Raw genomic sequence first — 72,089 nt, 5'->3', positions numbered from 1 at the left:
TAGCTCATGTCCACAATGCAACTTATCCTCTTCAGGGCACTGGTCAAGTGTGATTTGTCTTAAGTGGTTAGGAGGGAAGGCAGCAACAGTAGCAGATGTTTATAGGGTTTGCCAAATAAACACTGTAGAAGCCAGGATTCCAGCACTTTGTACTGATAGATAACACATTATAATTAGAATTTGGCCACTTTTTTTAATTGTTTTTAAAGTGATTCTATTTCTTATACATGCTGTTTGAAAAGGTTTGGAAAATAAATAACAAGCGGTCTAAAGTCTTTGTATTTTGAATTGTAACTAGAGATTAAACTGCAGCAAAATAGTAAATAAATGATATCTAAAAATCTCAAGATTACAGAAAATTCAAACAGGTTTAGAGATTTAGAAAGATATGACATATTCTCTTCCGAGCTGAGACTGTGACATTTGATTCTTGGTTTTTTTTTTATGATTATTTTTGGTATTTCTAAGCTTTTCAAAAATGTTCAAAATAATATAAAGAAATAGTTTTTTAGCCAGTTTAAGAACTATATCAGGAATTTTGAAACAAACAAAATAAAACAATAATAATCACATAAACTATCTACCTTACTCAATATTATTTTATAAACTGCTTATTTATCTTTTAAATTTCATAAATGATAGAATGACCAAAGCAGGATTTTTTAGAATCAAAATATATTTGGCGGCAAATAAAATACAGGTGGGAGCCAATGTTAGACATACAGGGTCTGATTCATTAAGACTGGTGTTGCCCATGCCAAACTTAATGAAGGGGTGCTTTGAAGTAGCATGCACACTCTTAATAACTTTGCACATCTTTTCTGAGGCGTGCACCTCCTTGCATCTTGTAACCCACTGAGAACAATGAAGGTACAAATATGTTAAAAAGTATAAATTTATTGAAATATGCATATCAACAATCACATATACTGTATATACCAAATAACATAGATAATGTACAGAACAATTACATAACAATACCCTAAAAATAGGGGGAGAATAAAGTCGGCTGTGTATCAGAGAAAAAACCGATGGGGCCAAAAAACCAACCCAGGCTCACACCACCACTTCTGAAGATAGAGCAAATGGACACCAAGAGATAATTGTGCCCGCTAAAAAGTATACACCATTGCCTACATATACGTTAAACCACTAGTACAAGTCAGTATGTCAACAATGACTCAATCTAGCATGTGAATCATGGGGTCCCTAGTACCAGCGGCACTATCTAGAGATGGCTATAAATTACTGCCAAAATATAAGCAAAGCCAGGCAATGGCTCAGTGGTCCCTAACAAGTACTCGCCCTAAAGCATAGCAGAGCTAAATAAATGGTAGCACAATGGTATAGTACCTTCCGAATAGTCACCCAATACAAACGCTAAAGTGCACCATAAAGGCTCATACGATACCTGCAGTCATGGTGTGACCCTGGATGGTGGTCCCGTAGCGCACCTCGATGCGCGTTTCACTGCCCCCGCAGCTTCGAACTGTTTGAAGTGTAACTGTTAGGATTAGCGGAGTGTGCTAAATAAAAAAATAAATAATAAAGTGCAATCGCAATCTAGGGTCCACTGTGCAGAGATGGAAAACTGCTGCTAGTGAACAATGATGGAACTAAACAGCGAGCGATCACTATAACCGCACTGTGTTAACCGTCACACAGTATAAACAGAGCTCAGCGTACCCACTCAGTTACTGCACAGAAAGCTACTGCTGTGGAAGTAAGCAAAATGCTAAACACTATTAAACTTCACAGGAGAAATAGCACGTGGGTAGTGCTCGCTCTGCAATAAATTGTGCTAACTGCACACATGTAATAAAGCAGAAACCGAGTCAAGGAAAAGAACTCAAGTGAAGCTAGGTGCAAAGCTCTGACGCTCTCCCTGAAAGGTGTAGCCTGAGAATTGGACTTGCTCTGTAACTCAACTGTGCTAACCGCACACATGAAGGAGACAGATGCTAAGCCAAGGGGAAGCTGCACAGTCCTAACCCTACCTGCCAATGTAAGTGCTCTCAGTGTATAGAATGATGCGTGCAAACAGAGTAGTAGAGGATTCATTCACATAAGTGATACTATCACACTCACATGTGCCGCTGGGGTCCTTTTATACACAAGGCTCCACCACAAACACTCACACCCAGTCAGCTGAGGTGTTGCCAAACCGAAGCAGCCACCTCACCCGTGTAACAACCGTCAGACCACCAATGAGCAGATGCTACATCACAGACATGTTCAGTAGGGGGATCTCTGGACTTAGACTCCCAAGCATCAGGCTGCGCCTGCATATCGCTGGTTACCATAGGCTTTACTGGGAAGCCAGCAGTTAGCAAATGAATACCATGAGCCTGAGCAAGATGCTGAGTCTGACGTCTGTGCTGAGCAGCACTTGCAGTGGCCGGGCCAGAATGGGAGACTACAGCACGAGCCAATGCTTGGGATCTATCCCATGCAGCGAGAGAATCTCGACGCCTAACAGTACCCACTATAATTATCTATATGATGTTATATAGCAATTCTAGAAAGAATATGTGGAGGTGACGAATATAAGTTGATTACAGCAAAAGTCAAAAAAGTGAAATCTGATTGGCAGCTGAATGATTCAAACACTGTTAGTACTCTTGAGGTGTCCTGAAGATATCCAGGAATTCTTGCAACTAGGGGCTGGAGATGCTGATCAAGCCATTCACTTAAGTTCTCATTCAAGGAACCAATCCTGGCGATTATTGGAATAAGGGTTGGAGGAAAGATGTTCTTGGATGTTTTAGGGAGTCCATGGAGTATAGGCCTTATTGGATAGTCAGGTTAGTTAGTTTCCCCCTGTGAGCAATCAAACTTCCAGATGATTTGTAATATTATATCAGTATAAATCCAATCATTGAATCTGTAGCTCAACTTTTTTCCCATTCCCTCAAGTAATAAAAATATTAAATTATTTATTCATACCCCAAAATGTTTTTTTGCCAAAATATGATTTTTCTCTCAAAAACAGTTTTATACACCTACACTGATGTATAAAGCACCAATATAACTATATTTTGACCCCCACAAATATATTATTGTGCAAAAGTAGCAACATGTAAATGAGATACTTATTTAAAAAAGTAATTTTAGAATTTGAAAAGCTTTAAATTGTACACCGTCTTCAAAATTTTTATGTAAATTGGATTTTCAAATAAATTCACGGATGATATTGGGTCAAAAGTATCTTTAGATCATTGAACTCAACAACTCAAACACTTGTGATAAATAGTTTACCAGGTAAGTCCAATCAAAGGAAAACTACTTAATCCCTTCACGACATTTGATATATCTAAAAATCATGGAAGGTTAGGAGCTCCCGACCTATGGGGTATAGATACATTGATTATACTATAGCAAGGGTAAATGACACAGGTAAATCATATGATTGTGCACTTTGAGAATGAGTGATATAAAACGTAACTTACAATCTTAAATTTATAAAAATAGGATAGAAACCAGCATAAATGAAACCCTGTATGGGCTAAAGTGCTAAAAAAAAATTCAGCAGCAAACTATGCATGCATTTATACACATTCAACCGGGCTATAATGATGCATAATGATTAGTGTTGAGCGATACTTTCCGATATCGGAAAGTATCGGTATCGGAAAGTATCGGCCGATACCGTCAAAATATCGGATCTAATCCGATACCGATACCCGATCCCAATGCAAGTCAATGGGACGAAAATATCGGAATTAAAATAAACCCTTTATAAACTTGTAGGTTCATTCTACATGAAGGAAAACAACTAAGAATAATGTAGGATGTATTGGGGGACGTGGCGGAGACATTAAAGGCACAGAGGTTTAGCCCAATGTAATAGAATAGCAGGATTTTGTTTTTTTTTATGACGTTCGGCGGTAGAAAGATTTTGACTATGTTATTTTTTTTTTTTTTTGTCAGATATTGATGTTTCACTACTTCCACGCCCTTCACCTTCTTTTTTACTTCTCCCACACTTTCTTCTTCATTATCCTCATCATCAGCTTCTTTGACATCAACTTCTTCACCTTATTCATCTTCTTCTTCATCTTCTACCTATTATTTTTTTGGTTACATTGTTCATATTCTTTTTATTTTACTATTATCTTCATCATATTCTACTTCTTCATCATATTCTTATTTGTGACAGGCATTCCCGTAGTTGTTATCTATAAAAGTTTGAAGATTACACCTTCCGTTCTGCCTGTCACAAAAGAGTTACATTTGTCCGCGTTCAGTTTGGCCTGCAGCATCAGGCTTTATGCAGGGGCACCACGAGGAGGAACGGACTCACCCCCATACACTGCTTAGTCTTCTTCTGCTTATAATTTAGATAATATTTTTTGCTCTGATATTTAGTGTTATGCTTAATGTTCTTCTGCTCTTTGTTCTGCAGCCTCTTGTTCTTCTGCTTCTCGGTCTTCCAGGTCGTCGTCGTCTCCAGGGTCGTCGTCTCCGGGGTCGTCGTCATCGGGGTGGTCTTCAGGGTCGTCGTCTCCGGGGTCGTCGTCATCGGGGTGGTCTTCAGGGTCATCGTCTCCAGGGTCGTCGTCATCACGGTGGTTGTCGTCTCTGGTGTCGTCGTCATCTTAGGGGTGGTCTTCCGGGTCATCGTGTTTAGTCTCTTGAACTTGGAAATGTAGCAGAAGGTACAAGAAGGCTGAGAAAATGCCGAGAACCAGCTGATGGAACAGGAACTCGGATGGCTACCCGAAGGTCCAAGAGCCAATGGAACTACCGAGGACCAGCTGACGTTACTGGAACCCGGTTACTAAGCAGGAGGTACCCGTGCCTGAAAGCACTACCAAGGACCACCTGACGTTGGTGGAACTCGGATACCCAGAGGGAGGCACCTAAGCCAAAGGCTCTGCCCGGAACCAGCTGACGGTACTGGAACCAGGATGGGGAGCAGAAGGTACAAGAGCAAAAGTCACTGCCGAGAACCAGCTGACGGTGCTGGAACCCGGATGGGTAGCCGAAGGTCCAAGAGCCAATGGAACTACCGAGGACCAGCTGACGTTACTGGAACCCGGTTACTAAGCAGGAGGTACCCGTGCCGGAAAGCACTACCAAGGACCACCTGACGTTGGTGGAACTCGGATACCCAGAGGGAGGCACCTAAGCCAAAGGCTCTGCCCAGAACCAGCTGACGGTACTGGAACCAGGATGGGGAGCAGAAGGTACAAGAGCAAGTGTCTGCGTGGCTTTTGCAGGACACGATGCCGGCTGCACAGCAGGGGAACAGCTGGCGGTGCTGAACCCCACTGACACATTGGCTGGTGTTTTTCTCTGTGCAGCTAGCAGTACCGGGCCCCAACTGGCGGTGTTAGAGCCCGGGGTCAGCAGGAGGAGGAGATGGAGCAGAGTGTAGGCCGAAGCCTGCACTGGCGGCAGCTTTGGGTCTGTTGTGCCTGCGTGGCAGTTGCAGGACACGTTGCCGGCTGCACAGCAGGGGAACAGCTGGCGGTGCTGAACCCCACTGACACATTGGCTAGTGTTTTTCTCTGTGCAGCTAGCAGTACCGGGCCCCAACTGGCGGTGTTAGAGCCCGGGGTCAGCAGGAGGAGGAGATGGAGCAGAGTGTAGGCCAAAGCCTGCACTGGCGGCAGCTTTGGGTCTGTTGTGCCTGCGTGGCAGTTGCAGGACACATTGCCGGCTGCACAGCAGGGGAACAGCTGGCGGTGCTGAACCCCACTGACACATTGGCTGGTGTTTGGCTCTGTGCAGCTAGCAGTACCGGGCCCCAACTGGCGGTGTTGGAGCCCGGGCTCTGCAGGGGGAGCAGAGTGTAGGCCGAAGCCTACTTGAACCAATTTCAAAGGTAACCTTTAACCCCCCCTCAGGGGTTACAAAGTAGAAGAGCCACAGCTTATGCAGCAGTAGTGCTGCACAAGTCAAAGGTTGCTCTTTTAATTTTGCTCCTTGCACACGCTGAATGAAACACGTATAACATTTAGCCCTTTATACAGTCAAACTGTGTTGGAGGCGCGAGTTCCCGTTGTAATGAGACGCAGCACAGATGTCAAGAATCCCACCTTGGTGCTGGGTGCAGCCTCCTGAGCGTTGTTATTTGCTGTACAGGAGTCTGCGCTGTCGTGTTATCCCCTGGCCTAGCGCTGTTAGCGCTGCCCATCTTCTGACATCATTTAATGTCGGCCGGTGCGGTTCGCGATGACCATGAATCCCAGCCCCGCAGTGTCTTAACATTGTTAAAACACTGCGGGGCTGGGATTCATGGCCTGGCGCAGCACATATGTTCGCCTCTCGCACTCGGGTCCTTACACCTGCTTCAGACTGTGCGGCGTCAGCTGATCCCTTATCGCATGCCACGGCCATGAAGCCGCACAGTCTGAAGAAGGCGGAAGGAGATGAGGGACAGGCGAAGTGATGCACTGCTCATGCCCATCAATCACACCCTCGCAGTCCCAAGAAATAAGACACCAAGGGGCGTTGTGTGGGTCAGGGCGGCCGCAGAGGCGCAGGCAGCCAAACAATGATGCCAGAAGATGGGCAGCGCTACCAAGGGGGTTGCAGCGTGTCATTACAAAGGAAAGTCACACCACCAGGACGGTTAAATGGTCACACAGAGGACACATTTTAGACGTGTTTTCAGTTCCACATGTGCGAGGAGAATACGTTTATGAGCCACCTTGCACACATGCAGCATTACCGCTGTACAAGGTGGCCTTAAAAACGTACAAACGCCTGGGGGAGGGGGGACAGGTTCCCTTCAATTTCAGTTCTTGTGTCTGCGTGGCTTTTGCAGGACACGATGCCGGCTGCACAGCAGGGGAACAGCTGGCGGTGCTGAACCCCACTGACACATTGGCTGGTGTTTTTCTCTGTGCAGCTAGCAGTACCGGGCCCCAACTGGCGGTGTTAGAGCCCGGGGTCAGCAGGAGGAGGAGATGGAGCAGAGTGTAGGCCGAAGCCTGCACTGGCGGCAGCTTTGGGTCTGTTGTGCCTGCGTGGCAGTTGCAGGACACGTTGCCGGCTGCACAGCAGGGGAACAGCTGGCGGTGCTGAACCCCACTGACACATTGGCTGGTGTTTGGCTCTGTGCAGCTAGCAGTACCGGGCCCCAACTGGCGGTGTTGGAGCCCGAGCTCTGCAGGGGGAGCAGAGTGTAGGCCGAAGCCTACTTGAACCAATTTCAAAGGTAACCTTTAACCCCCCCTCAGGGGTTACAAAGTAGAAGAGCCACAGCTTATGCAGCAGTAGTGCTGCACAAGTCAAAGGTTGCTCTTTTAATTTTGCTCCTTGCACACGCTGAATGAAACACGTATAACATTTAGCCCTTTATACAGTCAAACTGTGTTGGAGGCGCGAGTTCCCTTTGTAATGAGACGCAGCACAGATGTCAAGAATCCCACCTTGGTGCTGGGTGCAGCCTCCTGAGCGTTGTTATTTGCTGTACAGGAGTCTGCGCTGTCGTGTTATCCCCTGGCCTAGCGCTGTTAGCGCTGCCCATCTTCTGACATCATTTAATGTCGGCCGGTGCGGTTCGCGATGACCATGAATCCCAGCCCCGCAGTGTCTTAACATTGTTAAAACACTGCGGGGCTGGGATTCATGGCCTGGCGCAGCACATATGTTCGCCTCTCGCACTCGGGTCCTTACACCCGCTTCAGACTGTGCGGCGTCAGCTGATCCCTTATCGCATGCCGCGGCCATGAAGCCGCACAGTCTGAGGAAGGCGGAAGGAGATGAGGGACAGGCGAAGAAATGCACCGTTCATGCCCATCAATCACACCCTCGCAGTCCAAATAAATAAGACACCGAGGGGCGTTGTGTGGGGCAAGGCGGCCGCAGAGGCGCAGGCAGCCAAACAATGATATCAGAAGACGGGCAGCGCTACCAAGGAGCTTGTTGCGTGTCAATACAAAGGAAAATCACACCTGAGGGACGTTTTAATGGTCGCAGAGGACTCATTTTTAGACGTGTTCACTTCAACATGGGCAAGGAGATTAAGTTTCTGAGCCACCTTGCACACATGCAGCATTACTGTCGTACAAGGTGGCTGTAAAACGTAAAAACGCCTGGGGGAGGGGGGACAGGTTTCCTTCAATTTCAGTTCTTGTGTCTGCGTGGCTGTTGCAGGACACGATGCCGGCTGCACAGCAGGGGAACAGCTGGCGGTGCTGAACCCCACTGACACATTGGCTGGTGTTTTTCTCTGTGCAGCTAGCAGTACCGGGCCCCAACTGGCGGTGTTAGAGCCCGGGGTCAGCAGGAGGAGGAGATGGAGCAGAGTGTAGGCCGAAGCCTGCACTGGCGGCAGCTTTGGGTCTGTTGTGCCTGCGTGGCAGTTGCAGGACACGTTGCCGGCTGCACAGCAGGGGAACAGCTGGTGGTGCTGAACCCCACTGACACATTGGCTGGTGTTTGGCTCTGTGCAGCTAGCAGTACCGGGCCCCAACTGGCGGTGTTGGAGCCCGGGCTCTGCAGGGGGAGCAGAGTGTAGGCCGAAGCCTACTTGAACCAATTTCAAAGGTAACCTTTAACCCCCCCTCAGGGGTTACAAAGTAGAAGATTTACAGCTTATGCAGCAGTAGTGCTGCACAAGTCAAAGGTTGCTCTTTTAATTTTGCTCCTTGCACACGCTGAATGAAACACGTATAACATTTAGCCCTTTATACAGTCAAACTGTGTTGGAGGCGCGAGTTCCCTTTGTAATGAGACGCAGCACAGATGTCAAGAATCCCACCTTGGTGCTGGGTGCAGCCTCCTGAGCGTTGTTATTTGCTGTACAGGAGTCTGCGCTGTCATGTTATCCCCTGGCCTAGCGCTGTTAGCGCTGCCCATCTTCTGACATCATTTAATGTCGGCCGGTGCGGTTCGCGATGACCATGAATCCCAGCCCCGCAGTGTCTTAACATTGTTAAAACACTGCGGGGCTGGGATTCATGGCCTGGCGCAGCACATATGTTCGCCTCTCGCACTCGGGTCCTTACACCCGCTTCAGACTGTGCGGCGTCAGCTGATCCCTTATCGCATGCCGCGGCCATGAAGCCGCACAGTCTGAGGAAGGCGGAAGGAGATGAGGGACAGGCGAAGAAATGCACCGTTCATGCCCATCAATAACACCCTCGCAGTCCAAATAAATAAGACACCGAGGGGCGTTGTGTGGGGCAAGGCGGCCGCAGAGGCGCAGGCAGCCAAACAATGATATCAGAAGACGGGCAGCGCTACCAAGGAGCTTGTTGCGTGTCAATACAAAGGAAAATCACACCTGAGGGACGTTTTAATGGTCGCAGAGGACTCATTTTTAGACGTGTTCACTTCAACATGGGCAAGGAGATTAAGTTTCTGAGCCACCTTGCACACATGCAGCATTACTGTCGTACAAGGTGGCTGTAAAACGTAAAAACGCCTGGGGGAGGGGGGACAGGTTTCCTTCAATTTCAGTTCTTGTGTCTGCGTGGCTGTTGCAGGACACGTTGCCGGCTACACAGCAGGGGAACAGCTGGCGGTGCTGAACCCCACTGACACATTGGCTGGTGTTTGGCTCTGTGCAGCTAGCACATCTGGGCCCCAACTGGCGGTGTTAGAGCCCAGGGTCAGCAGGAGGAGGAGAGGGAGCAGAGTGTAGGCCGAAGCCTGCACCGGAGCAAGTTGAAAGGGAAACTTTAACCCCCCCCCCCCCCCAGGCGTTTGTAGCTGAAAGAGCCATCGTGTACAGCACTAATGCTGGAAAAGGTAAACTTAGCTCTTTTAATTATGGTCCTTGCACATGCTGAAACTAACACTTATAAAAAGTGTCCCCTCCTACCGTGATACCGTCCGGTAGGTGGAACTTTCCTTTGTGATGTGACGCAGCACAGCCGTCATTCTTACCCCCTTGGCGCCGTGCGCCGCCTCCTCAGCGTTGTTTGAATCAGTCCCGGAGCCTGCGCTGTTAGGTTAGCCCTTGGCCATGCACACATTTTGCGCTGCCCATCTTCTGACATCATTTGGTGTCAGGCTGGCTGCGCCTGTGCGGCCGCGCTGGCCGAGAGCCCGCCTCGTACTGTCTTCTGATTTAATCCCACTGGGGGCCTGAGATCCATGGACATGCGCAGTGCATATCTGAACCTCCAACTCTCACTCATCTCCCTACGGCTTCTTCTGACTGTGCGGTGTCACGGCCGTGGCATGCTATTAGGGACCAGCTGACACCGAACAGTCTGAAGAAGCCATAGGGAGATGAGTGAGAGGTGGAGGTTCAGATATGCACTGCGCATGTCCATGGATCTCAGGCCCCCAGTGGGATTAAATCAGAAGACAGTACGAGGCGGGCTCTCGGCCAGCGCGGCCGCACAGGCGCAGCCAGCCTGACACCAAATGATGTCAGAAGACGGGCAGCGCAAAATGTGTGCATGGCCAAGGGCTAACCTAACAGCGCAGGCTCCGGGACTGATTCAAACAACGCTGAGGAGGCGGCGCACGGCTCCAAGGGGGTAAGAATGACGGCTGTGCTGCGTCACATCACAAAGGAAAGTTCCACCAACCATACGGTATCACGGTAGGAGGGGACACTTTTCATAAGTGTTAGGATCAGCATGTGCAAGGAGCACCACGAAAAGAGGCACTTTTTCCCTTTGCATCATTACTGCTGCACAAGGTGGCTCCTTCAGTAACAAACGCCTGGGAGGGGGGACAGGTTCCCTTAAATTTAACTTGTTGTGCCTGCGTGGCGGTCGCAGTACACGTTGCCGGCTGCACAGCAGGGGAACAGCTGGTGGTGCTGAACCCCACTAACACATTGGCGAGGTGTTTGGCTCTGTGCGGACAGCACTTCTGGATGGCAACTAGCGGTGTTGGAGCCCAGGGACAGGTGGAGGAGGAGGAGGTGGAGGAGGTAGGAGGGATTGCCACACACACAGCTGGGGAACAGCTAACGTTACTGAACCCCAATAACAGAGGAGGGACTGTTGACTGTGCGTACAGCACTACCAGGCAACAACTAGCGGTGTTGGAGCCCAGGGACAGGTGGAGGAGGAGGTGGAGGAGATAGGAGGGATTGCCACACACACAGCAGGGGAACAGCTGACGTTACTGAACCCCAATAACAGAGGAGGGACTGTTGAGACTGTGCGTACAGCACTACCAGGCAACAACTAGCGGTGTTGGAGCCCAGGGACAGGTGGAGGAGGAGGTGGAGGAGATAGGAGGGATTGCCACACACAGCAGGGGAACAGCTGACGTTACTGAACCCCAATAACAGAGGAGGGACTGTTGGGACTGTGCGTACAGCACTACCAGGCAACAACTAGCGGTGTTGGAGCCCAGGGACAGGTGGAGGAGGAGGAGGAGGAGGAGGTAGGAGGGATTGCCACACACACAGCAGGGGAACAGCTGTCGTTACTGAACCCCAATAACAGAGGAGGGACTGTTGACTGTGCGTACAGCACTACCAGGCAACAACTAGCGGTGTTGGAGCCCAGGGACAGGTGGAGGAGTAGGTGGAGGAGATAGGAGGGATTGCCACACACACAGCAGGGGAACAGCTGACGTTACTGAACCCCAATAACAGAGGAGGGACTGTTGACTGTGCGTACAGCACTACCAGGCAACAACTAGCGGTGTTGGAGCCCAGGGACAGGTGGAGGAGGAGGTGGAGGAGATAGGAGGGATTGCCACACACACAGCAGGGGAACAGCTGACGTTACTGAACCCCAATAACAGAGGAGGGACTGTTGAGACTGTGCGTACAGCACTGCCAGGCAACAACTAGCGGTGTTGGAGCCCAGGGACAGGTGTGAGGAGGAGGAGGTGGAGGAGGTAGGAGGGATTGGCACACACACAGCAGGGGAACAGCTGACGTTACTGAACCCCAATAACAGAGGAGGGACTGTTGGGACTGTGCGTACAGCACTACCAGGCAACAACTAGCGGTGTTGGAGCCCAGGGACAGGTGGAGGAGGAGGTGGAGGAGATAGGAGGGATTGCCACACACACAGCAGGGGAACAGCTGACGTTACTGAACCCCAATAACAGAGGAGGGACTGTTGAGACTGTGCGTACAGCACTACCAGGCAACAACTAGCGGTGTTGGAGCCCAGGGACAGGTGGAGGAGGAGGAGGTGGAGGAGGTAGGAGGGATTGCCACACACACAGCAGGGGAACAGCTGACGTTACTGAACCCCAATAACAGAGGAGGGACTGTTGAGACTGTGCGTACAGCACTACCAGGCAACAACTAGCGGTGTTGGAGCCCAGGGACAGGTGGAGGAGGAGGTGGAGGAGATAGGAGGGATTGCCACACACACAGCAGGGGAACAGCTGACGTTACTGAACCCCAATAACAGAGGAGGGACTGTTGACTGTGCGTACAGCACTACCAGGCAACAACTAGCGGTGTTGGAGCCCAGGGACAGGTGGAGGAGGAGGTGGAGGAGATAGGAGGGATTGCCACACACACAGCAGGGGAACAGCTGACGTTACTGAACCCCAATAACAGAGGAGGGACTGTTGGGACTGTGCGTACAGCACTACCAGGCAACAACTAGCGGTGTTGGAGCCCAGGGACAGGTGGAGGAGGAGGAGGTGGAGGAGGTAGGAGGGATTGCCACACACACAGCAGGGGAACAGCTGTCGTTACTGAACCCCAATAACAGAGGAGGGACTGTTGACTGTGCGTAGAGCACTACCAGGCAACAACTAGCGGTGTTGGAGCCCAGGGACAGGTGGAGGAGGAGGTGGAGGAGATAGGAGGGATTGCCACACACACAGCAGGGGAACAGCTGACGTTACTGAACCCCAATAACAGAGGAGGGACTGTTGGGACTGTGCGTACAGCACTACCAGGCAACAACTAGCGGTGTTGGAGCCCAGGGACAGGTGGAGGAGGAGGTGGAGGAGATAGGAGGGATTGCCACTCACACAGCAGGGGAACAGCTGACGTTACTGAACCCCAATAACAGAGGGGGGACTGTTGGGACTGTGCGGACAGCACTACCAGGCAACAACTAGCGGTGTTGGAGCCCAGGGACAGGTGGAGGAGGAGGTGGAGGAGATAGGAGGGATTGCCACACACACAGCAGGGGAACAGCTGACGTTACTGAACCCCAATAACAGAGGAGCGACTGTTGGGACTGTGCGGACAGCACTTCTGGACGGCAACTAGCGGTGTTGGAGCCCAGGGACAGGTGGAAAAGCAGAGGAACACAATGTAGGCCGAAGCCTGAGAAAGTCGAAAGGGAACCTTTAACCCCCCCCCAAGGCGTTTGTAGCTGAAAGAGCCAGCTTGTGCAGCACAAAAGTTGCAAAAGGAAAAGGTGGCTCTTTTCATCATGCTCCTTGCAAACACAGAACTAAACACTTATAAAATATGTCCCCTGAAACCGTGAAACCGTCCCGGAGGTGGGACTTTCCTTCGTAATATGACGCAGCACAGCCGTCATTCCTACCCCCCCGGCGCCGCGCCCCGACTCCTCAGCGTAGTTTGATTCCGTCCCGGAGCCTGCGCTGTTATGTTATCCCTTGGCCAGGCACACTTAGCGCTGCCCATCTTCTGACATCATTTGGTGTCAGGCTGGCTGCGCCTGTGCGGCCGCACTGGCCGAGAGCCCGCCTCGCAGTGTCTTCTGATTTTATCCCACTGGGGGCCTGGGATCCATGGCCATGCGCAGTGCATATCCTCGCCTCTCACTCCCCTCCCTACGGCTTCTTAAGACTGTGCGGTGTCACGGCCGTGGCATGCTATTAGGGACCAGCTGACACCGAACAGTCTGAAGAAGCCATAGGGAGATGAGTGAGAGGTGGAGGTTCAGATATGCACTGCGCATGTCCATGGATCCCAGGCCCCCAGTGGGATTAAATCAGAAGACACTGCGAGGCGGGCTCTCGGCCAGCGCGGCCGCACAGGCGCAGCCATCCTGACACCAAATGATGCCAGAAGACGGGCAGCGCTAAGTGTGCCTGGCCACGGGATAACATAACATTGCAGGCTCCGGGACGGAATCAAACAACGCTGAGGAGCCGGGGCGCGGCGCCGGGGGAGGAGGAATGACGGCTGTGCTGCGTCATATTACGAAGGAAAGTCCCACCTCCGGGACGGTTTTACGGTATCAGTGGACACATTTTATAAGTGTTAAGTTCTGCGTGTGCAAGGAGCTAAACCAAAATAGCTACCTTTTCCTTGTGCAGCATTACTGCTGCACAAGGAGGCTCTTTCAGTAACAAACGCCTTGGGGGGGGGGACAGATTCCCTTACATTTCAGTTGTTGTGTCAGCGTGGCGGTCGCATGACACATTGCCGGCTACACAGCTGGGGATCAGCTGACGTTACTGAAACCCAATAACACTGGGTCGTATGTTTTGACTGTGCAGACGGCACTTCTGAGCCTCAACTGGCGGTGTTGGAGCCCAGGAATTTAAGTTCAGGTGGTAGAAAGATGAACACAACAGGAGACCTGGATAACGTATACAGTGACCTAATTATTTAATCAGGAGGAGGAGTGGCAAATTCCTGCGAGATCCAGGCCTTGTTCATTTTCAGGAAAGTAAGCCGGTCAACGTTATCGGAGGATAGTCGCATGCGACGGTCAGTTAGTACACCACCTGCAGCACTAAAGACACGTTCCGATAATACACTGGCCGCAGGGCAAGACAGCACCTCCAATGCATACTGGCTTAGCTCTGGCCATGTATCCAGCTTTGAGACCCAAAACTTGAAAGGGGAAGAGCCGTCTGGGAGTACAGCAAGAGGGCAAGACATGTAGTCTGTCACCATCTGACGGAACCGTTGCCTCCTGCTGACTGGAGCCGTCTGTGATGGTGTAGACTTTTGTGGGGGGCACAGAAAACTGTGCCACAGTTGGGCCATACTGGTCTTGCCTTGGGCAGAGGCACTGCTTCTGCTCCCTCTTTGTGCAGAGCCTCCACCACTGCCTGGACGCACTGAGCTGCTTTGGAATGCACTAGCAGCACTTCTCTCAGTTGGAATGGAGAAGATGATGGAATTGACCAGTGTGTCTTGGTACTCCCGCATTTTTCGCTCCCGGTTCAACGGTGTGATGAGGCTTTCTACGTTGTCCCGGTAGCGAGGATCGAGGAGGGTGAACACCCAATAATCAGACATGTTGAGAATGTGGGCGATGCGGCGGTCGTTTCTCAGGCACTGCAGCATGTAATCCACCATGTGCTGCAGACTGCCAACTGCTCAAGAAATGCTGTCCCCTGCTGGAGGCGTGATATCTGCCCGCTCGTCATCACCCCACCCTCGCTGTACACACTGAGTACTGGACAATTCGGTAACTCCCTCCTCTGGACAGATGTCTTCCTCCTCCATTGACTCCTCCTCATCCTCCTCACAAACTGTCCCCTGCCTACGCGTTTGTGAGGAACCACGTGGCGCTGACTGTCCAGAAGATGATGGAAATGGTGAATCCTCATCCTCCACCTCTTCCACAACATCATCCCTTAGCGCTTGCAGTGATTTTTCAAGCAGGCAGATAAGGGGGACAGTCATGCTGACTAGTGCATCATCTGCACTCGCCATCCGCGTGGAATAATCAAAGGGACGCAAAACCTGGCAGACGTCATTCATAGTGGCCCACTCTGTGGTTGTGAAGTCTGTACGGCGCTGACTGCGACTTCTTTGCGCCTGAAGCAGCTGGTACTCCATTACAGCTTGCTGCTGCTCACACAACCGCTCCAACATATGTAACGTGGAATTCCACCTGGTAGGTAGGTCACATATGATGCGATGTTCCGGCAGGCGGTGTCGGCGCTGCAGAGCCGCAATGCGCGCTTTTGCCGTGCTGGAACGCCGCAAGTGAGCACACTCTAGGCGGACCTTGTGCAGCAGTGCATCAAGATCCGGAGAGTCCCTCAAAAAGCTCTGCACGACCAAATTGAGCACATGTGCCAGACATGGGATGTGAGTGAGGTTGCCGAGGCCCAGAGCTGCCACCAGATTTTGGCCATTATCACACACTACCATGCCTGGCTGGAGATTCGCTGGCACAAACCACACATCGCTCTCCTGCTTGATGGCATTCCAGAGCTCCTGCGCTGTGTGGCTACGATTCCCCAAAAAAATTAATTTCAAGACGGCCTGTTGACGTTTGGCCACGGCTGTGCTCATGTCGGTCGTAACAGGTACACGTTCATCACGGGTCCATGTGGAGGTGGACTGTGACGGCTCCTGCAGCGATGATTCTGAGGAACTGGTGTAAGAGGAGGAGTCAATGCGTACAGAATGGATTCCTGCAATCCTTGGAGTGGGCAGGACACGTCCTGCGCCACTCGCACGGTCTGTACCCGGCTCAACGACATTAACCCAATGGGCAGTGAGGGAAAGGTATCGCCCCTGTCCATGTTGACTGGTCCACGCATCGGTGGTGAGGTGGACCTTGCTACTGACGGCGTTCAGTAGCGCGTGTTTTATGTGTCCCTCCACATGCTTGTGCAGGGCAGGGACGGCTTGCCTGCTGAAGTAAAAGCGGCTGGGCACATTGTACTGTGGGACTGCCAATGACATCAAGTCACGGAAGCTGTCAGTCTCCACCAGCCTGAATGACAGCATTTCCAGTGACAGAAGTTTGGCAATGCCTGCAGTCAGAGCCTGTGCTCGTGGGTGGTTTGACGAGAAAGGCCGCCTTTTCTCCCATGCCTGTACTACCGATGGCTGTAGACTGGGCTGGGAGTGTGTGGATGACTGGGAAAGTGGTGCTGCGGGTGGAATTACAGCGGGTCTCTGGACAACAGGGCCAGAGGTTCTTCCACGGCGATCCTGGGAGGAAGCCGAACCAGCTGCGTGTGAGCTAGAGGAAGAGGCAACACGAGCTGAAGAGGTGGTAGCTGCCGCTGTTGGTTGGCCTAGCTCTTCAGTGTGTTTTTATAACTCCGCCGGGTGCCTGTTGCGCACATGTTTCCACATGTTGGAGGTATTGAGGTTGCTGACATTTCGACCTCTTTTGACTTTTTGATGACACACCTTGCATCTGACATAGCAAATGTCATCTGCAACTGTGTCAAAAAAGGACCAGGCACTGCAAGTCTTGGGAGCGCCCTTTTTGGCTTTTGGAAGAGACATGCTCCTAACGGGTGCCAAAGCGGAGGCTGCAGGATCCGCAGTCTTCCCCCTCCCTCTCCCTCTTTGGGCCGTACGGGGAATCTCTTCCTCAGAGCTGCTCCCACCACCTTCCTGTCCCTCACGCCAAGATGGGTCAAGGACCTCATCATCTACACTACCCTCTGCCCCCAACTGCTCCTCCTGGGTAGTCTCAGCAGCAGAGCACGCACCAGTAAGTGGCACCTGAGTGTCATCATCAGCTGATGCGGCCTGCGATGTGGTGACCGGAGCCACTGGCCCACCCGCCTCTTCAGAGGAAGAGAGAAAAAGCTGTTGGGCATCACTGCACCCTGCCTCTTCTTCCATTTCTCCAATGCTGCTTGGCTGGCCCCCTGTTTCCAAGCCAAGAGTTTCAGAGAACAGAAGTAGAGACGGCTCCTGTCCTGGGCTCTCTGTCTGCCTGGGCAATTTGGCAGGTGGTGAAGAGACAGATGGCTGCTCTCCAGTGCTCTGTGTCTGAGAGGATGTGGCACTAATTGAAGTTGATGCATTAGCTGCCATCCATCCGACAACGGCTTCAATTTGTTCTTCACGCAGCAGCGGTGTACGGCGCTCTGACACAAAGCTGCGCATGAATGACTGTTGCCTGGTGAAAGTGGGTGCTGATGAGTCACCGGTGCCCGCAGCAGGCACAGAATCCCCACGTCCCCTCCCTGCTCCGCGCCCACGCCCACGCCCACGTGCCTTACTCACTGCCTTCTTCATCTTGGTTGACTGATAAAGATAAGCAGAAAAGTACTAACGGCTTTGTGTCCTTATTCCTGAGCAACTCCTCCTAACAGGTATAAGAAACACTAATTTTCTAAAGTGTGGACTAGACTTTAATATGAGCTAATGTGGCCTACACAAATGTAAAGTGGTGTAACTGGTGTGTTTGGTGAACTTTATTATTTATTTATTTTTTGGGGGCTGAACTGACAACGGATAGAGCTGCAGTCACACGGAGACCGTGCAGACAGACGTAAACGGCGCTGCAAGGCCCAAAAACCCTCCTCTACGTTATCCTATGTAGTGTTTTTCCACAAATTAGCTGGAGACGGGTGGAAAGACACTAATAGGAATTTTTTGAAAAAATGTGCAGCAGCCTGCACTACTTAAAACAAAATGAAAATTGATTTTGCGGTATGACGCAGTGAAGAACCCTGAGCTGGAGACAACCAGGCTATGGCTGCTCACAGACTACAGGGCGAGCTGCAGTCACACGGAGACCGTGCAGACAGCCGTAAACAGCGCTGTAAGGCCCAAAAACCCTCCTCTACGTTATCCTATGTAGTGTTTTTCCACAAATTAGCTGGAGACGGGTGGAAAGACACTAATAGGAATTTTTTGAAAAAATGTGCAGCAGCCTGCACTACTTAAAACAAAATGAAAATTGATTTTGCGGTATGACGCAGTGAACAACCCTGAGCTGGAGACAACCAGGCTATGGCTGCTCACAGACTACAGGGCGAGCTGCAGTCACACGGAGACCGTGCAGACAGCCGTAAACGGCGCTGCAAGGCCCAAAAACCCTCCTCTACGTTATCCTATGTAGTGTTTTTCCACAAATTAGCTGGAGACGGGTGGAAAGACACTAATAGGATTTTTTGTTAAAACTTAGCAGCAGACTACACTACTTGGAAAAAAAAAAAAAAAAGAACAGTATGAGGCAATGAACCACCCTCCCTGAACTGAATACAACCAGCTATGGATGGCCTATGTGGCTGCACTCAGACTAGAGAGTGGGCTGCACTCACACACACACACACACACACACAGACCTTGCAGATCGCTGTGAAAACAGCGCTACAAGGCAAAAGCAAGGTGAATAGTAGGTGAACACAGCGGTTGCTAAATTAGCCTTTGGAAAGCACAAAGAAGCAAATCGCTATCTCTAAACTGTCCCTCAGTCAGCAAACAGCGTCCTGTCACTAACTGAATTCACAGCAGAGTGATCGCAAAATGGCGCCAGCGACTTTTAAACTGCATCATGACATCATTTCAGCAGCCAATCACAGCCTTGCCAGTAGTTTCATGCCCTCCATGCTAAACAGGATGTGCCCACACTTGGAATCATTCTCATTGGCTGAATTTCTGCATTTTGAATCTTGGAACTTCCGATTCCGGTATCCGATACGCGGCAAGTATCGGAATCCCGGTATCGGAATTCCGATACCGCAAGTATCGGCCAATACCCGATACTTGCGGTATCGGAATGCTCAACACTAATAATGATACCTGCAGCAACTCCCTCCCTATTTCCCCTGGTGTGCAGGTCAAAGTATGCTTTCCCCTGTCCTGTGGTGGGAGTCACATTAACAATTCAATGCTATGTTAGAACGCTCTCACTATGTTTGTGGTATCCAGGGGCTATCTGATGTTATCGATGTGTTTCGTCTATTAACAATTAATCAGGAGAGTCTAGTTAAGAGAGAAGAATTCAAGTCCTGTCTCTGGCACATTAACATCGCTGTGTCCTTTTAGTTGTGTGGTGATGACAGCCAGCACACCCTGTATTTTTAAATTATCACCTCTCCAGTCTTACTTTGTGTTACTACTGGTCATGTGCCATCATTTCCAGTGAGTGGAACGCATCGGCCGGCTGTGACATGCATACTCATATCTGGAAACATTTCTCCTAGCTCAAGACTTCCGGTGAATGGAACTCATCAGACGGAATGATGTAGGAGATGACGTAGCGATATCATTCCATCCTATACGTTCCATTAGGGGGTTGCAGGTATCATTACGCATCAGGTTAAGTAACACCAATGACACGGTTGAATGTGTATAAATACATGAATGGCTTGCTGCTGCACTGTTTTTAGCACTTTAGCCCATACTGGGTTTCATTTATGTTGGACTCTATCCTATTTTTAAAAGTTTAAGATTAAAAGTTACATTTTATATCCACCTCTCGTGTCTCCCCTTTTCCTCATAGTTTGTAAGCTTGCGAGCAGGGCCCTCATTCCTCCTTGTATCTATTTTGAACTGTGATTTCTGTTATGCTGTAATGTCTATTGTCTGTACAAGTCCCCTCTATAAGTTGTAAAGCGCTGCGGAATATGTTGGCGCTATATAAATAAAAATTATTATTATTATATATTATATTATATATCACTCATTCTCGAAGTGCACAATCATATGATTTACCTGTGTCATATACCCTTGCTATAGTATAATCCAAAACATTAGTGACAGATTGTCATATACCCTTGCTACTGCTTGATAAATACATGATGGCATTTGTGAAACCATCTGACAGCATGGCACCGGGACTCGTTGCCACAGGGGGGTTTGCTGCAACTGTTCAATTCTGAACAGCCAGTCACAGCTATTTTAGTGTTTCAATCAATTAAATTGCCTGAAACACTGAAATCCAGATATAATCAGTGCTATAACAATACTGACCAAAGGCTGGAGCTAAGGAGGAGCATCATCCTTTGTCCTTTATGGTTATTCTTCCTCTTCCTCAAGTGATTCGAACGACCACACAGATGCCTCAGGAAAACAAATGAACCAGCGCCCACTGTGGACCAAACCTCCTGAAAAGTATGAGGCACAGATTCCTGATTTTGTGGTGCAATCAGGAATCCAATTTGACACTACTGACCTCACAGAAATAGGCTTTTTCAAAGTCTTTTTCTCTGACAATTTTGTAGATGTCATGGTGTCCCAAACAAATTTGTACACCCAACAAATTTTATACCAAAATCCCACTTCATCATTTGACAACTGGGGCCCTGTAGACACAGTAGAAATGTGGAAAGTTAGGGGCCTTGTTCGTCACATGGGGATAGTGAAGAAGATATAAATTCTGTAATGTTGGAGTGCTGATGTTTTACATAACAATCCAGTGTTCCGCATGGCTATGCTCAAGACACACTTTGAGGCCATTCACAAATTTTTGCATTACAACATTAATGCACAATGTCCACAGCGAGATGACCCCAACTTGCATGACTTTTCATAGTTAGGCCAGTCATGGTCACTTCAGCAACAAATTTGCAGAGGCGTACATTCCCCAAAGAGACATCTGTGTTGATGAGTCCCTAATAGAGTAATAGGGCAAGGCATGGAATTAAACTCTTCAAGCTGTTTGAGAATATCTCAGGGTATATCCACAGATTTCGGGTTTATGATGGGAAGGGCAACTGGATTCTACTTCCTGAATGCCCCCTGTCCTAGGAGTGACAGGAAAAATTGTGTGAGAGTCAGTGCACCCAATGCTGGATCAAAGCTATCACCTCTATGTACATAACGTCTACACCAGCATCCCACTTTTCCAATCCCTCTCTGCCTCTCTGCTTGCAGTAGTGGGCACAAAAATCAGAGAGGACTCCCTAGAACACTAATTAGCCAGCTGCTTAGAAATGGTGAGAGTAGGACCAAATGTAGCAACAACATGCTTGTGTCATGCTGGATGAAGGATAAGTAAGTGCACAACAACGGTAATAGGGAAGTGGGAGCACAAACACTAGGGAAGGGGGGAGTGGAGACCCCTAGGCAGTTCTAAAATCATCCTGTCTGCCCATATCATCCCTATATAGGATCTGCACCTATTGCCAAGCAGGAACCTAATCTGTTATGACCCCAATGGCGAGGGTCTCAGAGGTACGTGGAAGTCTGCAGAATACAAAAATCCAGCTCATAGGGCAGTGGTAACTGGGTTGACCATATATCTACTCCTAACGCCAACACTAGAAGTAGCCGGGGATCATTCCTACGTTGATTCTAGATGACACGCTCCAGCCGGAGAATCTAGCTACCCCTAGTAGAGGAAAACAAAAGACCTTTCTTGCCTCCAGAGAAGGGGACCCCAAAGCTGGATAGAAGCCCCCCACAAATAATAACGGTGAGGTAAGAGGAAATGACAAACACAGAAATGAACCAGGTTTAGCACAGAGAGGCCCGCTTACTGATAGCAGAATAAAGAAAGGTAACTTATATGGTCAACAAAAACCCTATAAAAATCCACACTGGAAATTCAAGAACCCCCGAACCGTCTAACGGTCCGGGGGGAGAACACCAGCCCCCTAGAGCTTCCAGCAAAGGTCAGGATATAGATTTGGAACAAGCTGGACAAAAATACAAAACCAAAACAAATAGCAAAAAGCAAAAGGCAGACTTAGCTGATATAACTGGAACCAGGATCAGTAGACAAGAGCACAGCAGACTAGCTCTGATAACTACGTTGCCAGGCATTGAACTGAAGGTCTAGGGAGCTTATATAGCAACACCCCTAACTAACGACCCAGGTGCGGATAAAAGGAATGACAGAAAAACCAGAGTCAAAAAACTAGTAACCACTAGAGGGAGCAAAAAGCAAATTCACAACAGTACCCCCCCCTTAGTGAGGGGTCACCGAACCCTCACCACGACCACCAGGGCGATCAGGATGAGCGGCATGAAAGGCACGAACTAAATCGGCCGCATGAACATCAGAGGCGACCACCCAGGAATTATCCTCCTGACCATAGCCCTTCCACTTGACCAGGTACTGAAGCCTCCGCCTGGAGAGGCGAGAATCCAAGATCTTCTCCACCACGTACTCCAACTCGCCCTCAACCAACACCGGAGCAGGAGGCTCAGCAGAAGGAACTACAGGCACAATGTACCGCCGCAACAAGGACCTATGAAATACATTGTGAATAGCAAACGACACAGGAAGATCCAGACGAAAAGATACAGGATTAAGGATTTCCAATATCTTGTAAGGCCCAATAAAACGAGGTTTAAATTTGGGAGAGGAGACCTTCATAGGAACAAAGCGGGAAGAAAGCCATACCAAATCCCCAACGCGTAGTCAGGGACCCACACCGCGGCGGCGGTTGGCAAAGCGCTGAGCCCTCTCCTGTGACAACTTCAAGTTGTCCACCACATGATTCCAGATCCGCTGCAACCTATCTACCACAGAATCCACCCCAGGACAGTCAGAAGGCTCCACATGACCCGAAGAAAAGCGAGGATGGAAACCAGAGTTGCAGAAAAAAGGCGAAACCAAGGTGGCGGAACTAGCCCGATTATTAAGGGCAAACTCAGCCAACGGCAAGAATGTCACCCAATCGTCCTGATCAGCAGAGACAAAACACCTCAAATAAGCCTCCAAAGTCTGATTGGTTCGCTCCGTCTGTCCATTAGTCTGAGGATGGAAAGCAGACGAAAACGACAAATCAATGCCCATCCTACTACAAAAGGATCGCCAGAACCTAGAAACGAACTGGGATCCTCTGTCTGACACAATATTCCCAGGGATGCCGTGCAAACGAACCACGTTCTGGAAAAACACAGGAACCAGATCGGAAGAGGAAGGCAGCTTAGGCAAAGGAACCAAATGGACCATCTTGGAGAAGCGATCACATATCACCCAGATAACGGACATGCCCTGAGATAGCGGAAGATCAGAAATGAAATCCATGGAGATATGTGTCCAAGGTCTCTTCGGGACAGGCAAGGGCAAGAGCAAACCGCTGGCACGAGAACAGCAAGGCTTAGCTCGAGTACAAGTCCCACAGGACTGCACAAATGACCGCACATCCCTTGACAAGGAAGGCCACCAAAAGGACCTGGCCACCAGATCTCTGGTGCCAAAAATTCCCGGGTGACCTGCCAACACCGAGGAATGAACCTCGGAAATGACTCTGCTGGTCCATTTATCCGGGACAAACAGTCTGTCAGGTGGACAAGACTCAGGCCTATCAGCCTGAAATCTCTGCAACACACGTCGCAGATCCGGAGAAATAGCTGACAAGATAACTCCATCTTTAAGAATACCAACAGGATCAGCGACTCCAGGAGCATCAGGCACAAAGCTCCTAGAAAGAGCATCGGCCTTCACATTCTTTGAACCTGGTAAATACGAGACAACAAAATCAAAGCGGGAGAAAAACAATGACTAGCGGGCCTGTCTCGGATTAAGGCGTTTAGCAGACTCGAGATACATCAGATTTTTGTGATCAGTCAAGACCACCACACGATGCTTAGTACCCTCGAGCCAATGACGCCACTCCTCAAATGCCCATTTCATGGCCAACAACTCCCGATTGCCCACATCATAATTTCGCTCGGCAGGCGAAAACTTCCTGGAGAAAAAGGCACAAGGTTTCATAACAGAGCAACCAGGGCCTCTCTGCGACAAAACGGCCCCTGCTCCAATCTCTGAAGCATCCACCTCAACCTGAAAGGGAAGTGAGACATCGGGCTGGCACAAAACAGGCGCCGAAGTAAATCGGCGCTTCAACTCCTGGAAAGCCTCCACGGCAGCAGGAGCCCAGTTAGCTACATCGGAGCCCTTTTTGGTCATATCCGTCAACGGTTTCACAATGCTAGAAAAATTAGCGATAAAACGACGGTAGAAGTTAGCGAAACCCATGAACTTCTGAAGACTCTTAACCGATGAGGGCTGAGTCCAATCAAGAATAGCTCGGACCTTGACTGGGTCCATCTCCACAGCAGAAGGGGAAAAAATGAACCCCAAAAAGGGAACCTTCTGTACACCAAAGAGACACTTTGAGCCCTTGACAAACAAAGAATTTTCACGCAAAATTTTAAAGACCAACCTGACCTGCTCCACATGCGAATCCCAATCATCAGAAAAAACCAAAATATCATCCAGATAAACAATCAAAAATTTATCCAGATACTTCCGGAAAATGTCATGCATAAAGGACTGAAAAACTGAAGGCGCATTGGAGAGCCCAAAAGGCATCACCAAGTACTCAAAGTGACCTTCGGGCGTATTGAATGCGGTTTTCCATTCATCACCTTGCTTAATGCGCACAAGGTTGTACGCACCACGAAGGTCTATCTTGGTGAACCACTTGGCACCTTTAATCCGGGCAAACAAGTCAGAAAACAGCGGTAAAGGATACTGAAATTTGACAGTGATCTTATTTAAAAGCCGATAATCAATACAAGGTCTCAAAGATCCGTCCTTTTTTGCCACAAAAAAGAATCCCGCACCAAGGGGGGAAGAAGACGGACGAATATGTCCTTTCTCCAGAGACTCCTTGATATATGAACGCATAGCGGTATGTTCAGGTACCGACAGATTAAACAGTCTTCCCTTAGGAAACTTACTGCCTGGGATCAAATCTATAGCACAGTCACAGTCCCTATGAGGAGGCAGTGCATTGGACTCAGACTCACTGAAGACATCCTGATAATCAGACAAATACTCCGGAACTTCCGAAGGCGTAGAAGAAGCAATAGACACAGGCAGGGAATCCCCATGAATACCACGACAGCCCCAACTTGAGACTGACATAGCCTTCCAGTCCAGGACTGGATTATGGGTCTGTAACCATGGCAGCCCTAAAACAACCAAATCATGCATTTTATGTAAAACCAGGAAACGTATCACCTCGCGGTGTTCAGGAGTCATGCACATGATAACCTGTGTCCAATACTGCGGTTTATTTGCACCCAATGGCGTAGCATCAATACCCCTAAGAGGAATAGGATTTTCTAATGGTTCAAGAGTAAAACCACAGTGCTTAGCAAATGACAGATCCATAAGACTCAGGGCAGCACCTGAATCTACAAACGCCATGACAGGATAAGACGACAGTGAGCAAATCAAAGTTACAGACAGAATAAATTTAGGTTGCAAATTACCAACGGTGACAGGACTAACAACCTTAGCTATACGTTTAGAGCATGCTGAGATAACATGTGTAGAATCACCACAGTAGTAGCACAAGCCATTCCGGCGTCTATGAATTTTCCGCTCATTTCTAGTCAGGATTCTATCACATTGCATTAAATCAGGTGTCTGTTCAGACAACACCATGAGGGAATTTGCGGTTTTTCTATCACATTGCACCGAATTAGGTGTCTGTTCAGACAACACCATGAGGGAATTTGCGGTTCTGCGCTCCCGCAACCGCCGGTCAATTTGAATAGCCAGTGCCATAGTATCATTGAGACCTGTGGGAATGGGAAAACCCACCATAACATTCTTAATGGCTTCAGATAGGCCATTTCTAAAATTAGCGGCCAGTGCACACTCGTTCCAATGTGTCAGCACGGACCATTTCCGAAATTTTTGGCAATACACTTCAGCCTCGTCCTGCCCCTGAGACATAGCCAGCAAGGCCTTTTCTGCCTGAATCTCAAGATTGGGTTCCTCATAAAGTAAACCGAGCGCCAGAAAAAACGCATCAATATCAGCCAATGCCGGATCTCCTGGCGCCAGCGAAAAAGCCCAATCCTGAGGGTCGCCCCGTAAGAACGAAATAACTATTTTTACTTGCTGAGCAGAGTCTCCAGATGAACAGGGTCTCAGGGACAAAAACAATTTACAATTATTCACAAAATTCCTAAACTTAAACCTGTCTCCGGAAAACAGTTCAGGAATCGGTATTTTAGGTTCTGACCTAGGATTTCTGATAACATAGTCTTGTATGCCCTGCACACGAGTAGCCAGCTGGTCCACACTTGTAATCAAGGTCTGGACATTCATGTCTGCAGCAAGCATAGCCACTCTGAGGTAAAGGGGAAGAAGAAAGAAAAAAAAAAAAAAAACTCAGAATCTTCTTTCTTATAATCCCTCTTCTGCAACGCATTAAACATTTAATACTGGCCTGGCAAACTGTTATGACCCCAATGGCGAGGGTCTCAGAGGTACGTGGAAGTCTGCAGAATACAAAAATCCAGCTCATAGGGCAGTGGTAACTGGGTTGACCATATATCTACTCCTAACGCCAACACTAGAAGTAGCCGGGGATCATTCCTACGTTGATTCTAGATGACACGCTCCAGCCGGGGAATCTAGCTACCCCTAGTAGAGGAAAACAAAAGACCTTTCTTGCCTCCAGAGAAGGGGACCCCAAAGCTGGATAGAAGCCCCCCACAAATAATAACGGTGAGGTAAGAGGAAATGACAAACACAGAAATGAACCAGGTTTAGCACAGAGAGGCCCGCTTACTGATAGCAGAATAAAGAAAGGTAACTTATATGGTCAACAAAAACCCTATAAAAATCCACACTGGAAATTCAAGAACCCCCGAACCGTCTAACGGTCCGGGGGGAGAACACCAGCCCCCTAGAGCTTCCAGCAAAGGTCAGGATATAGATTTGGAACAAGCTGGACAAAAATACAAAACCAAAACAAATAGCAAAAAGCAAAAGGCAGACTTAGCTGATATAACTGGAACCAGGATCAGTAGACAAGAGCACAGCAGACTAGCTCTGATAACTACGTTGCCAGGCATTGAACTGAAGGTCTAGGGAGCTTATATAGCAACACCCCTAACTAACGACCCAGGTGCGGATAAAAGGAATGACAGAAAAACCAGAGTCAAAAAACTAGTAACCACTAGAGGGAGCAAAAAGCAAATTCACAACACTAATCCCTGCCTGATGCTTGCGATAGGCCTTTACATAGGGAGAGGATGGGTTAAGCACTAGTCTGTCCCCACTAAAACTAAAGACAGAGAGGAAAGACAAATGGGGGAAAACACATACCTTAAGAAGACAACCAAGATGTCATGCCAGGAATCCTCCAAGGTTCCTCAGGGAAAGACACTAGCCAACTGCAATACTTCCAATAAGACTGAGTCAAGTATAAGTTAACACCCGCACCATGCTGCAGCATTTGAATGTATTTAACCTTTCAGCTCAGGTGTGTGATTAGCAGCAGAAGGTGGAGGTAACTATTGGGTCCTAGAGAGCAAAGGATATTGACGCAAAATAGAGATGAAAAAATCAAGAAGGTGCTTGAGCTAAACGCAAAGACCTTCTACAGCTGGATCCAGGATGACTGTCAGTCACATATGACACACCTGTGACAGCCTGTGGTCCAGTACAAGGACAAGAGGGATGTCTTTTTCTTGACCTATATACATTGCAGTGGAAGTACCCTCACCGCTGTGTGAGGTACCTCGACACAGATCCACAAACTTGACTGTCCTTGGGTACAACAAGAACATAGGGGAGCTGATCTCTCTGATCAAGTCCTCCAGCTCTACAGTTCATGCAGAAGTTAAGGTATAGTACAAAAAGCTGTACATGCAAATCATACAGATGGCAATATACGGTATAACTCTTACATGCTATCACGATGTGCATGCCAGACTGGGACCTTCCTTTTGTTCCAGGAGGTAGTGATCAAGGCCCTAATATTTGGAAATCAGGAAAGGGAAGGAACCAGTACTTCCAAAAATGAAGGTGCTTGTGTTATACCAGGCCATTTCCCTGGAGAGATTCCTAAAACTTTAAAAAGAATAAGGTCGCAAAAAAGGCATAGCCACATGCGGAAAGTAAGCAGATCAATGCATTCCTATGTGTGCGGAATCCCCGCGATTCCACACAAAGAATGAATATGCTGCGTTTTTTCCCAGAATGCGATTCTGACGTGGAAAAAAATGCAACATGTGCACAAACATTGTGGATTGCATTCTAATAATAGGTTGCTTAATGCATGCATTTTTTTTGCGGTTTTATCGCGCTTTTATAGCGAAAAATCCTGAATGTGTGCACACAGCCTGATGAGTAAAAAATTAACTTTTAGAATTTACCAAATGGCTGCAATGAAATAGAGAGTGAAAAATTTAAAGGACTTTGATTACTTTCCGTACCCATAGAACATCGAAACCTTCAAAAAGAATCTGAAGACCCACCTCTTCCGACAAGCCTACAACCTGCAGTAACCACCGATCGACCAAACCGCTGCATGACCAGCTCTACCCTCACCTACTGTATCCTCACCCATCCCTTGTAGATTGTGAGCCTTCGCGGGCAGGGTCCTCTCTCCTACTGTACCTATTATGACTTGTATTGTTCAAGATTATTGTACTTGTTTTTATTATGTATACCCCTCCTCACTTGTAAAGCGCCATGGAATAAATGGCGCTATAACAATAAATAATAATAATAATAATAACATATGCAAACCTGATGCTCTCTACACAACTTACACAATTATGTGTGGTATAACTCTCTGGTTTAAGGGTATAAAACGTAAAAGCTTGAAAAGTGTGAAATTTTCTATATTTTTGCCATATTTTCAATATTTTCACAAATAAAAACAAGTAGTATCAAACTACTTTTACCATTCTCATAAAGTACAATATGTCACAAAAAAACATCTCAGAATTAGTGGGCTTTAAGTGTTCCAGAGTTATTACCTCATAAATTAACACTAGTCAAAATTAAAAACATTGACCTGCTCACAAAGGTGAAAACAAGCTCATGGGTGACGCTGTTTAGAAGGACATTCCATATTATTAAGCAGACCATGGGTTTCAAGCAATATGGAAAAGAAAAAGGATCTCTCTGCTGCCAGTAAGTGCCATCTAATGCAATGCTTTGGAAAAGGTATGAAAATATTAAATATTCCACAAAATCTAAACGTGATCATCGTACTATGAAAAGATTTGTTCCTGATACAGAGAACAGAATAGTTTGTGCAGATAAAGGTACTATATAATGAGAAGGTTGCTTACAGAAAAAATAATCAGTTTTATAGAGCAAATGCAGCAAACAGGTATTTGAAGCTGCTAGTGCCTCTGAAGTCCCGCCATCCTCAAAGTGTAGGATTCTCCAGAAGCTAGCTGTCACGGGGATACAAGGAGAGCGAGAGCTAATAACCCGGGCCCCTGCAATTTCCCTCAGACTAGGGAAACCCTGTCTGACCCTCTACCTGAAGTTTACACTGAAGGTGTGCATGTTCAGGCCTCCAACCTCACCCTGACTCCTGATTCAGCCCTAGACTGAATACCACCGCCCACCACCCAGTGAATGCAATAGACCAATACCCACAGTTATAACAAACAAGGATAAAGGAAAATATACACCACGCCGCAGTCAATCAGGAATACACTATAACGGTGCAGGGCAAAATAAATACAAATATAGGAAGGAGTAAATAAGACAAGGAAAATACACCACCAGCAACGATTCTCCAACAACCAGCTCTCCACTCCGGACCGAGATAACTACGGATAAGACAGAAGCTATAATCGGCGACGCCCAAAGATCAGGAAAACCATTTAAAGGAAATGGGCATGGCCCAGCTTCCAATCCGAGGATCAGATAAATTAACCCCGTAGCAGCCGGACGAAAACTAGCCAACGCCAATGAGCAAACAGTGGTCAAACGCAGAATTACCGCTGTCTGCCAGACGACCTGGTCTGAACAGTGTCCGACATGACAGTACCCCGCCTTCTACGAGGGACCTCAAGGCCCTCACGGCTTATAGGACCCGGCTTGTCCGGATGGCGACGATGAAAACAACTGACCAGCCGATCCACATGAATGTCCGAGGCTGGTACCCAGGACCTCTCCTCAGGCCCATAACCACGCCAGTGTACCAAATATTGTAAAGTGCGGCGCACCACACGAGAGACAACCACCCTGGAGACTTCAAATTCTAGGTTACCATCCACCAAGACTGGAGGTGGCATAGGCGCCGTGTCCACGGAACCCACCACCTTCTTAAAAAGAGACCTGTGGAACACGTTGTGTATTTTATACACCGTAGGGAGCTCCAGTCGGTACGCTACTGGGTTAATGACGGCGGTGACCCTAAATGGACCAATAAACCGTGGACCCAATTTAAGAGATAGTATCTTGAGTCTTATGTTTTTTGTGAATAACCACACCCAGTCATCCACACTCAGGTCCGGACCTGGCACACGCCTACTGTCAGCCACACGTTTGTACCTAGCACCCACACTCAACAGGCGCTGTTTCACTCTCCTCCAGACTGATGACAACTGTGTTCCTAACTGGTCTTCCTCCGGAACGCCGGAAGAGCCTCTCTGACTCAACGTACAAAACTGAGGATGTAGCCCGTAAACACAAAAAAACGGAGACTCCCCAGACGACTCCTGGCGGTGATTATTGATGACAAACTCAGCCAAAGAAAGAAAGGTAGACCACTCCTCCTGGTTATCAGAGACAAAGCAGCGCAAGTACTGCTCCAAATTTTGGTTCATACGCTCGGTCTGACCATTTGACTGGGGATGAAACGCAGACGAATGAGACAACTTGATCCCCAGCCGTGAGCAAAATGCTTTCCAAAATTTTGCTACAAACTGAGTACCCCTATCTGACACAATGTCACACAGAACTCCATGAACCCTGACCACCTCCTGCACAAACACCTGAGCAAGAGTCTTAGCGTTAGGTAAAGAAGGCAAAGACACAAAGTGCGACATTTTTGAAAACCGATCCACAATCACCAAAATGACCGTGTTCTCAGCTGAGGGAGGCAAATCCGTGATGAAATCCATGGAGATTTCTGTCCATGGCTTACTAGGTACCTCCAGAGGAAGTAATGTGCCAACAGGACTGGAGCGGGACGTCTTCGCCCTAGCGCACGTGGTGCAAGCTGACACATATGAGACCACGTCCTGTCGGATTTTGGGCCACCAAAACCGATGTGACACCAACTCCAAAGTACCTCTAACCCCTGGGTGGCCAGCCAGGACAGTATCATGATGCTCCTCCAACACCTTTAGGCGGAGATGAAGCGGTACAAAAGATTTGTTGATGGGAAGCTCAGATGGTACCTCCTCCTGAGCCTCGGCAATCTCAGCCTCAACCTCGGTAGTGAGGGCTGAAACCACAACACCCTTTTGGAGAATGGGTACCGGGTCTTCCCGAGGTTCTCCCCCCGGAAAACACCTGGACAGAGCATCCGCCTTAGTGTTTTTAGACCCTGGTCTGTAAATGACAACAAAGTTGAACCGCATGAAAAGCAATGCCCAGCGAGCCTGCCTGGGAGACAGACGCTTGGCAGACTCCAAATACAGAACATTCTTATGGTCGGTAATAACAGTGACCTGATGTACCGACCCCTCCAAGAAGTGTCGCCATTCCTCAAAGGCCAACTTAATAGCCAACAACTTCCTGTTGCCGATATCGTAGTTACGTTCAGCGGACAACAGTTTTTTGGAGAAATAAGCGCACGGACGCAAACCACTCAAGGATGAGCCTTGAGATAGTACCGCCCCCACACCAACCTCAGACGCATCGACTTCCATGACAAAGGGTTTAGATACGTATGGCTGCACAAGAATGGGAGCTGAAACAAAACTGTTCTTGAGAAATTCAAATGCGCGAACAGCAGCCTCATGCCAAACGGAGAAATTGGTACCCTTTTTAGTCATGTCAGATAGCGGTTTAGCAATGATAGAAAAATCCTTGATAAATTTCCTATAGTAGTTAGAAAACCCAAGGAACCGCTGAAGTGCTTTCAGGTTATCAGGACGTTCTCAATGCAGCACCGCTTGCACCTTAGCGGCGTCCATTTTAAAACCAGAAGCAGACACAATATAACTCAAGAACGGCAACTCTTGAGCAAAAAATACACATTTCTCAAGTTTAGCATACAGCTTATTCTCTCTGAGAAGCTGTAACACCTGCCTGACATGATCTAAATGAGCATCACGGTCGCAAGAATATATGAGGATGTCATCTAGGTACACGATAACGAATTTCCCCAAAACATGCGAGAACACATCATTGATGAAATGTTGGAACACTGCAGGTGCGTTAGTTAACCCAAAAGGCATCACCAAATTTTCAAAATGACCCTCAGGGGTATTAAAAGCCGTCTTCCACTCATCACCTTGACGGACTCTTATGAGGTTGTACGTCCCCTGAGGTCAAGCTTGGTAAACCACTTAGCACCTGCCACCTGGTTGAACAAGTCAGGTATCAGTGGCATAGGGTATGGATCATGAACCGTAATCTGGTTCAACTCCCTGAAATCCAAACACGGGCGTAATCCGCCATCTTTCTTCTTCATGAAGAAGAACCCTGCTGCCACCGGCGAGGATGACGGCCTGATGTGCCCTTTGCTCAAACTTTCAGAAATGTAATCCTTGAGTGCTTGTCTCTCCGGACCGGAGATGTTGAACATCCTTGCTTTAGGCAACTTGGCCCCTGGTTTAAACCTGATAGAACAGTCATAGGAGCGGTGTGGCGGCAACTCTGAACAACCCTTCTCAGAGAACACATCCGCATAATCCTGAAGTGACTCAGGAACGCTTGAAGTCACAGCGGACACACATGTAGCCAGGCAATTCTCCTGACAGAAATCACTCCACTGGATTATGTCCTGAGTTTTCCAGTCAATCACCGGGTTGTGTGTAGACAACCATGGAAAACCCAGAACCAATTGTGCCAGAAGACTCTTGAGCACCTTACATGTGACCTGCTCGAAATGAAGAACCCCAATGTGGAGTTGAACCTCAGCCACAAACTCAGTAATCTCCCTGTGGAAGAGGAGCAGAATTGATGGTGACCACACGGATAGGATGAGGCAGTTTTTCAATCTTAAAACCAGCAGTGCGTGCAAACTCCTCATCAATGAGATTTGTGGCGGAACCACTATCCACAAAAATAGTAATTGGCAGCTCTCTGCCAGCGACAACAACTTTGGCAGGGAGCATGCACTGAGAAATCATCTTGGAGGATATACATAAGCTCAGACTGGACTCCTCCACACCCTCTGAGCTCAGAAGTTTTCCGTTGTTGCATTTTTCTTTAACAGCAGAGGACAGATATTAATAAAATGACCAGTTTTACTGCAGAAAAAACAGGCTCCCTGCTTTCTGAGTACAGGGGTACGATTCTTAACATGTGACACCCCTGCAATTTGCATAGATTCCATGGGCTCACCTGCAGCAACCTCACGTGAACCTAAAGCTTCACCCACAGGCGGCGTCTCATGATCCCCCTGACGCAAACGGTGATCAATGCGGACAACAAGACTCATAGCGGAATCTAGTGAAGCAGGAGTCTCGTACATCAGGAGGGCTTTTTTAACCCTATTAGAAACTCCATGAATAAAGTGACTCCGCAATGCTGGCCCATTCCACTGAGTGTCAACCGCCCAGCGGCAAAATTCAGAACAGTAATCCTCTGCCACACGCTCCCCCTGGCAAATAGTGCGTAACTTAGATTATGCTAGAGCCATTCTGTCTGGATCGTCGTAAATGTGTCCTAGAGCAGAAAAGAAACCCTCCACTGAGTTAAATGCAGCAGAATCAGACGGCAACGAAAATGCCCATGCTTAGGGATCCCCGCTTAATAATGACAACACCAGGCCCACACGTTGAGCCTCATTACCAGAGGAGATCGGGCGCATACGGAAATACAGTTTGCAAGCTTTACGATAGGAAACAAATTTACTGCATTCCCCAGCAAATTTTTCAGGCAAAGGAAACTTGGGCTCATTAACTCCTCCTGTCGCTCCAGCCTGTATATTAGATACTGCTAGTCCCTGTTGCTGCACTGCTCCCCTCAACTCAGTGACCTGTAGGGACAGCGCCTCCAACTGGCGGGTTGTGGAAGTCATGGGATCCATGACAAAACACAGAGAAGAGAAAAAAAAAAAAAGGAACCCCCTTTTTTTTTCTTCCCTGTGGGGCCGATTATAATGTCACGGGGATACAAGGAGAGCGAGAGCTAATAACCCGGGCCCCTGCAATTTCCCTCAGACTAGGGAAACCCTGTCTGACCCTCTACCTGAAGTTTACACTGAAGGTGTGCATGTACAGGCCTCCACCCTCACCCTGACTCCTGATTCAGCCCTAGACTGAATACCACCGCCCACCACCCAGTGAATGCAATAGACCAATACCCACAGTTATAACAAACAAGGATAAAGGAAAATATACACCACGCCGCAGTCAATCAGGAATACACTATAACGGTGCAGGGCAAAATAAATACAAATATAGGAAGGAGTAAATAAGACAAGGAAAATACACCACCAGCAACGATTCTCCAACAACCAGCTCTCCACTCCGGACCGGGATAACTACGGATAAGACAGAAGCTATAATCAGCCCAAAGATCAGGAGAACCATTTAAAGGAAATGGGCATGGCCCAGCTTCCAATCCGAGGATCAGATAAATTAACCCCGGAGCAGCCAGACGAAAACTAGCCGACGCCAATGAGCAAACAGTGGTCAAACGCGGAATTACCGCTGTCTGCCAGACGACCTGGTCTGAACAGTGTCCGACATGACACTAGCAGTTACACATAAACCTACTAGTCAGCCATCCTTAAAACCTGCTCACAAGCAGAAATATTTGCAATGGGCCAACTAATTGTATATCAGTCTTCTGATAAGTGCTGTGCAACTATGGATGGTCCTGATGGATGGAGTAACGGATGGTTAGTGGATGGCCACCATGTCCCAAGAAAACAAGACAAGCAAGGAGGGTCATGTTATGGCAACAATCATAGGGTGAGAGCTGGCAGGCCCCTTTAGGATCCCTGAAGATGTGAAAATGACTTTAGAAAAGTAAAGTAGACAAACATGTTAGGTTGCACCTTGAAATTGTTGGACTAATGGCTTTTTTCAATATTAAAACTAGGAAGCTATGTAACAATTGCCACAAAAATTACATACTTCAAAAAAACAAAGGCAACACTTTTTTTTAATCAATATAATATTGAAAAAAGTCAGATCCATGAGAAACTGCATTCTGGATATATAGTAATTTATTTTCAATTTCTTCCCCAGTTGCAGAGAAATGATTTTTCATGTTAGACTGATACATTCATTTATTACCTGAAACAACTTTGTATTAATACAATTTTGATTTGTGCTTCTTTTAAATCTACATTAAACCATGATAAGATTTATCACGTTTTACATTTCTATGCATCATATATCTCAACTTATGTTGCTCTTTGAAAATTTAATGTTAAGAAAATGTAATTTATTTTTCCAAGGAATTGTAAAGAAATGCATTAAAATCAGTAGTGAAATTTATCCTAATCAGCTCTAAAATAGAATCAATAAGGCACATTCTTTATTTGTGCTGGGGAAGAATAATCCATTAGTTTTGTAATTTCTACTTTTTTCAAAAAAGTTTTTGCATTTTTAAAAAAAGAGATCTACTTTTCAAATGGCCAAATGACCCAATGATTGTTTTTGACTTGGCAATTGCTATCCCGGCCATTTAAACAAATGAACAATAGACAAGATGGGTCAAGTAAAATGAAAACTGTTCTTAATCATATAATGAGATGACAAGACCTCAGTTGTGTGCAGCATGCTTCCCAATAAGTCCATTAAGTTACTGCTATTCACAGGCACCGGATAGTGATGTCAATGCTTATCATCGATGCCTGGTCTTGCTGTGCGCAGCGAGACTCAGCATCTCTGATGAGAGTTGTAGTCACTACCCGGTGCCTGTGAATTGCAGGAAGTTTACTGCTATTCACAGAAACCTCAGACGTCACGGAATGTCATCTACATCAAACCTGCAGGTCAACATTTTGGGTAATAAATTGGTGAATGAGAGAGTGTCTATTGTTTTTATTTCTGCCTTTTTATGCTTTTCAGGTGCCCTTTTCTGGACTATTTCAAATTTGTTGGATTACTTCAGACCTGCATGGGATTGTTTTTTATTTTATTCAATAAATTGTTGAACGAGAGATTGTGTGAGGGATTTTTTTATTCAAATGAAATTGTTTTCAGTGTGGGATTTTATTTTTTATTACTGGGTTAGTAATGGGTGTGTCTGATAGGCACCTCTCCATTACTAACCCCAGGGGTTGATGGCAGCTCACAAATCACAGCTGTCATCAACCCCGTAAGCAATTACCCCAATTGCCACCAGGAAAATCAGGAAGAGCCAGGTAAAGCACATTAATTGGCGCATCTAATGAGATGTGCCAACTCTGAGGTAGCTGTGGACTTGTCTTTCTAGGATGGGAAGGGCCAAATAATGATGGACCTCCCAGCCTGGTAATAAAAGTCCAGAGCTGTCTGTTTCACCTTGGACGATTATCAAAAATAGGGGGGCTTCAAGTGTTTTTTTTCTTTTATTTATAAATTTATTTGGTTAATCCATGTACAGTTAACTACACATGCACAGTATTATCTAAATATATCAAGGATATCTTTCTATGTATTCATTTATCTACCCCATATCTATCAATCTACCACATATCTATCTATCTACTGTGGAGAAAATAAGTATTTGATACACTGCTGATTTTGCAAGATTTCCCACCTACAAAGAATGGAGAGAGCTGTAATTTTTATCTTAGGTACAATTCAACTGTGATAGACAGAATCTTAAAAAAAATCCAGAAAATCATATTCTATGATTTTTTCATAATTTGCATTTTGTTACATGACATAAGTATTTGATACAATAGAAAAAACTAACTTACTATTTGGTGCAGAAACCTTTGTTTGCAATTACAGAGGTCAGACATTTCCTGTAGTTCTAGGCCACTCCAGGACCTTTAAATGATTCTTACTAAGCCACTTCTTACTTGTCCTTGCTGTGAGTTTCATGTCATTTTCATCACAGAAGACCTAGCCACAAAACATTTTCAATGCTCTAACTGAAGGAAGGAATATGTTGGCCAAAATCTCAAGATACATGAACCTATCCATCCTCCTTTCAATATGATGCAGTCATCTTGTCCCCTTTGCAGAGAAGAATCCTCAAAGTATGATGTTTCCTACACCATGCTTCACGTTTGGGATGGTGTTCTTGGGGTTGTACTCATTCTTTCTCTTCCTCCAAATGTTTCTCAGAATTATCCTTACTAGAAATGAGCGAGGCTTGAATGCTCATTTCGAGTAATGAGTATAATGGGAGTCAATAGGAAATCCATGCAATTTTTCTGCAGACCCTACAGAGAGGTCTGGGGGCAGAGAAATGTTGAAATGGATTGAAAAAGTGCTGAATGGCAGAATAACAGAATGTGGAAGACCCATGGAAGCATGTCTGACTCCGAGATCAGTGCTGAGGATTTTTTTAAAATAATAATTTATGTAAACCAAAACTGAAATTTTCAGTAAAAAATTGGAATCTTCAGGGTAATTTATGAAGGAAGCAAGAACTGCCATGGGGACCATATTCAGAGTGTAAATTTTTTTTTGAAGAATATAGGATTTTATAACATTGATCCTTCCTATCCAGGACAGGTACAGCAGATCGTATGATTTGAGTAAAATTTGTAGCTTATCCAGCAAAGGGAGGATATTATATTTATATAGTGAAGAGGGGTCTGTAGTTAAGTAAATCCCAAGGTATTTTAATTTCTCAGGAGGCCACTTGAAGGGGGTTTTCTGTTTGAGTGCTGAGACCTCTGCATCGGTTGCCGAGATGTTCAGAACTTCGGATTTGTTCATGTTAATTTTGAAATTAGAAACAATTCCAAATTTGTTAAACAAATCTAAGAGATTAGAGAAAGCTGTTTTGGGATTCGAGAACAGAAGCAAGAGGTCGTCAGCAAAAGCAGCTGTCTTGAATTCAAGCTGACCCACTACTAATCCCTTCTGCCTAATTTTCTGTATCAAGGTCTCCATTATCATCTCGAAAAGAGTAGGGGAGAGAAGGCAGCCCTGTCTAGTGCCATTTCTAATCGCGGAGTCCAAGAGTATTCCGTTTACTCTGACCTTAGCAGTTGGGGTCATATAGAGAGTCATGATGGCATTAATTATTATTATTTATTTATAGAGGCACCATGGTGCTGTATATGAGAATGGGTTACATACAAATTACAGATATCACTTACAGTAAACAAAATAACAATTACAGACTGATAGGCTTACATTCTACAGGAATATGGAGAAGGAGACAATAAGTTGAGGGTTGCAGGAGCTCCAGTGTTGGTGAGGCAGGATCTCCGGCAGTGGTGAGGAGGCAGCTAGCTGGGTCAGTGCAGGCTGTAGGCTTTCCAGAAGAGGTGGGTTTTCAGGTTCCGTCTGAAGGATCTGAATGTGTCCCTCCTTCATAAATGAAACAAGATGGGTCTGCTTATGTGTCACACACCACATGGCCAGATAGGGTGTTAAATGTTACAATGACATTTCCCAGTGAATGCATTTGTAGTGGTTGAAAGAAATGTTAAAGTTGAAAAACGCTTCAAAAACGCTGTGTCTGAACTTTGCCTAAGTGGGAGAGGAAATTTTCTTTCTGGGGTTAAATATTTGGCCTTACAGGCAAGTCATTAACCTGCAAAGGATGTACCTTGACATATTTCCAAGCAAAACCCGTTTTGGTTTCGTTTTAATGTGTCTTTTGTTGCACCAGGAAAAATGGTATGAATCTCGGAAAAAAAAATGATTAAAGCTGTGAACTAAGAGTCAGGAATGCTTCCAGGGGCGATCCTAATGAGGTTCCTGTGTCATTTGAGCAGTGTTTCCATCATTTTCAGACATTTTTAGACCATAAAAGGACCTCTGGAGGGGATCACGGTAAAAATATTCGGGTCTCCCATAGACTTACATTGTACCGGAGTATTCCAATTTGCTCGACCCGAGCACCTGAGCATTTTAGTGCTCGCTAGTGTTGAGCGATACTTTCCGATATCGGAAAGTATCGGTATCGGAAAGTATCGGCCGATACCGTCACAGTATCGGAATCCAATTCGATACCGATACCCGATCCCAATGCAAGTCAATGGGACGAAAATATCGGAATTAAAATAAACCCTTTCTTTCCTTGTAGGTTAATTCTACATGAAGGAAAACAACTAAGAATAATGTAGGATGTATTGGGGGAGGTGGCGGAGACATTAAAGGCACAGGGGTTTATCCCAATCAAATAGAATAGCAGTATTTTTAATTTTTTTATGACGTTCGGCGTTAGAAAGAATTTGACTATGTTAATTTTTTATTTATTTTGTCAGATATTGATGTTTCACTACTTCCACGCCCTTCACCCTATTTTTTACTTCTCCCACACTTTCTTCTTCATTATCCTCATCATCAGCTTCTGTGACATCAACTTCTTCACCTTATTCATCTTCTTCTTTTCTACGTATATATATATATTTTTTTTTTACATTGTTCATATTCTTTTTATTTAACTATTATCTTTTTTATATTCAACTTCTTCATCATATTCTTATTTGTGACAGGCATTCCCGTAGTTGTTATCTATAAAAGTTTGAACATTACACCTTCCGTTCTGCCTGTCACAAAACAGTTACATTTGTCCGCGTTCAGTTTGGCCTGCAGCATCAGGCTTTATCCAGGGGCACCACGAGGAGGAACGGACTCACCCCCATACACTGCTTAGTCTTCTTCTGCTTATAATTTAGATAATATCTTTTGCTCTGATATTTAGTCTTATGCTTAATGTTCTTCTGCTCTTTGTTCTGCAGCCTCTTGTTCTTCTGCTTCTCGGTCTTCCAGGTTGTCGTCGTCATCTCCAGGGTCGTCATCTCCAGGGTCGTCGTCATCGGGGTCGTCGTCATCGGGGTCGTCGTCATCGGGGTCGTCTTCAGGGTCATCGTCTCCAGGGTCGTCGTCATCTCGGTGGTTGTCGTCTCTGGTGTCGTCATCATCTTAGGGGTGGTCTTCCGGGTCATCGTCTTTCGGGTCTTGAACTTGGAAATGTAGCAGAAGGTACAAGAAGGCTGAGAAAATGCCGAGAAACAGCTGATGGAACTGGAACTCGGATGGCTACCCGAAGGTCCAAGAGCCAATGGAACTACCGAGGACCAGCTGACGTTACTGGAACCCGGTTACTAAGCAGGAGGTACCCGTGCCTGAAAGCACTACCAAGGACCACCTGACGTTGGTGGAACTCGGATACCCAGAGGGAGGCACCTAAGCCAAAGGCTCTGCCCGGAACCAGCTGACGGTACTGGAACCAGGATGGGGAGCAGAAGGTACAAGAGCAAAAGACACTGCCGAGAACCAGCTGACGGTACTGGAACCCGGATGGGGACCTATTCAAGCTTGTCTTCCTAGGGCCCCAACTGGCGGTGTGTTAGAGCCCAGGGACAGCAGGAGGAGGAGCAGGGGGAGGGGAGTGTAGGCCGAAGCCTGCACAGGCGGCAGCTTTGGGTGTGTTGTGTCTGCGTGGCTTTTGCAGGACACGTTGCCGGCTACACAGCAGGGGAACAGCTGGCGGTGCTGGACCCCACTGACACATTGGCGAGGTGTTTGGCTCTGTGCAGCCAGCACTTCCGGACAGCAACTAGCGTTGTTGGAGCCCGGGCTCTGCAGGTGGAGCAGAGTGTAGGCCGAAGCCTAATTGAACCGATTTCAAAAGTCACCTTTAACCCCCCCTCAGGGGTTACAAAGTAGAAGAGCCACAGCTTATGCAGCAGCAGTGCTGCGCAAGTCAAAGGTTGCTCTTGTAATTTTTCTCCTTGCACACGCTGAATGGAACACGTATAACATTTAGCCCTTTATACAGTCAAACTGTGTAATGGAGGCGAGAGTTCCCTTTGTAATGAGACGCAGCACAGGTGTCAAGAATCCCACCTTGGTGCTGGGTGCAGCCTCCCGAGCGTTGTTATTTGCTGTACAGGAGTCTGCGCTGTCGTGTTATCCCCTGGCCTAGCGCCGTTAGCGCTGCCCATCTTCTGGCATCATGTAATGTCGGCCGGTGCGGTTCGCGATGCCCCTGATTCCCAGCCCCGCAGTGTCTTAACATTGTTAAAACACTGCGGGGCTGGGATTCAGGGCCTGGCGCAGCACATATGTTCGCCTCTCACACTCGGGTCCTTACACCCGCTTCAGACTGTGCGGCGTCATCTGATCCCTTATCGCATGCCACGGCCATGAAGCCGCACAGTCCGAAGAAGGCGGAAGGAGAGGAGGGACAGGCGAACTGAGGCACTGATCCTGCCCATCAATCACACCCTCGCAGTCCCAATAAATAAGACACCGAGGGGCGTTGTGTGGGTCAGGGCGGCCGCAGAGGCGCAGCCAGCCAAACAATGATGCCAGAAGACGGGCAGCGCTACCAAGGGGGTTGCAGCGTGTCATTACAAAGGAAAGTCACACCACCGGGACGGTTAAATGGTCACACAGAGGACACATTTCAGACGTGTTTTCAGTTCCACATGTGCGAGGAGAATACGTTTCTGAGCCACCTTGCACACATGCAGCATTACCGCTGTACAAGGTGGCTGGATAACGTAAAAACGCCTGGGGGAGGGGGGACAGGTTCCCTTCAATTTCAGTTCTTGTGTCTGCGTGGCTTTTGCAGGACACGTTGCCGGCTGCACAGCAGGGGAACAGCTGGCGGTGCTGGACCCCACTGACACATTGGCTGGTGTTTTTCTCTGTGCAGCTAGCACATCTGGGCCCCAACTGGCGGTGTGTTAGAGTCCAGGGACAGCAGGAGGAGGAGCAGGAGGAGGAGGAGCAGGGGGAGGGGAGTGTAGGCCGAAGCCTGCACAGGCGGCAGCTTTGGGTGTGTTGTGTCTGCGTGGCTTTTGCAGGACACGTTGCCGGCTACACAGCAGGGGAACAGCTGGCGGTGCTGGACCCCACTGACACATTGGCGAGGTGTTTGGCTCTGTGCAGCCAGCACTTCCGGACAGCAACTAGCGTTGTTGGAGCCCGGGCTCTGCAGGTGGAGCAGAGTGTAGGCCGAAGCCTAATTGAACCGATTTCAAAAGTCACCTTTAACCCCCCCTCAGGGGTTACAAAGTAGAAGAGCCACAGCTTATGCAGCAGCAGTGCTGCGCAAGTCAAAGGTTGCTCTTGTAATTTTTCTCCTTGCACACGCTGAATGGAACACGTATAACATTTAGCCCTTTATACAGTCAAACTGTGTAATGGAGGCGAGAGTTCCCTTTGTAATGAGACGCAGCACAGGTGTCAAGAATCCCACCTTGGTGCTGGGTGCAGCCTCCCGAGCGTTGTTATTTGCTGTACAGGAGTCTGCGCTGTCGTGTTATCCCCTGGCCTAGCGCCGTTAGCGCTGCCCATCTTCTGGCATCATGTAATGTCGGCCGGTGCGGTTCGCGATGCCCCTGAATCCCAGCCCCGCAGTGTCTTAACATTGTTAAAACACTGCGGGGCTGGGATTCAGGGCCTGGCGCAGCACATATGTTCGCCTCTCACACTCGGGTCCTTACACCCGCTTCAGACTGTGCGGCGTCATCTGATCCCTTATCGCATGCCACGGCCATGAAGCCGCACAGTCCGAAGAAGGCGGAAGGAGAGGAGGGACAGGCGAACTGATGCACTGATCCTGCCCATCAATCACACCCTCGCAGTCCCAATAAATAAGACACCGAGGGGCGTTGTGTGGGTCAGGGCGGCCGCAGAGGCGCAGCCAGCCAAACAATGATGCCAGAAGACGGGCAGCGCTACCAAGGGGGTTGCAGCGTGTCATTACAAAGGAAAGTCACACCACCGGGACGGTTAAATGGTCACACAGAGGACACATTTCAGACGTGTTTTCAGTTCCACATGTGCGAGGAGAATACGTTTCTGAGCCACCTTGCACACATGCAGCATTACCGCTGTACAAGGTGGCTGGATAACGTAAAAACGCCTGGGGGAGGGGGGACAGGTTCCCTTCAATTTCAGTTCTTGTGTCTGCGTGGCTTTTGCAGGACACGTTGCCGGCTGCACAGCAGGGGAACAGCTGGCGGTGCTGGACCCCACTGACACATTGGCTGGTGTTTTTCTCTGTGCAGCTAGCACATCTGGGCCCCAACTGGCGGTGTGTTAGAGTCCAGGGACAGCAGGAGGAGGAGCAGGAGGAGGAGGAGCAGGGGGAGGGGAGTGTAGGCCGAAGCCTGCACAGGCGGCAGCTTTGGGTGTGTTGTGTCTGCGTGGCTTTTGCAGGACACGTTGCCGGCTACACAGCAGGGGAACAGCTGGCGGTGCTGGACCCCACTGACACATTGGCGAGGTGTTTGGCTCTGTGCAGCCAGCACTTCCGGACAGCAACTAGCGTTGTTGGAGCCCGGGCTCTGCAGGTGGAGCAGAGTGTAGGCCGAAGCCTAATTGAACCGATTTCAAAAGTCACCTTTAACCCCCCCTCAGGGGTTACAAAGTAGAAGAGCCACAGCTTATGCAGCAGCAGTGCTGCGCAAGTCAAAGGTTGCTCTTGTAATTTTTCTCCTTGCACACTCTGAATGGAACACGTATAACATTTAGCCCTTTATACAGTCAAACTGTGTAATGGAGGCGAGAGTTCCCTTTGTAATGAGACGCAGCACAGGTGTCAAGAATCCCACCTTGGTGCTGGGTGCAGCCTCCCGAGCGTTGTTATTTGCTGTACAGGAGTCTGCGCTGTCGTGTTATCCCCTGGCCTAGCGCCGTTAGCGCTGCCCATCTTCTGGCATCATGTAATGTCGGCCGGTGCGGTTCGCGATGCCCCTGAATCCCAGCCCCGCAGTGTCTTAACATTGTTAAAACACTGCGGGGCTGGGATTCAGGGCCTGGCGCAGCACATATGTTCGCCTCTCACACTCGGGTCCTTACACCCGCTTCAGACTGTGCGGCGTCATCTGATCCCTTATCGCATGCCACGGCCATGAAGCCGCACAGTCCGAAGAAGGCGGAAGGAGAGGAGGGACAGGCGAACTGATGCACTGATCCTGCCCATCAATCACACCCTCGCAGTCCCAATAAATAAGACACCGAGGGGCGTTGTGTGGGTCAGGGCGGCCGCAGAGGCGCAGCCAGCCAAACAATGATGCCAGAAGACGGGCAGCGCTACCAAGGGGGTTGCAGCGTGTCATTACAAAGGAAAGTCACACCACCGGGACGGTTAAATGGTCACACAGAGGACACATTTCAGACGTGTTTTCAGTTCCACATGTGCGAGGAGAATACGTTTCTGAGCCACCTTGCACACATGCAGCATTACCGCTGTACAAGGTGGCTGGATAACGTAAAAACGCCTGGGGGAGGGGGGACAGGTTCCCTTCAATTTCAGTTCTTGTGTCTGCGTGGCTTTTGCAGGACACGTTGCCGGCTGCACAGCAGGGGAACAGCTGGCGGTGCTGGACCCCACTGACACATTGGCTGGTGTTTTTCTCTGTGCAGCTAGCACATCTGGGCCCCAACTGGCGGTGTGTTAGAGCCCAGGGACAGCAGGAGGAGGAGCAGGAGGAGGAGGAGCAGGGGGAGGGGAGTGTAGGCCGAAGCCTGCACAGGCGGCAGCTTTGGGTGTGTTGTGTCTGCGTGGCTTTTGCAGGACACGTTGCCGGCTACACAGCAGGGGAACAGCTGGCGGTGCTGGACCCCACTGACACATTGGCGAGGTGTTTGGCTCTGTGCAGCCAGCACTTCCGGACAGCAACTAGCGTTGTTGGAGCCCGGGCTCTGCAGGTGGAGCAGAGTGTAGGCCGAAGCCTAATTGAACCGATTTCAAAAGTCACCTTTAACCCCCCCTCAGGGGTTACAAAGTAGAAGAGCCACAGCTTATGCAGCAGCAGTGCTGCGCAAGTCAAAGGTTGCTCTTGTAATTTTTCTCCTTGCACACGCTGAATGGAACACGTATAACATTTAGCCCTTTATACAGTCAAACTGTGTAATGGAGGCGAGAGTTCCCTTTGTAATGAGACGCAGCACAGGTGTCAAGAATCCCACCTTGGTGCTGGGTGCAGCCTCCCGAGCGTTGTTATTTGCTGTACAGGAGTCTGCGCTGTCGTGTTATCCCCTGGCCTAGCGCCGTTAGCGCTGCCCATCTTCTGGCATCATGTAATGTCGGCCGGTGCGGTTCGCGATGCCCCTGAATCCCAGCCCCGCAGTGTCTTAACATTGTTAAAACACTGCGGGGCTGGGATTCAGGGCCTGGCGCAGCACATATGTTCGCCTCTCACACTCGGGTCCTTACACCCGCTTCAGACTGTGCGGCGTCATCTGATCCCTTATCGCATGCCACGGCCATGAAGCCGCACAGTCCGAAGAAGGCGGAAGGAGAGGAGGGACAGGCGAACTGATGCACTGATCCTGCCCATCAATCACACCCTCGCAGTCCCAATAAATAAGACACCGAGGGGCGTTGTGTGGGTCAGGGCGGCCGCAGAGGCGCAGCCAGCCAAACAATGATGCCAGAAGACGGGCAGCGCTACCAAGGGGGTTGCAGCGTGTCATTACAAAGGAAAGTCACACCACCGGGACGGTTAAATGGTCACACAGAGGACACATTTCAGACGTGTTTTCAGTTCCACATGTGCGAGGAGAATACGTTTCTGAGCCACCTTGCACACATGCAGCATTACCGCTGTACAAGGTGGCTGGATAACGTAAAAACGCCTGGGGGAGGGGGGACAGGTTCCCTTCAATTTCAGTTCTTGTGTCTGCGTGGCTTTTGCAGGACACGTTGCCGGCTGCACAGCAGGGGAACAGCTGGCGGTGCTGGACCCCACTGACACATTGGCTGGTGTTTTTCTCTGTGCAGCTAGCACATCTGGGCCCCAACTGGCGGTGTGTTAGAGCCCAGGGACAGCAGGAGGAGGAGCAGGAGGAGGAGGAGCAGGGGGAGGGGAGTGTAGGCCGAAGCCTGCACAGGCGGCAGCTTTGGGTGTGTTGTGTCTGCGTGGCTTTTGCAGGACACGTTGCCGGCTACACAGCAGGGGAACAGCTGGCGGTGCTGGACCCCACTGACACATTGGCGAGGTGTTTGGCTCTGTGCAGCCAGCACTTCCGGACAGCAACTAGCGTTGTTGGAGCCCGGGCTCTGCAGGTGGAGCAGAGTGTAGGCCGAAGCCTAATTGAACCGATTTCAAAAGTCACCTTTAACCCCCCCTCAGGGGTTACAAAGTAGAAGAGCCACAGCTTATGCAGCAGCAGTGCTGCGCAAGTCAAAGGTTGCTCTTGTAATTTTTCTCCTTGCACACGCTGAATGGAACACGTATAACATTTAGCCCTTTATACAGTCAAACTGTGTAATGGAGGCGAGAGTTCCCTTTGTAATGAGACGCAGCACAGGTGTCAAGAATCCCACCTTGGTGCTGGGTGCAGCCTCCCGAGCGTTGTTATTTGCTGTACAGGAGTCTGCGCTGTCGTGTTATCCCCTGGCCTAGCGCCGTTAGCGCTGCCCATCTTCTGGCATCATGTAATGTCGGCCGGTGCGGTTCGCGATGCCCCTGAATCCCAGCCCCGCAGTGTCTTAACATTGTTAAAACACTGCGGGGCTGGGATTCAGGGCCTGGCGCAGCACATATGTTCGCCTCTCACACTCGGGTCCTTACACCCGCTTCAGACTGTGCGGCGTCATCTGATCCCTTATCGCATGCCACGGCCATGAAGCCGCACAGTCCGAAGAAGGCGGAAGGAGAGGAGGGACAGGCGAACTGATGCACTGATCCTGTCCATCAATCACACCCTCGCAGTCCCAATAAATAAGACACCGAGGGGCGTTGTGTGGGTCAGGGCGGCCGCAGAGGCGCAGCCAGCCAAACAATGATGCCAGAAGACGGGCAGCGCTACCAAGGGGGTTGCAGCGTGTCATTACAAAGGAAAGTCACACCACCGGGACGGTTAAATGGTCACACAGAGGACACATTTCAGACGTGTTTTCAGTTCCACATGTGCGAGGAGAATACGTTTCTGAGCCACCTTGAACACATGCAGCATTACTGCTGTTCAAGGTAGCTGTAAAACATAGAAACACCTGGGGGAGGGGGGACAGGTTCCCTTCAATTTCAGTTCTTGTGTCTGCGTGGCGGTCGCAGGACACGTTGCCGGCTACACAGCAGGGGAACAGCTGGCGGTGCTGAACCCCACTGACACATTGGCTGGTGTTTTTCTCTGTGCAGCTAGCACATCTGGGCAAAAACTGGCGGTGTTAGAGCCCAGGGTCAGCAGGAGGAGCAGGGGGAGCGGAGTGTAGGCCGAAGCCTGCACTCGAGCAAGTTGAAAGGAAACCTTTAACCCCCCCCCCCCCCAGGCGTTTGTAGCTGAAAGAGCCATTGTGTACAGCACTAATGCTGGAAAAGGTAAACTTAGCTCTTTTAATTATGGTCCTTGTACATGCGGAACCTAACATTTATGAAATGTGTCTCCTCACAGCGTTAAACCGTCCGGTAGGTGGAACTTTCCTTTGTCGTGTGACGCAGCACAGCCATCATTTTTACCCCCTTGGCGCCGTGCGCCGCCTCCTCAGCGTTGTTTAAATCTGTCCCGGAGCCTGCGCTGTTAGGTTAGCCCTTGGCCATGCACACATGTTGCGCTGCCCGTCTTCTGACCTCATTTGGTGTCAGGCTGGCTGCGCCTGTGCGGGTGCGCTGGCCGAGATCCCGCCTCGCAGTGTCGTCTAATGTAATCCCACCGCGGGCCTGTGATCCGTGCCCGTGCGCAATGCATATCCTCTCCTCTCACTCCCCTCCCTACGGCTTTTTCAGACTGTGCGGTGTCACGGCCGTGGCATGCTATTAGGGACCAGCTGACATCGCACAGTCTGAAGAAGCCGTAGGGAGGGGAGTGAGAGGAGAGGATATGCACTGCGCACGGGCACGGATCACAGGCCCGCGGTGGGATTACATTAGACGACACTGCGAGGCAGGATCTCGGCCAGCGCACCCGCACAGGCGCAGCCAGCCTGACACCAAATGAGGTCAGAAGACGGGCAGCGCAACATGTGTGCATGGCCAAGGGCTAACCTAACAGCGCAGGCTCCGGGACAGATTCAAACAACGCTGAGGAGGGGGCGCACGGCGCCAAGGGGGTAAAAATGATGGCTGTGCTGCGTCACACGACAAAGGAAAGTTCCACCTACCGGACGGTTTAACGCTGTGTGGGGACACATTTCATAAGTGTTTGGTTCAGCATGTGCAAGGAGCATCACGAAAAGAGGCACTTTTTCCATTTGCATCATTACTGCTGCACAAGGTGGCTCCTTCAGTAACAAACGCCTGGGGGGGGGGGGGGGGTCAGGTTCCCTTACATTTAACTTGTTGTGTCTGCGTGGCGGTCGCAGTACACGTTGCCGTATACACAGCAGGGGAACAGCTGGCGGTGCTGAACCCCACTAACACATTGGCGAGGTGTTTGGCTCTGTGCGTACAGCACTTCTGGACGGCAACTAGTGGTGTTGGAGCCCAGGGACAGGTGGAGGAGGAGGAGGTTGGAGGAGGTAGGAGGAGGTAGGAGGGATTGCCACACACACAGCAGGGGAACAGCTGACGTTACTGAACCCCAATAACAGAGGAGGGACTGTTGACTGTGCGTACAGCACTTCTGGACGGCAACTGGCGGTGTTGGAGCCCAGGGACAGGTGGAGGAGGAGGAGGTTGGAGGAGGTAGGAGGGATTGCCACACACACAGCAGGGGAACAGCTGACGTTACTGAACCCCAATAACAGAGGAGGGACTGTTGACTGTGCGTACAGCACTTCTGGACGGCAACTGGCGGTGTTGGAGCCCAGGGACAGGTGGAGGAGGAGGAGGTTGGAGGAGGTAGGAGGAGGTAGGAGGGATTGCCACACACACAGCAGGGGAACAGCTGACGTTACTGAACCCCAATAACAGAGGAGGGACTGTTGACTGTGCGTACAGCACTTCTGGACGGCAACTGGCGGTGTTGGAGCCCAGGGACAGGTGGAGGAGGAGGAGGTTGGAGGAGGTAGGAGGGATTGCCACACACACAGCAGGGGAACAGCTGACGTTACTGAACCCCAATAACAGAGGAGGGACTGTTGACTGTGCGTACAGCACTTCTGGACGGCAACTGGCGGTGTTGGAGCCCAGGGACAGGTGGAGGAGGAGGAGGTTGGAGGAGGTAGGAGGAGGTAGGAGGGATTGCCACACACACAGCAGGGGAACAGCTGACGTTACTGAACCCCAATAACAGAGGAGGGACTGTTGACTGTGCGTACAGCACTTCTGGACGGCAACTGGCGGTGTTGGAGCCCAGGGACAGGTGGAGGAGGAGGAGGTTGGAGGAGGTAGGAGGAGGTAGGAGGGATTGCCACACACACAGCAGGGGAACAGCTGACGTTACTGAACCCCAATAACAGAGGAGGGACTGTTGACTGTGCGTACAGCACTTCTGGACGGCAACTGGCGGTGTTGGAGCCCAGGGACAGGTGGAGGAGGAGGAGGTTGGAGGAGGTAGGAGGGATTGCCACACACACAGCAGGGGAACAGCTGACGTTACTGAACCCCAATAACAGAGGAGGGACTGTTGACTGTGCGTACAGCACTTCTGGACGGCAACTGGCGGTGTTGGAGCCCAGGGACAGGTGGAGGAGGAGGAGGTTGGAGGAGGTAGGAGGAGGTAGGAGGGATTGCCACACACACAGCAGGGGAACAGCTGACGTTACTGAACCCCAATAACAGAGGAGGGACTGTTGACTGTGCGTACAGCACTTCTGGACGGCAACTGGCGGTGTTGGAGCCCAGGGACAGGTGGAGGAGGAGGAGGTTGGAGGAGGTAGGAGGAGGTAGGAGGGATTGCCACACACACAGCAGGGGAACAGCTGACGTTACTGAACCCCAATAACAGAGGAGGGACTGTTGACTGTGCGTACAGCACTTCTGGACGGCAACTGGCGGTGTTGGAGCCCAGGGACAGGTGGAGGAGGAGGAGGTTGGAGGAGGTAGGAGGAGGTAGGAGGGATTGCCACACACACAGCAGGGGAACAGCTGACGTTACTGAACCCCAATAACAGAGGAGGGACTGTTGACTGTGCGTACAGCACTTCTGGACGGCAACTGGCGGTGTTGGAGCCCAGGGACAGGTGGAGGAGGAGGAGGTTGGAGGAGGTAGGAGGAGGTAGGAGGGATTGCCACACACACAGCAGGGGAACAGCTGACGTTACTGAACCCCAATAACAGAGGAGGGACTGTTGACTGTGCGTACAGCACTTCTGGACGGCAACTGGCGGTGTTGGAGCCCAGGGACAGGTGGAGGAGGAGGAGGTTGGAGGAGGTAGGAGGGATTGCCACACACACAGCAGGGGAACAGCTGACGTTACTGAACCCCAATAACAGAGGAGGGACTGTTGACTGTGCGTACAGCACTTCTGGACGGCAACTGGCGGTGTTGGAGCCCAGGGACAGGTGGAGGAGGAGGAGGTTGGAGGAGGTAGGAGGAGGTAGGAGGGATTGCCACACACACAGCAGGGGAACAGCTGACGTTACTGAACCCCAATAACAGAGGAGGGACTGTTGACTGTGCGTACAGCACTTCTGGACGGCAACTGGCGGTGTTGGAGCCCAGGGACAGGTGGAGGAGGAGGAGGTTGGAGGAGGTAGGAGGAGGTAGGAGGGATTGCCACACACACAGCAGGGGAACAGCTGACGTTACTGAACCCCAATAACAGAGGAGGGACTGTTGACTGTGCGTACAGCACTTCTGGACGGCAACTGGCGGTGTTGGAGCCCAGGGACAGGTGGAGGAGGAGGAGGTTGGAGGAGGTAGGAGGAGGTAGGAGGGATTGCCACACACACAGCAGGGGAACAGCTGACGTTACTGAACCCCAATAACAGAGGAGGGACTGTTGACTGTGCGTACAGCACTTCTGGACGGCAACTGGCGGTGTTGGAGCCCAGGGACAGGTGGAGGAGGAGGAGGTTGGAGGAGGTAGGAGGGATTGCCACACACACAGCAGGGGAACAGCTGACGTTACTGAACCCCAATAACAGAGGAGGGACTGTTGACTGTGCGTACAGCACTTCTGGACGGCAACTGGCGGTGTTGGAGCCCAGGGACAGGTGGAGGAGGAGGAGGTTGGAGGAGGTAGGAGGAGGTAGGAGGGATTGCCACACACACAGCAGGGGAACAGCTGACGTTACTGAACCCCAATAACAGAGGAGGGACTGTTGACTGTGCGTACAGCACTTCTGGACGGCAACTGGCGGTGTTGGAGCCCAGGGACAGGTGGAGGAGGAGGAGGTTGGAGGAGGTAGGAGGGATTGCCACACACACAGCAGGGGAACAGCTGACGTTACTGAACCCCAATAACAGAGGAGGGACTGTTGACTGTGCGTACAGCACTTCTGGACGGCAACTGGCGGTGTTGGAGCCCAGGGGCAGGTGGAGGAGGAGGAGGTTGGAGGAGGTAGGAGGGATTGCCACACACACAGCAGGGGAACAGCTGACGTTACTGAACCCCAATAACAGAGGAGGGACTGTTGACTGTGCGTACAGCACTTCTGGACGGCAACTGGCGGTGTTGGAGCCCAGGGACAGGTGGAGGAGGAGGAGGTTGGAGGAGGTAGGAGGAGGTAGGAGGGATTGCCACACACACAGCAGGGGAACAGCTGACGTTACTGAACCCCAATAACAGAGGAGGGACTGTTGACTGTGCGTACAGCACTTCTGGACGGCAACTGGCGGTGTTGGAGCCCAGGGGCAGGTGGAAAAGCAGAGGAACACAATGTAGGCCGAAGCCTGAGAAAGTCGAAAGGGAACCTTTAACCCCCCCCCCCAAGGCGTTTGTAGCTGAAAGAGCCAGCTTGTGCAGCACAAAAGATGCAAAAGGAAAAGGTGGCTCTTTTCATCATGCTCCTTGCAAACACAGAACTAAACACTTTTAAAATGTGTCCCCTGAAGCCGTGAAACCGTCCCGGAGGTGGGACTTTCCTTCGTAATATGACGCAGCACAGCCATCATTACTACCCCCCCGCCGCCGTGCCCCGGCTCCTCAGCGTTGTTTGATTCCGTCCCGGAGCCTGCGCTGTTATGTTATCCCGTGGCCAGGCACACTTAGCGCTGCCCATCTTCTGACATCATTTGGTGTCAGGCTGGCTGCGCCTGTGCGGCCGCGCTGGCCGAGAGCCCGCCTCGCAGTGTCTTCTGATGTAATCCCACTGGGGGCCTGGGATCCATGGCCATGCGCAGTGCATATCCTCGCCTCTCACTCCCCTCCCTACGGCTTCTTTTTCAGACTGTGCGGTGTCACGGCCGTGGCATGCTATTAGGGACCAGCTGACACCGAACAGTCTGAAGAAGCCATAGGGAGATGAGTGAGAGGTGGAGGTTCAGATATGCACTGCGCATGTCCATAGATCCCAGGCCCCCAGTGGGATTAAATCAGAAGACACTGCGAGGCGGGCTCTCGGCCAGCGTGGCCGCACAGGCGCAGCCAGCCTGACACCAAATGATGCCAGAAGACGGGCAGCGCTAAGTGTGCCTGGCCACGGGATAACATAACAGCGCAGGCTCCGGGACGGAATCAAACAACGCTGAGGAGCCGGGGCGCGGCGCCGGGGGGGTAGGAATGACGGCTGTGCTGCGTCATATTACGAAGGAAAGTCCCACCTCCGGGACGGTTTTACGGTATCAGTGGACACATTTTATAAGTGTTAAGTTTTGCGTGTGCAAGGAGCAAAACCAAAATAGCTACCTTTTTCCTTGTGCAGCATTACTGCTGCACAAGGTGGCTCTTTCAGTAACAAACGCCTTGGGGGGGGGGGGACAGATTCCCTTACATTTCAGTTGTTGTGTCAGCGTGGCGGTCGCATGACACATTGCCGGCTACACAGCTGGGGATCAGCTGACGTTACTGAAACCCAATAACACTGGGTCGTATGTTTTGACTGTGCAGACGGCACATCTGAGCCTCAACTGGCGGTGTTGGAGCCCAGGAATTTAAGTTCAGGTGGTAGAAAGATGAACACAACAGGAGACCTGGATAACGTATACAGTGACCTAATTATTTAATCAGGAGGAGGAGTGGCAAATTCCTGCGAGATCCAGGCCTTGTTAATTTTCAGGAAAGTAAGCCGGTCAACGTTATCGGAGGATAGTCGCATGCGACGGTCAGTTAGTACACCACCTGCAGCACTAAAGACACGTTCCGATAATACACTGGCCGCAGGGCAAGACAGCACCTCCAATGCATACTGGCTTAGCTCTGGCCATGTATCCAGCTTTGAGACCCAAAACTTGAAAGGGGAAGAGCCGTCTGGGAGTACAACAAGAGGGCAAGACATGTAGTCTGTCACCATCTGACGGAACCGTTGCCTCCTGCTGACTGGAGCCGTCTGTGATGGTGTAGACTTTTGTGGCGGGCACAGAAAACTGTGCCACAGTTCGGCCATACTGGTCTTGCCTTGGGCAGAGGCACTGCTTCTGCTCCCTCTTTGTGCAGAGCCTCCACCACTGCCTGGACGCACTGAGCTGCTTTGGAATGCACTAGCAGCACTTCTCTCAGTTGGAATGGAGAAGATGATGGAATTGACCAGTGTGTCTTGGTACTCCCGCATTTTTCGCTCCCGGTTCAACGGTGTGATGAGGCTTTCTACGTTGTCCCGGTAGCGAGGATCGAGGAGGGTGAACACCCAATAATCAGACATGTTGAGAATGTGGTCGATGCGGCGGTCGTTTCTCAGGCACTGCAGCATGTAATCCACCATGTGCTGCAGACTGCCAACTGCCCAAGAAACGCTGTCCCCAGCTGGAGGCGTGATCTCTGCCCGCTCGTCATCACCCCACCCTCGCTGTACACACTGAGTACTGGACAATTCGGGAACTCCCTCCTCTGGACGGATGTCTTCCTCCTCCATTGACTCCTCCTCATCCTCCTCACAAACTGTCCCCTGCCTACGCGTTTGTGAGGAACCACGTGGCGCTGACTGTCCAGAAGATGATGGAAGTGGTGAATCCTCATCCTCCACCTCTTCCACAACATCATCCCTTAGCGCTTGCAGTGATTTTTCAAGCAGGCAGATAAGGGGGACAGTCATGCTGACTAGTGCATCATCTGCACTCGCCATCCGCGTGGAATAATCAAAGGGACGCAAAACCTGGCAGACATCCTTCATAGTGGCCCACTCTGTGGTTGTGAAGTCTGTACGGCGCTGACTGCGACTTTTTTGCGCCTGATACAGCTGGTACTCCATTACAGCTTGCTGCTGCTCACACAACCGCTCCAACATATGTAACGTGGAATTCCACCTGGTAGGTAGGTCACATATGATGCGATGTTCCGGCAGGCGGTGTCGGCGCTGCAGAGCCGCAATGCGCGCTTTTGCCGTGCTGGAACGCCGCAAGTGAGCACACTCTAGGCGGACCTTGTGCAGCAGTGCATCAAGATCCGGATAGTCCCTCAAAAAACTCTGCACGACCAAATTGAGCACATGTGCCAGACATGGGATGTGAGTGAGGTTGCCGAGGCCCAGGGCTGCCACCAGATTTCGGCCATTATCACACACTACCATGCCTGGCTGGAGATTCGCTGGCTCAAACCACACATCGCTCTCCTGCTTGATGGCATTCCAGAGCTCCTGCGCTGTGTGGCTACGATTCCCCAAAAAAATTAATTTCAAGACGGCCTGTTGACGTTTGGCCACGGCTGTGCTCATGTCAGTCGTAACAGGTACACGTTCATCATGGGTCCATGTGGAGGTGGACTGTGACGGCTCCTGCAGCGATGATTCTGAGGAACTGGTGTAAGAGGAGGAGTCAATGCGTACAGAATGGATTCCTGCAATCCTTGGAGTGGGCAGGACACGTCCTGCGCCACTCGCACGGTCTGTACCCGGCTCAACGACATTAACCCAATGGGCAGTGAGGGAAAGGTATCGCCCCTGTCCATGTTGACTGGTCCACGCATCGGTGGTGAGGTGGACCTTGCTACTGACGGCGTTCAGTAGCGCGTGTTTTATGTGTCCCTCCACATGCTTGTGCAGGGCAGGGACGGCTTGCCTGCTGAAGTAAAAGCGGCTGGGCACACTGTACTGTGGGACTGCCAATGACATCAAGTCACGGAAGCTGTCAGTCTCCACCAGCCTGAATGACAGCATTTCCAGTGACAGAAGTTTGGCAATGCCTGCAGTCAGAGCCTGTGCTCATGGGTGGTTTGACGAGAAAGGCCGCCTTTTCTCCCATGCCTGTACTACCGATGGCTGTAGACTGGGCTGGGAGTGTGTGGTTGACTGGGAAAGTGGTGCTGCGGGTGGAATGACAGCGGGTCTCTGGACAACAGGGCCAGAGGTTCTTCCACGGCGATCCTGGGAGGAAGCCGAACCAGCTGCGTGTGAGCTAGAGGAAGAGGCAACACGAGCTGAAGAGGTGGTAGCTGCCGCTGTTGGTTGGCCTAGCTCTTCAGTGTGTTTGTCTAACTCCGCCGGGTGCCTGTTGCGCACATGTTTCCACATGTTGGAGGTATTGAGGTTGGCGACTTTTTGACCTCTTTTGATTTTTTGATGACACACCTTGCATCTGACATAGCAAATGTCATCTGCAACTGTGTCAAAAAAGGACCAGGCACTGCAAGTCTTGGGAGCCCCCCTTTTGACTTTTGGAAGAGACATGCTCCTTACGGGTGCCAAAGCGGAGGCTGCAGGATCCGCAGTCTTCCCCCTCCCTCTCCCTCTTTGGGCCGTACGGGGAATCTCTTCCTCAGAGCTGCTCCCACCACCTTCCTGTCCCTGACGCCAAGATGGGTCAAGGACCTCATCATCTACACTACCCTCTGCCCCCAACTGCTCCTCCTGGGTAGTCTCAGCAGCAGAGCACGCACCAGTAAGTGGCACCTGAGTGTCATCATCAGCTGATGCGGCCTGCGAGGTGGTGACCGGAGCCACTGGCCCACCCGCCTCTTCAGAGGAAGACAGAAAAAGCTGTTGGGCATCACTGCACCCTGCCTCTTCTTCCATTTCTCCAATGCTGCTTGGCTGGCCCCCTGTTTCCAAGCCAAGAGATGATTCAGAGAACAGAAGTAGAGACTACTCCTGTCCTGGGATCTCTGTCTGCCTGGGCAATTTTGCAGGTGGTGAAGAGACAGATGGCTGCTCTCCAGTGCTCTGTGTCTGAGAGGATGTGGCACTAATGGAAGTTGATGCATTAGCTGCCATCCATCCCACAACGGCTTCAATTTGGTCTTCACGCAGCAGCGGTGTACGGCGCTCGGCGACAAAGCTGCGCATGAACGACTGTTCCCTTGTGAAAGTGGGTGCTGATGACTCACCGGTGCCCGCAGCAGGCACAGAATCCCCACGTCCCCTCCCTGCTCCGCGCCCACGCCCACGCCCACGTGCCTTACTCACTGCCTTCTTCATCTTGGTTGACTGATAAAGATAAGCAGAAAAGTACTAACGGCTTTGTGTGCTTATTCCTGAGCAACTCCTCCTAACAGGTATAAGAAACACTAATTTTCTAAAGTGTGGACTAGACTTGAATATGAGCTAATGTGGCCTACACAAATGTAAAGTGGTGTGTAACTGGTGTGTTTGGTGAACTTTATTATTTATTTATTTTTTGGGGGCTGAACTGACAACGGATAGAGCTGCAATCACACGGAGACCGTGCAGACAGCCGTAAACGGCGCTGCAAGGCCCAAAAACCCTCCTCTACTTTATCCTATGTAGTGTTTTTCCACAAATTAGCTGGAGACGGGTGGAAAGACACTAATAGGATTTTTTAAAATAAATTAGCAGCAGACTACACTACTTTGAAAAAAAAGAAAATTGATTTGGCGGTATGACGCAGTGAAAAACCCTGAGCTGCAGACAACCAGGCTACGGCTGATCACAGACTACAGGGCGAGCTGCAGTCACACGGAGACCGTGCAGACAGCCGTAAACGGCGCTGCAAGGCCCAAAAACCCTCCTCTACTTTATCCTATGTAGTGTTTTTCCACAAATTAGCTGGAGACGGGTGGAAAGACACTAATAGGATTTTTTAAAATAAATTAGCAGCAGACTACACTACTTTGAAAAAAAAGAAAATTGATTTGGCGGTATGACGCAGTGAAAAACCCTGAGCTGGAGACAACCAGGCTATAGCTGCTCACAGATTACAGGGCGAGCTGCAGTCACACGGAGACCGTGCAGACAGCCGTAAACGGCGCTGCAAGGCCCAAAAACCCTCCTCTACTTTATCCTATGTAGTGTTTTTCCACAAATTAGCTGGAGACGGGTGGAAAGACACTAATAGGAATTTTTGGAAAAAATGTGCAGCAGCCTGCACTACTTCAAAAAAAAAAAAAAAAAGGACAGTATGAGGCAATGAACCACCCTCCCTGAACTGAATACAACCAGCTATGGATGGCCTATGTGGCTGCACTCAGACTAGAGAGTGGGCTGCACTCACACACACACACACAGAGAGACCTTGCAGATCGCTGTGAAAACAGCGCTACAAGGCAAAAGGAAGGTGAATAGTAGGTGAACACAGCGGTTGCTAAATTAGCCTTTGGAAAGCACAAAGAAGCAAATCGCTATCTCTAAACTGTCCCTCAGTCAGCAAACAGCGTCCTGTCACTAACTGAATTCACAGCAGAGTGATCGCAAAATGGCGCCAGCGACTTTTAAACTGCATCATGACATCATTTCAGCAGCCAATCACAGCCTTGCCAGTAGTTTCATGCCCTCCATGCTAAACAGGATGTGCCCACACTTGGAATCTTTCTCATTGGCTGAATTTCTGAATTTTGAATCATTGAACTTCCGATTCCGGTATCCGATACGCGCCAAGTATCGGAATCCCGGTATCGGAATTCCGATACCGCTAGTATCGGCCGATACCCGATACTTGCGGTATCGGAATGCTCAACACTAGTGCTCGCCCATCACTATAAATGATATCTGATCAGTATGCCTGCAAAGCTACGATTTTTCAAACACAAACACCAGGTCTCAGCCTGACAGACTGTATAAATTTTTGGGGGGCATTTTGGTGAATTTAAAACCACCTCAAAAAAGAGTGGGACAAAGCTAGGACACAGACCTATGCTACATACTGTATGTCTGCTGAAATACAATTTTTCTAAACCAGATGCAACAGAACTCTGCCTGACATACCAGACTTTATTACATTTTTTTCCAGGGTTTTGTGTAATAAAAAAAAAAGAGCAAGATACAACACAGATACAACAGGCCTCAACCCTCATTCTGACATAACAGACTGTCTTAAATTTTGGGGGGGTTTCTAGAATTTTTTTAAATACAAAATAGTTCTGTATATACAGTAGAGTACCAGACACCAAAACAGTGGAAAACCGGCCTAAAATGCCCAAACTTACAACACTGCCAAATATGTGGCCTGTATTTTTTTATATGCAAAATTGTGCTGTATATAAGTAAAGTAACAGACGGGAAAAAACTGGATTAAAGGCCTAAAATGCCCAAACTTGGAGCACGCAGATATATGTGGCCTGTCACGGAAATACCACACTGCCAAATATGTGGCCTGTATTTTTCAAATGCAAAATAGTGCTGTATATAAGTAGAGTCACATACAGCAAAAACAGTGGAAAACCGGCCTAAAATGCCTTAACGTGGAACACGCAGATATATGAGCCCTTTTTTGCTTTTTGGTGAATTTAAAATAAAAAAAGAGTGGCTCAAGGCTACCACACAGAACTATGCTACTATGGAAATTTAATTTTTCAAAGACAGATACACCAGGACTCAGTCTGACTTAACAGACTGTATTAATGTGTTTTTAGCTTTTTGGTGAAAGTAAACAAAAAAATGTGACCAATGCTAGCACACAGAACTATGCTACGTATGCCTGTGGAAATATGTTTTTTCAAAAACACATACACCAGGACTCAGCCTGACATAACAGACTGTATAATTTTTTGGGGGCTTTTGAATGAATTTAAAAAAAAAAACAGTGGCACAAGGCTAGCACACACAACTATGCTACGTATGCCTGACAAACTATGATTTTTAAACAGGCATCAGTCTGACAGAAAAGACTGTATATATTTTTGGGGGAGTGAATTTTTAGAAAAAAAAAAAATGAAAACTGCAACTAGGTATATAGTAAATAAGCAGCAGCAGCAGACAGTTATGGGGCTTTGAGAGGGATCCAGTGGGAGCTATGTACGCACAAACAGTGCTTGGAAATCTTGCACTGATGTGGATATGCCGTGCCCTGCCTGCCTAGTGCTGCAATCTCGGGACAAACGAATTAGCCCTAAAAACGACTGTTGGTTTCTGAGGAGTTGTGGAATTAAGAGTTGCAGACCTACACTAACTATTAAAACCACGATTCTGACCCTATCTCAGCAGCAGCTCTCCCTACTCTCGCTGAAAAAGGAGCAGAATGCAGAGAGCAGGGCGGCACCAGGTCTCTTATACTCGGGATGATGCTGTCCGGCCAAGCCAATCACTGCACGACCACAACAAATATTGCTGCGCCATTTCATGGCCTGGCAGACAATCCATGCAGCGTGATTGGGTCTCTAAAGTCTGCCAAAAATGTTGGGTGGAGACACCAGTTACCACTGAATAATCCCAGAAATGCTCGGTGCTCGCCGATTACACCGAGTAAACTGATACTCTGGGAAGTAACGAGTAGTGGCGAGCACGTTCGCTCATCACTAGTAACAATAAATCTTCAGCTGGGCATGTAAAGAATAATCCCTCACCCAGATGACGAAAAATTGAGGCACTCTGTTAGGTGTCAAGTTCCCATTGCTTCTTCCCCAGCTGCTGAGGAGCCTGCTCATCAGAGACTTCGGTCCCAGCATCTTACTCAGGCTGATGCTGAGTGTCTGGTCGCTGCTGCCATCCCAGGCTCAGCTATTGTAACCAGCTTTAATCAGCTCGAGCAGATGCTCCAGGGACTAAGTCCTACTTTTTGTCAACTGAGTATGCCCATGGGACGACCCCTCATTGGAGGTCAAGGGTCACATTCTCAGGTCCTGAAGCGGCCCTGATTGGACCACTGGGAAGGTCCCAGAAGGACGCAGCTACAAAAGGTTTGCATTGCCGCTCGGACATGCGCTAGTATAAATCTAAATCGTGTATGTGTGGATGTGTGTATGCAATCTGAAGAAAGCTCATAATTGATCCCCTTCCCTTTTTTGTCTGATTGTGGGTGATTGGAGCTAACTAGCACCAGATTGTGACATACAGCACAAGGTACAAAAGTACTGCATCTAAAGCAGCGTCCGTCAGAGTGGTGCCGTGCACAAATAGTGCGCTTTCCTGGCCCAAGCTTAGGGTGGTTGGTGGCGTACTCTCTGGCACCGCAGTTGCTGTGCCGAACGCTAGTAGGTCTAGAGGGACCCCAACTCTGTGTCCTTGGGTCAGGGTCCGGTGAACAAAACACTAGTGCTCCCCAATGTGGAGCTTACTGTTTGCTACATAGCTTTTTTGCCTTCCTCTGGAACATGTTCGGGCATGTTAGATTAGGATATGGGCTGAACAAGATGGACTTAAAGTCTTCCTTCAACCTAAATAACTATGTCACTATTGCGGCCTTGTGACGCAACAGGGTTTGCCTCCTGCATACTGAGCGAAGTTAACCTGCATGTGTTCACATTATACCGCCATATACTCTCTGTTATTACTAAGCAGCAGGTGTCATCTCGGCATGGTGGACCCCGGGCTGCGAACACACCTTATATCATCTTTAATATTATTTGGTGCATTCCACCAGCCCTAACACACTGCAGGTGTTAGGTGTCGAGTTCCCGCCTCTGCACAGGGGGAATCTCGAACCATCTTCGCTGCAGTCTCCTATTCTTCTCCAGCCACAGTGGAGCCTGCTCAGAGGAGAAATGGGTCCCAGCGCATAGCTCAGGCTGATACTGGGGGACTGGTTACTACTGTTCTTCCAGGCTCTGCCTTTGTAGCCAATACTGATCAGCAGTCTTTCTGGGACTAAGTCCTGCTTTTTTCATACTGAGCATGCCCACGGGACGGCCTCCCATTGGAGATCAGGGGTCACATTCTCAAGTCCTGTTACGGCTCCTATTGGACCATCTAGAAGGACTTGTAGCACTGCCTTAATAAAAGGTTTGCATGGCCACTCGGCCATGCGCTACTGTACACTTGTAAACGTGTGTGTATTGACCTGTGAATGTCATTCATTAATTATCTCCTCCCTTGTGTATGACTGCTCGCATAAGGGGGATGATTGCTATCTAACGCCCGACTTAGCTATCAGCACATGACACAGAAAACAGCGTCTAATTGTTGTAACCGCCAGTGCAGTGCTGTGCGCTTTCACAGCGCTTTCCTTACCCAAGCCTGGGTGGTTGGTGGGGTCCGCCAGAGCGGCACCGCATGCACTCTCGTGCGTCTAAATAATAATTATTATTTCATTCACTCTGACACCCCAGTCGCGGTGTCGAGCTCAAGAGGTATAGATGAACTTTAATCCAGAGTCTTGGGATTGAGTTCTGTGACTCCTTGCTTGCGCTCTTTGTGCGGTACCGTGGCCCTGTGACGCAACAGGTTTCGCTTTCTTCATACAGGGAGAAGTTAACCTGTGTGTGAATCCATTTTTTACCACCATATAGTCCGTCATTACTGAGCAGCAGGTTCCATCTCTGCACGGTGGACCCCGGGCTGTGAACGCACCTTATTCTATCTATCTTATTATTTGGTGCGGTCCGCTATCCCTAACAGCAGGTCTCTTAAAATGGCACTTTTTTTTTTTTTACCAAGTTTGGATTTTTTTTTCACCACTTAAATAAAAAAGAATCTAGACAAGTTTGGTGTCTGTGAACTCATAATGATCTGGAGAATCACAATGGCAGGTTAGTTTTAGCATTTAGTGAACATAGTAAAAAAAATCAACCAAAAAACTGTACTTTTTTTGCAATTCACTGCACTTGGAATTTTTTTCCATTTTCCTACAGGAAAGATATATATCTTGGTACCGTGTTAGCCAGTAGATAGAAAAATATTTAGAATTGAGAGTCCTCAGTGGTTGATACCTTTTAATGGCTAACTGAAAAGATGGTAACAAATTGCAAGCTTTCGACACTACACAGGTCTCTTCATCAGGCATAGACTAATACAAATTCTGAAGAATCACATATTTATGCACAACATCGCATGAAAAACAAAAAAACAAAAAACAAAACAAAAAAAACATGGATAAGACAGGTGACAGGAAGCAGAATTACCATGAGTGATAAACAGTTATGTCCATAAATATTGGGCCAGTTCTTAGATAAGGAATGTTTTATTGTCCTCTGATTGGGGTTGGTTCTGTTGTGATGACCCCACATGGTCTGAGGGGCAAGTTCCTTAGTTGATGTAAAAAGACATAAATCCATGCGACACATTCATTCCTGCAGTGAGACTGTCAAAGGTCGTCATCAGTTTATATTCCCAGACTCTTCTGTCTCTCTGAGTTTTGAAGTTACCTTTTAACACAAGTAATTTCATGTCCATAATGTTATGATTTAGGAGACAAAAATGTATTGCCACAGGTAGATCCATTCTTTTTTCTCTTATTGTGTGGTGGTGAGAATTCATTCTTGTTCTCAGTTTCTGCCCTGTCTCCCCCACATACAGACCCCCAGTTGGACATTTAGTACAAATAGTTAAGTACACCACATTAGAAGTGATGCAACTGAATGTACCTGGGATCTTGTAGTCCTGATGTGAATAGGGGATCTTTATCTTGTCCGTGGTCATTATAAATGAACAGTTTTACATTTTTTCTGATTGCAAGGAAAGGTTCCTGCAGCTGTTGGAGAGGACAGGAAGCTCTTGACAATGATGCTTCTTAGATTTGGGGGCTGTCTAAAACACAGTAGTGGGGGGTCTGGAAAAATGGATTGTAATCGGGCATCTTTTTGTAGTAAAGGTTGTAATTTCCGTGCAGCTCCCCTTAGCACCTCCAGATTTGGATTGTAGGCAACTACTAGAGGTACCCGGTTATTTTCTTCTTTAGCTTTGTAATGTAGCAGGTGATACCTTGATATTCTGGTGGCTCTTGTAATCTGGTTTTCAATTGTTCTTGGATGGTAGCCCTGATTCAAAAAGGTCTTTCTGAGGCGACCAAGGCGTTCATCCCTATCCATTGGGTTGGAACATATACGATTGTATCTGATGGCTTGGCTGTAGACAATGGAGATTTTTATGTGTTTTGGATGGAAACTGTCCCATTTAAGGTATGTTGGACGGTTGATTGGCTTCTGATACAGGGATGTCTCTATTTTATTGTTCTGCAGCTTAATGATGGTGTCCAAAAAGTTAATTTCAGTACAGGAGTAGTTGAGTGTTAAGTTGATGGTTGGATGAAATTGATTAAACTGTTCATGGAAGGTCTTTAGCTGTGGTTCAGACTCCGTCCAGATGATGAAAATGTCATCAATGTAGCGGTAGTACGCTAAAGGCCTGATGGGACACGAGGACAAAAAGTCGCTTTCAAGCTTGGCCATGAAAAGATTTGCATACTGTGGGGCCATTTTACTTCCCATTGCTGTGCCAGTCTCCTGTAGGTAGATCTTCTTGTCAAATTCAAAGTAATTGTGGGTGAGGATGAGTTTTTTAAGTTTCACCACAGAATTTGCATCAGTCCCTGTGTTTTCCAGGAAGAAATTGCAGGCATTTAATCCATCCTGGTGTGGGATATTGGAGTACAAAGATTCCACATCCATGGTGGCCAGGATGGTTCCTTCTGGTAGAGGACCTATTGCTGATAGTTTATTCAATAGGTCACTTGTGTCCTGAATGAAGCTGGGTGTATCCTTTACCAGGGGTTTAAGAATACCCTCTACCCATCCAGATACCTGCTCAGTAAGGGTGCCCACACATGAAATAATTGGTTCCTGGATTTCCAGATTTGTGGATTTTGGGAAGCATGTAGAATGTCCCTGTTCTTGGACTTTCTGGTATCAGGTCATTGGCTCTTATGGATACGTCGGGCAGACAAGATACTAACTTGTTTAGTTCCTTGTAATAGTCCTGTGTAGGATCTGACTCCAATTTTTTGTAGTAGCGTGTGTTCATAAGTTATCTGTTTGCTTCCTTCATATAGTCTGATGTGTTCATCATGACTATTGCACCTCCCTTGTCAGCAGGTTTGATGATGATTTCTTTGTTGGTTTTCAGAGACTGTATGGCCTTTCTCTCCTGGGCACTGATGTTGAATGCTTGTCTCCTGTTAGTATCTATGATGGTGGATTTTATCACATGTCTGAAGGAGGCTATATATTTATCCAAATGAGGGTTGCATCCAGGTGGAGGTGTCCAGTCTGACCTCTTCTTTGTTGTTAGGATCCCTTTTCCTTCAGTCCAGGTGGGTTCTGAATCTTCTGTATCATTGAAATATTCCCTCAGGCGCAGTCTCCTGAAAAAATGTTCCATATCACTGCAGATTTCAGTTTTATCCAGGGCCTTAGTAGGACAAAATGACAACAAACCCAGACCCCAATCAGAGGACAATAAAACATTCCTTATCTAAGAAGTGGTCCAATATTTATGGACATAACTGTTTATCACTCATGGTAATTCTGCTTCATGTCACCTGTCTTATCCATGTTTGTTTGTTTGTTTTTTTTGCTATGTTGTGCATAAATATGTGATTCTTCAGAATTTGTATTAGTCTATGCCTGATGAAGAGACCTGTGTAGTCTCGAAAGCTTGCAATTTGTTACCATCTTTTCAGTTAGCCATTAAAAGGTATCAACCACTGAGGACTCTCAATTCTAAATATTTTTCCATTTTCCAGTATGCGATATGTTAAAACCACCATTTCAAAAGTACAACTTGTCCCGCAAAAAATTCAAGCACTCACATGGCCATTTTGACAGAAAAATAAACAAGTTATGGCTCTGGGAACAAGCAAAAAGCAAAAATGCAAAAATGAAAATACTGTACCACCTGTCATGAAGAAGTTAAAGAGCTAGAAGGGGTTTCAATAAAGTGGTAGGTACCTCCATGAGTTTTTCACATTTTTTCTTGACAATTAGTGGCTTAGCAATACTAGTGCTTCATGAGAAATGGATTCACTGTGAATCTATTCACCGTGAAAGTAATTGTTTGGTAAAAATTGCAGATCCTGGCTATTCAAATTTCAAAGGAATCAAACATCTCTAGTTATTATACTTTATGATAAAGTTGCATTCTGTATTTGTATTCTACATACAATACATGGATAGGTACTAGGGCTTTTTTTCATTTTAAATATTTGATATCTCAATGTCTTTAATAAGTTAATATAAATGTTAGCATATTGCTATTTTCTAAATGATAGTGCTGGAATACTTTTAGATATCTTATTATTTTTAACTGTAGCAGAACGGTTTATGTCAGAAAAATTTAGTTATTTTATGTTTCTTTGTGGACCATTAATCCTCTTTAATATTTAATTCCCTTGTTCATACTCAGATAACTTATTAGCAAGGTCAATTTATTTTATACTTGTGGGTTTAGGAGAGTTTAAGAAAATCTCTGTTGTAGCACACAGACCAGGCAGATACATGTTTAAGACATGTTATGGCTTTTATGTTAATGGGTAGAATTTTTATTCAATAATACTAATATTGTAAAAAGGATTTGTTCTCTGAAAGGTTGAAAAAGGATACATAAAGCAATAATTGTGCCAACTATATAGCAAAATTTATAATAGATAAGAAAATTATTGTAAACATTATCAAATAATGTTTACATATTCTATGATATTAATAGTGTTTAAATTATTCTTATTACAGCTCTATGGGTTATCATATGGGTCATATGAGTCGTATCCCAGTACCAAATCTTGGGGTAATGGAACAGGTTCTGTTGCAATGTGCGCATTTTTACATGTTTTCATTAGTCTTGTCTGGGCTTTTGTGTTTGCTTTGTAATCAACATTAATATTGCTGAATATAGGAAGTCAACAGATCTTTTGTAAGTGTCTATCCTTTTTTAATTGTATTGTATCCCCATATTTTGATTAGTACTCCATCATCACACAGAATGCACTGGGATTTATTTTTGCATGCATGGAGGACATTTCTATTTGGGGGCACTATCTCTACAATGTGGGAGTACATAGAGTGGACATTATTACCAACTGAGTCATGGTTGGAAAAAGTCTTCAAGGAAGCCTGTGCTGGTGATATATACTTTATTATCAATAATCATAAAGATAGCACTGTTTTATAAGTGGTATTGTACTGGACTGCACTTGACTAGAAAGATTGTAAAATGGGCATGTCTTGCTCTCACAATTGTGCAGCGGAGCTCATAGTTTGACACTTGCAAAAATCTACCTGGAACCAATCTTCAAAACATTCCCTGAGGCCTTAAAATTCCAATAATCATTGGTGGATTAGAGAATCTGGCATCCATAAACTAATTGTTAGGGCTAGCGGAACGCACTGAGTATAGATAGGTAGCAACAAGGTGCGTTCGCAGCCCAGTGTCCAAAGTGCAGAGATATCTGCTGCAAAGTAATGGCGGATAAACTCTGAGCTCACAAGTGGGTTAAGCTTCACCCCGTGTGAACTGGAAGTGATCTCTGATGCCTCACAGAGTTGCGCTGTACACAAACTATTACCCTAACTAGGGTTGTGCTTGCTCTGGAACTCTTCTGTGCTAACCGCACACATGAAGGAACCAGATACTAAGCCAAGCAACTAATTGCCCCCACTGATGCTAGCTGCCTTCCTGAGAGTACAGTCCCAAAGCTACAGCCTCACACCAAATATGTATAGAGTGGTATAGAATCCACTGACATGAGCCAAACACATTTGATACTAGCGCATGGCCGTGCAGCCATGCGAACCTTTTATAGTTGCAGCTCTTTCAGGACATTCCTGGTGGACCAATAGGAGCTGCTACAGGGCCTGAGTGTGTGACCCCCGATCTCCAATGAGAGGTCCTCCCGTGGGCATGCTCAGTGCGTGAAAAGCAGGACTTAGTTCCAGAAAAGCCTGCTCACCGCTGACCACTGCTGGCTACAAAGGCAGAGCCTTGAAAGGCCGCAGTAACCATTCGCACAGTATCAGGCTGAACCAGATGCTGGGACCAATGTTTCCGCTGACCAGGTTCCACTGCAGCTGGAGGAGAATGGGAGACTGCAGCAGACATGGTTCGAGATTCCCCCTGTGCAGCGGTGGGAACTCGACACCTAACATTACCCCCCCTCCTAGGGCCCCCTCCTCCTTGAGTCTTGCTACGTTCAAAGGCTGCAATGAGCAGGGGAGTCCAAATGTGCTCCACAGGTTCCCAGGTTCTGTCCTCTGGGCCATGACCTATCCAGTCCACCAGATAGTATTTCTTGCCATGTACCCTCTTGCACCCCAAGATAGAGTTCACCTCGTACTCATCCATGGATGAACCCAATGTCCTGGGCAGAAGACTTGGAAAACCCGGGATATAGAGATGGGCTTTAAGAGGGAAACATGAAAGGTGTCTGTGATACCAAGGAGCGGAGGAATAGCCAAACAGTAGACCACAGGGTTAATCTGTTCCAGAACTTTAAAAGGACCAATGTAGCGAGGCGCAAGCTTAGTGGACTCAACTCGCAGCCTGATGTTACGGGCGGAGAGCCACAATCAGTCACCTGGAATGAAGGTCAGAGCGGAGCGCCAGTGTACACCGGCAAAAACCCTCATTCTCTCTTTGGAGGCCCGAATGGCATCCTGTGAGCGGTCCCAAATGTCACATGCCTTCACTGACCAGTCTGCCACCCTGGAATCAGTGGATGACACGGGCATGGGCACAGGGACACGCGGATGCTGGCCGTGATTAAGGAGAAATGGAGTCTGCCCAGTGGAGTCGGCTACGGCGTTGTTCAAAGCAAATTCCGCCCAAGGTAGCAAAGATGCACAGTCATCCTGCCTAGCAGAGACAAAATGTCGCAGGTATGTCACCAGAGTCTGGTTGGCCCTCTCTACCAACCCATTTGTCTCGGGATGGTATGCAGAAGAGAGATTCAGCTCAATGCAGAGTAAACGACAGAGCTCTCTCCAAAACCGAGATGCGAACTGGGGACCTCGGTCACTGACAATTTTGTCAGGCATGCCATGTAGACAGAAGATATGTTTTATGAACAATGCAGAAGGTAACCGTGGAAGCAGAACCAAGTGCACCATTTTAGAAAAATGATTGGTGACTACCCAGATAATGGTGCAGCTATGAGACTTAGTTAAGACCACCACGAAGTCCCTCCTGACCATCTCCCAGGGCCTGTCTGCCACCGGCAGGGGGTAAAGTAGCCCAGCAGGCCATTGCCAGGAGACCGATTCTTGGCGCAGGAGACACATGCCTGAATATATATTCCCCGACATTACGAGCCATATGTGGCCACCAGTATGTCCTCGCCAGAAGCTCAAATGTCACCTTGGTCCCAAAATGTCCACCCACCCTGAACGAATGAGCCCAAGAGAGAACCTCCAGTTGCAAATTAGATGGCACAAAAGTCTTGCCTGGGGGCACAGACTCTAGCGAAACAGGAGCCATGGTTCTCAGGCTCTCAGAAGGGACAATAAGCCGAGACTCCTCCTCCTCCTTTGATGACACTACAGAGCAGGAAAGAGCATCAGCACGAATGTTCTTCTCCCTGGAGAGAAAATGGAGGGTGAAATGAAATTGGGAGAAGAACAGGGACCATCTGGCCTGGCGAGAATTTAGGGCTATCTGTAAGTACACCAAAATTTTCTGGTCTGTAAAAACTTGGAAGGGAAAGCGAGCCTCCTCCAGAAGGTGTCTCCACTCTGAGAAAGCCAACTTCATGGTTAGCAACTCCCTGTCCCCGATGGCATAATTCTGCTCTGCTGGTGAAAAGGTCTTGGAAAAGAAGAAGTAAGGATGGTTCCGACCTTGAGCATCCTTTTGGAAGAGGACTGCTCCAGCACCAACGGACGAGGCATCCACCTCCACCACTGTAAATGGCTTTTCTACATTGGGGTGATGTAGGATGGGAGCACTAGCGAAGTGTGACTCAATAGCGAGAAAAGCCTTGGAGACCTCCTTTGACTACAATTTGGAGTTTGCTCCCTTCTTGGGAGGGCAAACAAGGGAGCTACCAGAGTTGAGAAGTGGGGAATGAACTGGCGATAGTAATCAATGATCCCCATAAAGCGCTGCATCGCTTTAAAAGAATGGGGTTCCTGCCAGTCCATCACAGCCTGTAGCTTGGCAGGATCCATAGCCAATCCCTGGGCAGAGATGATATAGCCTAGGAAAGGCAAGGACTCCTGCTCAAACACACACTTCTCCAACTTGGCGTAGAGGGAGTTTGCCCATAAGAGTTCAAAGACTTTGCAAACATCTCTCCGGTGGGAGTCAATATCTGGAGAGTAGATGAGAATATCATCCAGATAGACTACAACCGAGGTGGTGAGCATATCCCAGAAGATGTCGTACACAAAGTTTTGGAAAATGGCTGGGGCATTAAAGAGCCCGAAGGGCTTCACCAAATATTCATAGTGCCCATCCCTGGTGTTAAAATCTGTCTTCCATTCGTCCCCCTCATGGATGTGAATCAGGTTGTAAGCACCCCGCAGCTAATTTAGTAAATAACCTTGCTCCCTGTAACCTATCACAGAGCTCAGATATCAGGAATAGTGGGTACTTATTCTTAACGGTGATGGCGTTAAGACCCCTGTAGTCTATGCATGGACGTAGTTCTCCACTCTTCTTCTGCACGAAGAAGAACCCAGCCCCAGCAGGTGACACTGATTTCCTAATGAATCCTCTTGCCAGATTCTCTCGGATTTACTGGGATATTGCCTCCATCTCTGCAAGAGATAACGGATAGACTCGACCACTGGGAGACTCTGCACCAGGCAAGAGGTCAATAGGACAGTCATAGGGGCGGTGAGGCGGAAGGGTCTCCACAGCCCTTTTGGAGAACACGTCCTCATAGGGCCAATAGTGCTTGGGGAGAGAGGAAAGATCTGTGGGTACCTCAGTTGTAGCAACCTGAACTCACTCCCTCTGACATCTACTCTCACAGGATTTACACCATCCCAGAATTCTCTCTGAGGACCACTCTATATGAGGGGAGTGGTACCGTAGCCAAGGTCTCCCTAACAGGACCTCATCAATTCCCTCAGGAATGACTAGTAGGGAAATAATCTCCTGATGAGATGGAGACATGGACAGAGTGAATGGAATGGTTTAGCGTGTAATCTGTGAGAGTAGTATCAACCCATTTACCACTCGAACGGTCACAGGTTTGGTGAGCATCACCAGGGGTATTGCGTGTCGTTGGGCGAAAGCAGATGACATAAAATTGCCCTCCACCCCATAGTCCACCCAAAGCTCTACCAAAAGAGTGGATGGGCCTATGGTAATTGTCCACTTGAAGGACAATTTGGAGGAAAACGTCTCCGTGTCTAGTGTACCTCCTCTGACTATCACTAGACGCTGAAGTTTTACCGACTGCTGAGAACACCTGGAGGCAAAGTTTCCTGACTGCCGGCAAACATGACAGACCTTAAGTGCACGAGCGGTCCTTGACTTAGATCCCGCTCGAGACACCTCCATGGCCTCATGTGCCTCGGACACCTGGACCGGAGATTCCAGAGGTTTGGCGAAGGTGGGAGCCAGCAGAAACCTCTGCCTACACTAGGCTCGCTCCAACCTTCGCTCATTAAAACAAAGGTCAATGCGAGTTGATGCTGCTATGAGGTTCTCCAGTGTGGCCCAAGCGTCCTTCATATGGTCAGCCAGCCCCCTCCAAAGTACCGGGATGTGGGCTTTATCCGGCCACTCCAGCTCGGATGCTAAAGTCCAGAAGTGGATGGCAAAATGGCAGAAAATGGATGAGCCCTGATTCAATGCCAGCAGTTGGAGTGCCGTATCATGGGTGACTCGAGGTCCTAAAAAGACCTGTTTGAGAGTGCTCAAAAACCGAGAAGCACTCTGCACCACATGATCGTCGCGCTCCCACAGTGGCGTAGCCCACTCCAACTCCTTGTCCAACAGAAGAGAAATAATGAACCTACCTTTGCCCGCTCTGTGGGAAAACGTGCAGCCAGGAGCTCGAAGTGTATACCGCACAGGCTGACGAAACCCCTACATGATTTACCGTCACCAGAGTACTTCTCCCAGCAGCGGGAGGTGGGATAAGGTCGGAACAGGGGTGGCAGTTTCTGCAGCCATGCTAGAAGCCTGAACAGCTATTGCGGTAATATCCACAGCTGAGGTTGCATGCTCGAGAGCCATCAACCTGCCCTCCAGCTGCTGGATGTACCCCTGCAATCGCTATTTGTTTGCCATTACTTAGCCAGACCTTGGCACTAGTATACTGTTAGGGCTAGCGGAACCCACCGAGTATAGATAGGTAGCAGCAAGGTGCGTTTGCAGCTCAGGGTCCACAGTGCAGAGATATCTGCTGCAAAGTAACAGCAGAAAAACTCTGAGCTCACACGTGGGTTAAGCTTCACCCCGTGTGAACTAGAAGCAATCTCTGTTGCCTCACAGAGTCGCTCTGTACACAAAACTATTACCCTAACTAGGGTTATGCTTGCTCTGGAACTCTTCTGTGCTAACCGCACACATGAAGGAACCAGATGCTAAGCCAAGCGACTAATTGCACCAACTGATGCTAGCTGCCTGCCTGAGAGTACAGTCCCAAAGCTACAGCCTCACACCACATATGTATAGAGGGGTATATTATCCACTGGCATAAGCCAAACACATTTGATACTAGGGCATGGCCGTGCGGCCATGCAAGCCTGTTATAGTTGCAACTCTTTCAGAACCTTCCTGGTGGACCAATAGGAGCTGCTACAGGGCCT

The sequence above is a fragment of the Ranitomeya variabilis genome, chromosome 1 (assembly GCF_051348905.1).
Source record: "Ranitomeya variabilis isolate aRanVar5 chromosome 1, aRanVar5.hap1, whole genome shotgun sequence".
NCBI classification, from domain to species: Eukaryota; Metazoa; Chordata; class Amphibia; order Anura; family Dendrobatidae; genus Ranitomeya; species Ranitomeya variabilis.
Note: the sequence above shows the minus strand (reverse complement) of the source record.